The sequence below is a fragment of the Staurois parvus genome, unplaced genomic scaffold (assembly GCF_062004578.1).
Source record: "Staurois parvus isolate SC_StPar_1 unplaced genomic scaffold, SC_StPar_1.0 ptg000746l, whole genome shotgun sequence".
Classification (NCBI taxonomy): Eukaryota; Metazoa; Chordata; class Amphibia; order Anura; family Ranidae; genus Staurois; species Staurois parvus.
This window is the reverse complement of record NW_028318542.1, coordinates 4,337,808-4,409,896: the sequence shown is the minus strand read 5'-3', so window position 1 is coordinate 4,409,896 and position 72,089 is coordinate 4,337,808.

Here is a 72,089-nt window from a genome sequence, read left to right as displayed (position 1 = left end):
AAGCAATATACAGCATGGGAGAGAAAGATTTAGAGACTTTCAAGTGAGAGGAGTCATAAAGTAAATACAATGTAATAAAAGTTTATCGTTTTATCTGAACAGTCATAAAAATGTACGAAATCGAGCCTGATACAGCAAGACTCACACATAGTAAAAAATCTTAGGAACTTCACCATCATTGCTCATGTTTTGCTTTTCTGTTACTCTAAATAATGAGAACATCTTCTAATACTACATTATCTATAGTATAATCACAGCATTATTGGGGAAGGATGAGCAATCCGTTCAACGCATTTTGTTGAATATTTTAAGGTTTTCAGGAGTTAATGGTAGGCAGACAATCTAAAGCATATGATACAAAACAATCAATAATATTTACAGTATAAATAAAACAAAAGCACAAATGTATATACAGTATTTTATCTTGTGTGCTTACAAGCATAATAAAAACCATCATATACAGTCATGTGGATATCGGGGCTGGAAAAGAGAGAGGGGGCACTGCCAGGGACTGCAGGAGACCCCGACCTAAAAGGTCTAGAGCAGGGGTGTCAAACTCCATTTCATTGTGGGTCATATCAGCATTATGGTTCCCTCAAAGGGCTGGTTGTATCTGTAAGACTAGATGTCCAGAGCACCTCACCCCCCCATTACATCATATGTCAAGAATCCCACACCCTCCCTAACATCACTGTGCATCCCTTTGGGGCAGAGCTGGAAAGCAGAAAGTGCAGGGTCTGGAGGAGGACCAGAGGAGTGGAATCAGTTACCAGAGTCTGCTGAATGCTGAGACTAGGGGAGGAAGAGATGAGGGGGTGCTGCAGCTGCACTGAGAGGTGCAGGATTTGGCAGAGGAGACAAGGTGGGGGCGGAGACAAGGGGTTGCCTGCGGGAGAGGTGCAAGGGCCACATGAAATGGCCTGGAGAGCTGGATTTGGCCCATGGGCTATGTGTTTGATACCTGTGGGCTAAAAGAATATATTTAAAGTGGTCCTAAAGGCTCAAGGTTTTTTACCTTCATGCATTCTTCTCTGTGCAGTATCCTCCCAGCCCCCTCTTGATCCAGCGATGTCCACTGGTGTCTCTTTATCCATTTGAACAATCCTTCATTGCAATCTTTGATCAATTTTTCCCTTTCATCAACGTCCAGGGAGATTAGCTACAGTGCCATGGGCTGTAAACTTCTTGACATTGTTGCGCACAGTGGACACAAGAACATTAAGATCTGTTAAATGATACAGGTGAGTTTAATTACAAATTACAGGAGCATCACAAACTTGGAATGCAATTATTTCTTAAAATTTTGAGAAGGTGCCAATAATTTTGTCCAGTCCATTTTTGGGGTTTTGAGTGGAATGTGTCAGGTTTGTGTTTCTCCACTTTTTTGTGTCATACCAACACAAACAAAAGAAATAAACACGAGAATGCCTAAACATTTGTAATTGCAGCAATTTTCTGGACGAAGTAGTGCATAATCTGACAAAAATGCAGGGGTGCCAATATTTTCGGCCATGACTGCATATTATAAATATTCAGATAGAGTACACTCACACATAACGATCCACTATTTAGGCAATCAAGTACAACTCGTCCAACTGGTCCAATGGAAAAAAAACACCCACTGAACTTTAGATATATAGCAACCTTTCAGAGACTTCCAGCAACGTTAGGCAAAACTGCAACCTAAAATATATATGACCAGTCAAATATCCTTCCGAACCCACTAAGGGGGTTTCCTATTTAACCCCCCTGGCGGTATTCCCGAGTGTAGCTCGGGGAAAAATTTCAATACCAAGAGCGGTAACGCCGAGCTACACTTGGGCTTACCATGCGGCGTTGCTCTGGGATTCCCTGCAGCACTTACCTTGTCCTTCGCTCCCGCGATGTGTCCCCTGCAGCGTCCCCGGCCATCTCCTCCGGCAGATGCCGGCATCCAGCCTCTGTGTTCCGGTCCCTGTGACGTCGGGACGTATGGGCGCCGGAACCGGCGGGAAATTTGAAATTTTTAAAAAATGTCATTTTTGCTGTCATTGCTGTTTCAATGCATTTCACATATATTTTGTCCCGAGTGCTTTGTCCTGTGCCCTGCCTGCATTTTGTCTGTTCTTTCTGCCTGGAAACTTAGAAAAGTCCATGGCGTCCAAAAAGCGCCCCTTTAGGTCAAAACCGGTTTTAGACCAACTAGAGAACAGCGATAGTAAATCAGAACCACTTGCAGAATTGAGTGATAATTATTGGTGGGGAAAGTCCTCATCAGACACTGAAAATGATTTTGCGACTTTGCTCAGCGAATTTGCCTCTGTATTTCAAATTTCAGTGTTTTTGGTTTGATTATATTATTGAATTAAATTTATTATTATTATATTATTATTTTTTATGATTATTTATTAAATTATAATTTATGATTTTGTGTTTCAAGTTTTATCATACCCGGGATGTCTACTAGACTCTTGTTTGGACAGATTTCAGTGAGTTATTCCTAAAAATTACAGCCTACAATAAAAAACTACATATTTCCATGCAAAAAAATGGTACCGCTTTCAGCACGAAAAATCGGAAAGAATCATACCGCCAGGGAGGTTAAACATAAAAGAAAAAAATATTACATTGTGTGTACTTTATGACTCTTCTCAAGTACCTAGAAAGTCCCTTCATCTTTCTCTCTTATATATTGTTGCAAAAATTATTAGGTCTGAATGCTTATTCCAACGCTTTGAGAAGAATATTATTACTCAATGGGCTTGCAACATCAGACCCTGAACACTGTAGGCCTTGTTGGTTCTGGTGCCACATAGTGAATAATCCAAACAAAGCACATGTGGGTACTGAGCCATTTGCCGCCAGCCTACAGATTTCAGGACCTGTGTGGACAGGCCCTTAAACATATAACATTCACATCTCTGAGTCACATCCAGCTTGGTATACCTATTTATGACTTTAATGTGTATGCAAAGCCAAAACTTTTTATTTTTATTTTGGATACAGTTGGGAGTGTTTTTTTTGCTGTCCATGTGCCATAAGGGAGATTTTCTTATTATATTCTCAAATAATTCTAATAAAATTAGATAACTCAAAAATTGGGGTTTTCCCATTACTTTTTATACTTGACTACTGCAATTCTCGTCTCACCGGCCTACCCAAGTGCAGGCTCTCCCCGCTCCAGACCATCCTGAACTCAGCGGCTAGACTCATCCACCTCACCACCCGCTCCACCTCTGCCACCCCCCTCTGCCTCTCCCTCCACTGGCTCCCGATTGCCCAACGCATCAAATTTAAACTTCTAACCCTGACCTACAAAGCCGTTCACAACACTGCCCCTGTTTACCTCACCAACCTGATCCCCAAATACCGCCCTACCCGTACCCTTCGCTCCTCACAGGACCTCCTTCTATCCTGCTCCCTGGTCTCCTCCTCCCATGCACGACTGCAAGACTTCTCCAGGTCCTCCCTCATCCTCTGGAACTCACTGCCCCAATCCATCAGACTGTCGTCTTCCCTCCTCACATTCAGGCGCTCCCTCAAAACCCATCTCTTCAGGGAAGCCTACCCCACCTTCACCTAACGGCCATTCTCCCTCTTTCCTCCCACCCCTCATTCCTCTCAGCCACTTCCTACTGTACCATTACCCCCTCCCTCCTAGATTGTAAGCTCGAAAGAGTAGGGCCCTCTTACCCCTCGTACGTTGTTTGTTATTGTTGTACTGTGCCATGTATTGTCCCCCCCCCCCCTATTGTACAGCACTGAGCAAACCCTTTGGCGCTATATAAACTCGATGTAATAATAATAATAATAATACCTATACCACTGTGGTCACCAGGACTAATAAAGTGAATCTCACAGACCACATTAAAAACTTGGTAAAGGTTCTAACCCTTCCACACACTATCCATTTCTGCATATGGCTTTACATTCTCATCATACCCTCCTACTTATGGAGAAGATGGCTTATCTTTGCTGTCTTGGAACTGGTGTAAAAATATTCAGATCCTCCAGATCTCCTGGGAAGAAGATATCTGCTTCTGATAAAGGAGCATGGTTGTATGGTTGTGTTGAGGGCTTCCTTATTGTATGATGTATGGCCAGATCTGGAACTACAGATGCCATGCCAACAAAACGCATTCATATATTGTGGCTACCAAGTCAATCTTTTGGAGTACAGACTACTGATTAAAGCAGTCTTTTAATGGCCAAACACATTCAGATTTAGTCTTCAGATCCATTGAATCTGTAGGGATAAAGAAATATGTTTCTTTTTTTTTATTATTATTATTATTATATCTTTTATGGATTTTTTTTCCACTACAAAAATCAACATTATATCAAACATTTAAAAAAATACACAAATTTCCACGTGAATTATTCTCTACCCCTCCCACCCAGTGGTGTATTTAGGTTTTGTGCTGCCACACAGAGAGAGCCTGACATTGACCAACAACACCCCGGCCCACCCCCCACCTGAGAGAGCCTTCCACTAAAACCCCCCCCCCCTGGCGAGAGAGAGAAAGACACTCACCTTCACAGCCCCAGACATCCCCAGGACCGAGATTCAGGCTCTCCATATCTCCATACACTATCAAGCAGCCTGCAACCTCTCTCCGTCCCACCTGGTCCCCATGCCGCATGAGTCCCTTCTTCCATCCCCTTTTCCGGGGGCGGTGCTGCCCCCCTTAAAAACGCCACCCTAGGCAAATGCCTTGTTTGCCTTGTGGTAAATACGCCCCTGCTCCCACCATCATTCCACCCCCCCCCCATTAAATTTCCCCTGTCCATATTCCGTATTCTTTACATCTAATTCCTTCGATTTTTTTTCCTATCTATATTTATATCCCTTTTTCTCCTCCCTCTCTCTAATCCTCATGCAAAACCCTTCAACTATTTGATTAAACTCTCCCATACTCCTACGCCTCCAAATATATTTTGGATGTTTTGAAGCCATGCCATCTACTCCACACTTTTATAAATGTTTCCATTTTATCTTCCTCCATGTGATATAACGCCTCCATCTTATTTATATACCGTATTTTTCGCTCCATAAGACGCACTTTTTCCCCCCCAAAAAAGGGGGGAAAATGTCAGTGCGTCTTATGGAGCGAATATGGAGCGGCCGGTCCGAAATTTCCACCGCCGCCGTATCAGAATTCCGGGCCGGCCGCTCAGCTCTGCAGTGGGACCTTACCTGTTCCTCTATCCAGCGGCGCGCTGTCTTCCCGGCTTCTGTAGTGTGCATGACAGCCGGGTGCCAAGTGCGCATGCGCAAGAAGTGGTGCTCTTTGTGAATGGTAAGGCGGCACCTGGGACACATGACAGATCCAAGAAGCCGCCGAACCAATCACAAAGAGCAGCGCTTCTCGCTCATGCGCACTGGGCATCCGGCTGTCCGCCGAGCGCCCACACTACAGAAGCCAGGAAGACAGCGCGCGGCTGGATGGAGGAACAGGTAAGATCAAAGGACAACTCCGCGGAAGTAAGAGCAGGCCTGTCAAAATTCAGGTACCCGCTCCCCCCCCCTCCCCAAAGGTCAGCAGTCATCTCCTGTACTATGTCCGCAGTCTCTGGTCATCTCCTGTACTGTGTCCGCAGTCTCTGGTCATCTCCTGTACTGTGTCCGCAGTCTCTGGTCATCTCCTGTACTGTGTCCGCAGTCTCTGGTCATCTCCTGTACTGTGTCCGCAGTCTCTGGTCATCTCCGGTACTGTGTCCGCAGTCTCTGGTCATCTCCTGTACTGTGTCCGCAGTCTCTGGTCATCTCCTGTACTGTGTCCGCAGTCTCTGGTCATCTCCTGTACTATGTCTGCAGTCTCTGGTCATCCCTGTACTGTCCGCAGTCTCTGGTCATCCCCTGTACTGTGTCCGCAGTCTCTGGTCATCTCCTGTACTGTCCGCAGTCTCTGGTCATCTCCTGTACTGTGTCCGCAGTCTCTGGTCATCTCCTGTACTGTGTCCGCAGTCTCTGGTCATCTCCTGTACTGTGTCCGCAGTCTCTGGTCATCTCCTGTACTGTGTCCGCAGTCTCTGGTCATCTCCTGTACTGTCCGCAGTCTCTGGTCATCTCCTGTACTGTGTCCGCAGTCTCTGGTCATCCCCTGTACTGTGTCCGCAGTCTCTGGTCATCTCCTGTACTGTGTCTGCAGTCTCTGGTCATCTCCTGCACTGTGTCCGCAGTCTCTGGTCATCCCCTGTACTGTGTCCGCAGTCTCTGGTCATCCCCTGTACTGTGTCCGCAGTCTCTGGTCATCTCCTGTACTGTGTCCGCAGTCTCTGGTCATCTCTTGTACTGTGTCCGCAGTCTCTGGTCATTTCCTGTACTATGTCCGCAGTCTCTGGTCATCTCCTGTACAATGTCCGCAGTCTCTGGTCATCTCCTGTACTATGTCCGCAGTCTCTGGTCATCTCCTGTACTATGTCCGCAGTCTCTGGTCATCTCCTGTACTGTCTGCAGTCTCTGGTCACCTCCTGTACTGTGTCCGCAGTCTCTGGTCATCTCCTGTACTGTGTCTGCAGTCTCTGGTCATCTCATGTACTGTGTCTGTAGTGTCTGGTCATCTCCTGTACTGTGTCTGTAGTGTCTGGTCATCTCCTGTACTGTCCGCAGTCTCTGGTCATCTCCTGTACTATGTCTGCAGTCCATTAGTTCAGAATTTTTTTTTCCTGTTTTCTGCCTCTAAAACCTAGGTGCGTCTTATGGAGCAAAAAATACGGTACTCAACCCTATTTATCCAATCCTTTATTATTGGGGGCTCGTGGGCCTGCCAGAATTTGGGAATAAGTCCTTTGGCCACACTAATTAGATGATATAATAAAGTATTTTTATATTTTTCACTGAAGTCTCGGATTTATAAAATACACAAAGCCACGGATCCTTCTGTATGATAGTCCCCAGTATCTCCTGTATATATTGGATTATTTCCTGCCAGAACTCCTGTATTTTAGGACAATCCCATAAAGATATCTATTTCTGATACAGGAGCATTGTTGCATGATTGTGTTGAGGGCTTCCCCATTGTATGGTGTATGGCCAGATCTTGAACTACAGATGACAAAAAACACATTCATGTTTTGGATACCAGGTAAATTTTTTGGATTACAGGGTACTGAGTAGCTTCCCTGGCGGTATTCCCGAGTGTAGCTCGGGGTAAAGTTTCAGTACCAAAAGCGGAAACCTCGAGCTACACTCGGGCTTACCATGCGGCGTTGCTCCATGATCTGTTCTTCTCTTACCTTGTCCTGCGCTCCCACGATGTCCCCCCTGCAGTGTCCCCTGTAATGTCCTCCGGCGGATGCCGGCATCTGTCTTCCGTGTTCCATCCCCTGCGACGTCGGGACGTACGGGGGACGGAACCGCTGGGAAATTTGAAAATGACAAAAAGTGACATTCACTAAAATCACATATTATAACATTACTGTATCAAACCATTTCACATACATTTTGTCCCGAGTGCTTTGTCCGGCGCCCTGCCTGCATTTTTACTGTTCTTTCTGCCTGGAAACTGAGAAACGTCCATGGCGTCCAAAAAGCGTCCCTTTAGGTCAAAAGCGGTTTTAGACCGGCTAGAGAACAGCGATAGTAAATCAGAACCTCTTGCAGAATTGAGTGATTATGATTCGTGGGGAAATTCGTCATCAGACACTGAAAATGATTTTGCGACTTTGCTCAGTGATGTGCGAACTTGGCGCTCTATTTCAAATTTCAGTGTTTTTGATTTGATTATATTATTGAAATAAATGTATTATTATTATATTATTATTTTTTATGATTATTTATTAAATTATAATTTATGATTTCGTGTTTCAAATTTTAACATACCCGGGATGTTTATTAGACTCTTGTTCGGACAGATTTCAGTGAGTTATTTCTAAAAATTACAGGCCTACAATAAAAAAAATACATATTTCCATGCAAAAAAATGTACCGCTTTAAGCAAAGAAATATGGACATAATCAGACCGCTAGGGAGGTTAAAGCAGTCTTTTAATCGCAAAACACCTTCATATTTAGTCTTCAGAAGACAATATACAGTTGCAACAAAACAATGGCTGAAACAGCACAGAATACGCCTTCTGGAGTGGCCCAGTCAGAGTCCTGACCTCAACCCGATTGAAATGCTGTGGCATGACCTTAAGAGAGCGATTCACACCAGACATCCCAAGAATATTACTACACTGAAACAGTTTTGTGAAGAGGAGTGGTCCAAAATGACTCCAGATCGTTGTGCAGGTCTGATCTGCAACTACAGGAAACGTTTGGTTGAGGTTATTGCTGCCAAAGGAGGGTCAACCAGTTATTAAGTTCAAAGGTTCACATACTTTTTCCTCCCTGCACTGTGAATGTTTACATGTTATGTGCAATTAAACCATGGCAACATCTAATGTTTGTGTAGTATTATGTTCAGCAGACTGTGTTCTTCTATTGTTGTGACTTAGATGACGTTCAGAGCACATTTTTGCCCAATTCATGCAAAACTCCACGTAATCCCAAGGGGTTCACATACTTTTTCTTGCAACTGTATGTCACATTGTTCAACTGCTGGCAGCTTTCATATCTTTATCCCAAGAGGATAAGTCAGTTGATAACCAGTTGTGTATTGAATGAGCATCTTTGAAGGTTTGGTTGTACAATGACTTTATAGTCAAAACCCTATACTAATACAACACAACACGGTGGGTGCTAGTCAAACCTTTCCCATTTGGCCATAAGTGAGTATAGCTCAAAAAATCCTTTAATTCTACAAATGTTTAAATGTACATTTTGGTTGTAGAGGTGTGTTTGGTTCCTCATTTCTGACCCCCTCAACTGTTCTATGCTGTGTCTCTAGTGCTTTTGGTGTTGGATCGTAAACATTTGTCTTTGGTATAGTTGCATTGTTAAGTGTCTCACTCTGGCCTTTTCTGATATTGGTAGTTGCTCAGCTTTTTGACCTTGAACAAAATGGTTAAACTGTCTACATGCTGCTCGATTGTCCTGTAAGAGGATCATTAACTACATTTTGTGAGATTTTTCCTAAAGGAGGCCATTTGTTGGACAAATACATTTTGTTTTATTTAGGACACTTCAAGAACCAGAGAATCAAAGTATGGAGCCCCATGTGGGAAGACTGTGGTGGGGATAAGCTGTTGGACATTACAAATTGTGTTTTTTTTAATTAAAAATTCTGCTATCCTGAATAAATCAAATAAAACAGACTTCAAATATGCCCTACACGGGGTTTGTGGTATCTACCATGTAGGCTGACCTACCATGTTTTGCATCTCCTTGCTGTTTGCAGACAATAACATTTAGGTTGGAGGATTGCCCAGTGCAGGGCATGGTATATACGCCAGTTGAGGAAGTCAAGGACCTTAGTCCTAACTCCATGGGGTTTGGACTCCACCAACTATTCCTATATGCTCAGTGATGTGGCCGTACACACATCAATTTCTCTGCAAGCTGAGCCCATGGATGGCCGAATCTCCTCTGCCGGCTTTTGCATTCTGACAGACCACTCCAGCAGCTGTCGGAATACCTGAAAACTACCTTCATTTCATTAGATTAATGCAGGCCATAGATAGGTCGAAAATCAGCCGATTTTTCGGCCGAAAATCAAATCGGCCGATTTTCGGATCGTTAGTGGGCTAATTGTTCGGTCGTTTTTCGGTATTTTGGCAGATTTTTTTTATCGCTAAAGTTGGAAAAAAATCGGCCAATTTTGCCGATCGGCCGATTTTTGCGGCAATGATGGGCAAATCGGCCGATCTTTTTACTGATAAAAAAATCTGCGCATGAGCAGTGACCTGCAAGAGGAAGACAAAAAGAAGCAGAAAAAAGAAGAAGAGGATGAAGAAGAGGATAAAGAAGAGGAAGAAGAAGAGGAAGAGGAAGAAGAAGAGGATGAAGAAGAGGATGAAGAAGAAGAAGAGGATGAAGAAGAAGAAGAAGAAGAGGATGAAGAAGAAGAGGAATTCCAGTCCGACAAAAAGTGTCCCGGCAGAGAGCTCCGCTATTTCTTTGACAGTTCCTTGACATTTATAGCGGTTGCAACAATGTATCTACTTGTTTCCGAATAAAACCATCTGTATCCTAAATGGATACAAATACATTGTTGCAACCGCTATAAATGTCAAGGAACTGTCAAAGAAATAGCGGAGCTCTCTGCAGGGACACTTTTTGCCAGCTGTAGACGGGATGAAAATTGGCCGATTTATTTTACCGTTGCTGGTAACGTCGGCCACTTGAACAACCAATTTTTCATTTTTTTAAAGAAAAATCAGCCGGTTTTCTCCCCATCTATGGCCTGCATAAGTCAGTGTTCAGCTGACACTTTCCACCCGGCACCTTTGACAAAAGTTGATTGATTAGTCAACTTGTCGAGCCGAGTGGTGCTGACAGTGGCATCCACAGCTCAAATATTGACCATTTCAGCAGGATATCATTGCAGAATTACTGAATTAAAGTGGTTGTACAGGCTGAAGCTTTTTTACCTTCCTGCATTCTATGCATAAAGGCGAAAAACCTTCAGTGTGCAGCTCCCCCCACCCAACCCACCCTAATACTTACCTGAGCCCGATTCCGATACAGCGATGTGCATGAGAGCAGCAGCTCTCCCGGGTCTTTCACTCTTCATTGGCTGAGACACAGCAGCGGAGCCATTGCAGTTAGTCACAGCCAGTGAGGATGGGTTGAACCGTGCTCTGTGTGTCCTATGAACGTACACAGGCGGCTCGGGGACAAACACGCACAAGTGCCCTCAGAACAAGCAGAATACTCTGGGGGCACTCAGCAGGGGAGAAGATTCAGGAGCACCAGCCGGTGACCTGAGAAGAGGAGGATCGGGGTTGCTCTGTCCAATTCCATCACAGAGTTACTTTTTTTAAAAGAGTTTACACTGTTACTAAACCCCGGACCCTGCATTCACTACATCTGGTCTCCCCGGACCCTGCATTCACTATATCTGGTCTCCCCAGACCCTGCATTCACTATATCTGGTCTCCCCGGACCCTGTATTCACTATATCTGGCCTCCGCAGACCCTGCATTCACTATATCTGGTCTCCCACGACCCTGCATTCACTATATCTGGTCTCCCCAGACCCTGCATTCACTATATCTGCTCTCCCTGGACCCTACATTCACTATATCTGGTCTCCCCAGACCCTGCATTCACTATATCTGGTCTCCCCGGACCCCGCAATCACTATATCTGGTCTCCCCGGACCCCGCATTCACTATATCTGGTCTCCCTGGACCCCGCATTCACTATATCTGGTCTCCCCGGATCCCGCATTCACTATATCTGGTCTCCCCGGATCCCGCATTCACTATATCTGGTCTCCCCGGACCCTGCATTCACTATATCTGGTCTCCCCGGACCCTGCATACACTATATCTGGTCTCCCCGGACCCTGCATTCACTATATCTGGTCTCCCCAGATCCTGTATTCACTATATCTGGTCTCCCCAGATCCTGTATTCACTATATCTGGTCTCCCCAGATCCTGTATTCACTATATCTGGTCTCCCCAGATCCTGCATTCACTATATCTGGTCTCCCAGGACCCGGCATTCACTATATCTGGTCTCCCCGGACTCTACATTCACTATATCTGGTCTCTGCGGACCCTGCATTCACTATATCTGGTCCCCCGGACCCTGCATTCACTATATCCGCTCTCCCCGGACCCTGCATTCACTATATCTGGTCTCCCAGGACCCTGCATTCACTATATCTTTTCTCCCACAGTACACAGAACATGGAAATGCAATTATTGTTGTAAATATAAACTGCTAAATAGCATTTCTCATCAGCAGTTAGAGCAGTCTTGTGACTTCTATCAATGAACAGCAGAGCACTGGTTAAAGCTTGTAGGAGGAGTTTTTTTTCTGCTCTAGGAGGATGCAAAACCCCTGACCTCTGTCTGGACAGTGCTGATTGGCCCTGTGCTGATTACATGCATTCTCCCAAGAAGAAAAAACAACCTCTCTAGCAATACACACTAAACTGAGCATGTACAGAAGGGCTACGGGTTTAGTCTGTCTTATCAGCGTTGATATTTGAAGAAGAGGAGGGTCAGAGAAGACAAGATCAAACAGCCTTTTTACACAATGCAGAGGATTAGCCCCCTAGGTTCCACAGTGAGTATAACAAGCATGCTTTACTGCATATACAGACTGATCTTACTGTTGTGGGTTTAGGAATACTTTTTTTTTTTTTTTAAGAGGAATCCATTACTCCCCCAGTCTTTTTTTCATATAGTTATTTAAAAGGGAGCTTGTCAGAATAGAGAAATGAGAGCTGCCATCACTTTGTTGCTGGAGCTTCAAGTTATGAGGACATCATCCTGATCTTTTTTTCACTGCACACGGCAGCGAGGAATTTATTAAACCGGAGATGACATCATCTGGAGCAGCTCTGCATAGTAATCAGCTTCTACCTTCAGCTTGTTCAGTTAGGGTTCGTTCACACTTGGCTGTTTTATCAACGCTTGCCAAACTCCCCTATAGTGTTTGGCAAACATTGGTCCGGCGTTTGCGGAGCATTTTTTAATGCTCGGCAAACGCTCCTCAAACGCTGCATGCACGGTTTAGCGGCGGTTGCTAGGCGTTTGCCGAGCGTTAAAAACGCTCCGCAAACGCCTATAATGAAGTTTAAATGGTGTTACCGCTCCGCAACCACGTCGCAACTGCACCACAAACGCCCATAGAGCGGCAGCATAGACTAGAATAGGAAGCTTCAACGCCTCCTGACTCGACCAGAGGCGTCCGTTTTGCCGCAACGCTAACGCTCCCGTTAGAACAGCACCATGTGCTGCAATGTGCAGAATTGTCACAGGCGTTTGGGAAGCGGTAAAAATGCTTCCCAAATGCCTCTCTACCACCTGCACACAACGCCTAAGGGCTCATACAGATGTGTGGCTGCCCCTCTGAAAAGCGATGCATGGTGGATCATTCTTCACAGGGTGGTTGACAGGCTGTTGGTGGCGATATTCTGCCTCCTCACCCTGTTTTAAAGGCCAGACCACTGCACCCCAACCACATGAATTGCACACGGTTGCAGTGCATCCCCATTCACTTGAATAGGTCACATTCAGCAGGCAGTGCCACAGCTGAACTCCACAGGGGGTTTAATTTGTGCCATGGCATGGCCCTAGGTGGCTGCATGTCCTTGTCTAAGTGAGCTGTTGGGGAGATGGTAAAACCATGGTTCAACCACCTGCTTTTACTGCTTCCTGTGTGAATGAGCCCTGAATCTTTGAAAATTAAGGCTGTCCATACACTAATAGAATTTCATTGGAAAATGTTTATTTGAATACGTTTGTTTGATTTTCTAGTCATTAGTGGGTCAAATCAACTTTTCTTTTTGACTGCAAGAACATTCGAAGGACCAGGATGGAAAATGATTATTGAATAAATACCTCTCAAGCAGTGAATGTGGTTTTTGTTTGGAAACGTCCATTCACTCCCAAATCAAATGGTAAAAGCAAACATTTGTCAAAGTACATTCATCATGTCATGGAAGGTACTGAATTTTTGTACATTTGTTTGTACAATCGTTTCTACGAACACTTGTTCAAAAATCTACTAGTGTATGGCCAGATTTAACTGCTTTCCGCCCTTCATATAGTAATAAGATGGTCGGGCGGGAGCCCTGTTATCCTGGGTGGACATCATATGATCCAACCCAGGATCCTCTGGACACAGCGAATGACAGATCAGTGTCTTAGACTGTTGCCAGCAGGGGCGGACTGACCATTTGGAAACTCGGGCACTGCCCGAGGGCCCGGGGTCAGTAGGGGGCCCCATGAGATGCCCCTGGTACCTTTTTCATAGGCTTTTTTGAGTTTGGGCGTGGACACAGGGGCCCCATGATCCCCTATTGCCCGGGGGCCCCATGAGTTGTCAGTCCATCCCTGGTTGCCAGTACCATGTGATCGCTGTGACAAATCATATTTCCATTCATAACCATTCATTGTGTACCAGGGGCGGACTGACCATTTGGAAACTGCCGAGGGCCTGGGGTCAGTGGGGGGCCCCATTAGATGCCCCTGGTACCTTTTTCATAGGCTTTTTTGAGTTTGGGCAAGGACACAGGGGCCCCATGATTACCTATTGCCTGGGGGCCCCATGAGTTGTCAGTCCGCCCCTGCCCCAGTGGCAATTAAAACCACCAAAAGAAAGCTCTATGTGTATGAAAAAAATTATAAAAATGTCATATGGTTACAATGTTGCATGACCGTTCAATTGTTATTCAAAGTGCGACAGCGCTGAAAGCTGAAAATTGGCCTGTGCAGGAAGGGGGTGAAAGTGCCCAGTGTTGAAGAGGTTAAACTGGAAACTGACTGGTCACCAAGCTCAGCTGCTCCAGATTCTGTCTTAAGCAGGCCATACATGGGTCAAATTCCGAAGATTTTTCGATCGAAAATCGAAAGCATCGTTCGTTCTGTAATCCGATGGTTCCACCAATGATTTCTAAAATCGGTCATTTTTTACAAATTTTCCATCATAAACAAAATGGGGAGGAACCACGAAAATCGGCCAGTGCCATTGCCCCACTAACAGAGCGAAAATTGGCCGATTATTCTTAGGTCTGATTTTGGAGCGAAAAATCTTTTGGAAATCGACCCATGTATGGCCGGCCTTAGTAAATTCCCCTCTGAGTCACTGGAAGAGTATGGATCTGAGCTATCAATAGACTTTCACTAAAATCAATCCAGTCTGTAGGTGGCCTATTGCTGAACTTTATAGCAGAGGTCGTTGAGCAAGGATGCTGATTGCGCTGTGATCTACAGGATGTGAGCCTACAAATTTGTGTATGAAATCCCACAATGAAAACATGGCACAGCATGGAACAATTACATAACAAATTACTGACGGCTACATTTTGCTGCAGAAACTCAAACAGAAAATCTGTGATCGTTTCCTTCTAATAATAACCAAACAAACATCCATATTACCGAATGACATTTCTATTGATTGGTGCAGAATTTCCCAATGGTGTATATATATAAACAGCAGGGAGCGGTCAGGGCCGGATCTACAGCTCAGGAGCCTATAGGCAGAGAATCCTGAAGCGTCCCCCTCCCCCCAAATAAAGGCAGTAAGACCAACTTTTTTTTTCTTGATAAAATACTTTTATATGTGTAGAGGGGAATGCTGTGGACTTTGATGTAAAGGGAATCAATGCGGACTCTGATGTAAAGGGGGTCTCTGGTTACAGAGTTCCCGTTACATCAGAGTCCTCAGTGTTCTGCTTTACATCAGAATTTGCATGGTTCCCCCTTACAGTGCAAGGGGGACCTCTGCAGACCTTGATGTAAAGGGGAACTCTCATGTAAGGGGGACACTGTGGACCCTGATGTAAAGGGGAACTATGATGTAAGGGGGACACTGTGGACCCTGATGTAAAGGGGAACTCTGATGTAAGGGGGACACTGCGGACCATGATGTAAAGGGGAACTCTGATGCAAAGGGAACACTGTGGACCCTGATGTAAAGGAGAACTTTGGTGTAAGGGGGACATTGTGGACTCTGATGTAAAGGGGAACTCTGATGTAAGGGGGACACTATGGACCATGATGTAAAGGGGAACTCTCATGTAAGGGGGACACTGTGGCCCTGATGAAAAGGAGAATTCTGATGTAAGGGGGACACTGCGGACCATGATGTAAAGGGGAACTCTGATGTAAGGGGGACACTGTGGACCATGATGTAAAGGGGAACTCTGATGTAAGGAGGACACTGCATACCCTGATGTAAAGGGGAACTCTGATGTAAGGGGGACACTGTGGACCATGATGTAAAGGGGAACTCTGATGTAAGGGGGACACTGTGGGCCTGATGTAAAGGAGAATTCTGATGTAAGGGGGACACTGCGGACCATGATGTAAAGGGGAACTCTGATGTAAGGGGGACACTGTGGACCATGATGTAAAGGAGAACTCTGAAGTAAGGAGGACACTGCAGACCCTGATGTAAAGGGGAACTCTGATGTAAGGGGGACACTGTGGACCATGATGTAAAGGGGAACTCTCATGTAAGGGGGACCCTGATGTAAAGGGGAGCTCTGATGTAAGGGGGACACTGCGGACCATGATGTAAAGGGGAACTCTGATGTAAGGGGGACACTGTGGACCATGATGTAAAGGGGAACTCTGATGTAAGGAGGACACTGCGGACCATGATGTAAATGGGAACTCTGATGTAAGGGGGACACTGTGGACCATGATATAAAGGGGAACTCTGATGTAAGGAGGACACTGCGGACCATGATGTAAAGGGTAACTCTCATGTAAGGGAGACACTGTGGCCCTGATGTAAAGGAGAACTCTGATGGAAGGGGGACACTGCAGACCCTGATATAAAGGGGAACTCTGATATAAGGGGGACACTGTGGGCCTGATGTAAAGGAGAACTCTGATGTAAGGGGGACACTGCAGACCCTGATGTAAAGGGGAACTCTGATGTAAGGGGGACACTGTGGACCATGATGTAAAGGGGGACTCTGATGTAAGGGGGACACTGTGGACCATGATGTAAAGGGGGACTCTGATGTAAGGGGGACACTGTGGGCCTGATGTAAAGGAGAACTCTGATGTAAGGGGGACACTGTGGACCATGATGTAAAGGGGAACTTTGTTGTAAGGTAGTCTCGCTGCAGCTGTTTGCGTCTTTCTCTCTCTCATATAGATGGGTGCCTCTCTTGGAAGGGCGCCTGTAGGCACATGCCTACAATTCCTATTGGAAAAACCGTCCATGGCAGCTGTTTAGTGACTTGCAACACCCCAGACTCGAGCATTGCAGGTGTAGAGCAGGCCTTACATTACCCATTTGCCGGCCACCCCATCACAGATATACTGCTACAGGGCGGCCATGCTGTGCAGAATCAAATGTAAATATAAAAGTGATTCTGCACTTCCTCATCGCAGCTGGGCATGCGCACCACCGGCACGCCACTTCTGCTGTGATTGGTCACAGCAGAAGCTGATTAGCGGGTGATGGCCAATGGATTATCGCCAGTACCCACCGATCATCCAGGAGACTGACAGAACACAGTTCTGTGTATGTAAACAAGGCAGAGCTGTGTCCTGTCAGCGGCAATGTGCTAGTTTCTCCTTTCCTTCAAGCAGGGAATAGAATCCAGCACATTGCCTAGCGAAAACAGCACACGTAGGAAACATTACACATTGCTAGGCACACAGTTAACCCTTTGATCACCCTAGATGTTACCCCCTTCCCAGCCAGTGTCATGAGAACAGTGTCAGTGCATATTTTCAGCACTGATCACTGTATTAGTGTCACTGGTTCCCACAAAGTGCCACTCAGTGTCAGTTAGTGTCTGATTGCCCGCCTCAATATTGCAGTCCCGCAGATCACTGCCATTATCAGTATAAAAATAAATACAAATCTCAGTATATATATCATAGTTTGTAGATGGTATTACATTTGCGCAAACCAATCAATATATGGTTCTTTGGAATTTTGTTTACCAAAAATATGTACCAGAATACATATTGGTCTAAATTTACGAAGCAATTTGATTTTTTACATTTTTGTTATTGGATATGTTTTATAGCACAAAGTAAAACATGTTGAGTGTTTTCTTTTCAAAATTGTCATTCTTTTTTTGTTTATAGCACAAAAAATGAAAAACCCAGAGGTGACCAAATACCACCAAAAGAAAGCTCTATTTGTGGGAAAAAAATGATATAAATTCAATTTATGTACAAGGGTGCATGACCGCGCAATTGTCAGTTAAAATAACGCAGCAATGTATTGCAAAAATACTTGAGAAGATGGCTTGATTCCCCCATCAACACATTGGGGTTTATTTACTAAAGGTAGAGCGAGCAAAATCAGGTCCACTTCTGCACAGAAAGGTTTCCAGGTTTTAGGCCCCTTTCACACGGACACCCATGTATATCTATGGACTAACGGATGTAAATGGTGTAAACTAGCGGATCATCTGGTTACATCTGTTAATGTCCACATCTGTTAACATCCATGTTTTTGAACGGAAGAAAACCCTATTTTTCTTCCAGTAAAAAAAAAGAAAACAAAGAAACAAAAAACAGATGTAAATCGATGTAAACGGATTAAAGACGGATGTAATTGGATGTAAATGGATGCAAAAATAAAAGATGCAAACGAATGAAAAACAGATGTAAACTGATGAACAACGACTGAAAAAAGGTTGTAAATTGATCAAAAACTGACGTAAACTGATGAAAAACTGATGTAAACTGATTAAAACAGATGTAAATGGATGAAAAATGGATGAAAAACTTGTAATCTGATGAAAAACTGATGTAAACTATTGTAAAATAAATGAAAAATGGATGTAAATTGATGTAAAACGTATGTAAAAGGATAAAAAATTTATGTAAATAGATGAAAAACTGATGTAAACTGATGAAAAACTAAAGAAAACGGATGTAAACTAAAGAAAAATTTACGTAAACTGTTGAAAAACTGACGTAAACTGAAGAACAACAGATGTTAATTGACAAAAAATGGATGTAAACGGATGAAAAACAGATGTAAATGGATGAAAAACAGATGTAAACTGATGAACAACGGATGAAAAACGGATGTAGACTAATGAAAAACTGACGTAAACTGATAAAAAAACTGAGGTAAACTGATGAAAAATGGATGTAAACTGATGAAAACGGATGTAAACTGATGAACAACAGATGAAAAACAGATGGAAACTGCTGTAAAATGGATGAAAAAGGATAAAAAACGGATGTAAATTGATGAAAAATGACGTAAACTGATGCAAAACTGATGAAAACTGATTAAAACAGATGTAAATGGATGAAAAACAGATGTCAACTGATGAAAAATGGATGAAAAACGTGTAAACTGATGAAAAACTGATGTAAACTGCTGTAAAATAAATGAAAAACGGATGTAAATTGATGAAAAACGGATGTAAAAAGATGAAAAATGGATGAAAACGGATGTAAACTGATGAAAAACTGACGTAAACTGATAAAAACCTGAGGTAAACTGATAAAAAATGGATAAACAATGTATGTAAACTGATGAAAAACAGATGTTAATTGTTGAAAAATGGATGTAAACGGATGAAAAACAGATGTAAATGGATGAAAAACAGATGTAAACTGATGAACAACGGATGAAAAACGGATGTAGACTAATGAAAAACTGACATAAACTGATAAAAAAAACTGAGGTAAACTGATGAAAAATGGATGTAAACTGATGAAAACGGATGTAAATTGATGAAAAATGGATGTAAACTGATGAACAACAGATGAAAAACAGATATAAACTGCTGTATAACGGATGAAAAACGGATGTAAATTGATGAAAAACGGATTTAAATGGATGAAAAACTGATGAAATACGGATAAAAAACAGATGTAAATTGATGAAAAATGGATGTAAACGGATGAAAAACAGATGTAAACGGATGAAAAACGGATGTAAACTGATGAACAACAGATGATAAACAAATGTAAACTGATGTAAACTGCTGCAAAATGGATGTAAATGGATGAAAAGGGGATTTAAATGGATGAAAAACGGTTGAAAAACAGATGTAAATTGATAAAAAATGGATGTAAACAGATGAAAAACAGATGTAAACGTATGAAAAACGTATGAAAACGGATGAACAACAGATAAAAAACAAATGTACAATGATAAAAAAACTGAGGTAAATTGATGAAAAACTAATGAAAAATGAATGTAAACTGATGGAAAACAGATGTAAACTGATGAAAAATGGATGTAAATGATGAAAGACAGATGTACACTGATGAAAAATGGATGTAAATGGATGAAAAACAGATGTAAACTGGTGAAAATGGATGTAAATGGATGAAGAACTCATCCGTTTTTTCTTGTAAAAAATGCGACTGAACTGATGAAAAAACGGAACGCCCGTGTGAAAGGGGCCTTATTGCCAAAGCTTACTTGAACAAGCAGATTGGCTACCATGTACAGCTGAACCAGGTTTAGTAAATCTCCCCCATTGAGTGTTAATGGGGGAATCCCATTTTGTATTCTGACAGCCAGAGGTTTCCCAGCCAACAGAATACAATGATCACTGCTGGTGGTTATAGCCGCAGGCAGTGATCGAATACAAAAACTCAGCAGGTTAGTTGTACTAAAGTCAATGGATGGACTTCAATACAACCATCCTGCCCATACAGGGACCAAGCTGTGCCTGGTCCCTGCTGAACTGTCTGACTGTTGATCCATCTATGGCTCGCAGGGTGGGTATGGCTTCCCCGGCTCTAACCACAGCAGCTTTGGTTTTGTGTCCCGTTGACATGCTCTTCAGTACTGTGCAGCTAAGGCGTGACCGAGGGCTGCATGTACATAGCAGACTTGATGGACTTGGTTCAATATTAGGACGTGTTACAATTTGCAGGGAAGAGATCGGGGCCGCGCTCACTGCCGATCACAAGCAGATAAGTTCCACATAGATGGCATTCCTGCTTACAAGATGATGTATGGACGCAGGATTCGGGGAAAGGACGACAACCTGCGTTTTGTGTCGGGGCGTTGTGCGTAGGACGCACTGAACGGGTTAATGGCTCAGGCTTGGAGCGCGGTGAGATCACAAGCAGCCTCTCTCTGGGTTTATGGTCGATCGGTGATATCATAGAGGGTAAAGTCACAGAGTCAGGCAGCACCAGCAAGTACAGGCTTGTTCCCAGCAGAGAGGATCGCAGCAGGACGGCAGGGTGGCCCCACCCAGTATCGCAGGGCGGAGAGGGTCCTTTGACCCTTCTGCTGCACGGTGTTGGTGATCCACAGTCCACGCTACTCTACAGCTGAAGGCACAGAGCCAGAACAGGGAAAGTCGCTGCTTCTGGTCTGGGCCGCTCTCAGCTGCATTTTTTTTTTCTCTGTATTTCAAATAAATCCTAAAGTCTGTTTTCCCCTACATACCGACACCAACGTTCGAAAACAATTTCCAGAGAGAGCGCGGTGTCAGGGAGATGGATGTATGCAGGCCATGTGCAGAACATGAGAAAACTCAGCAACTCCCAACACAGCCCAGCAGCCATGATCCTGACAAGCCTGCGACACTCTCTGCACACTGCGATATTACCGGAGGGATCGCTCCAGCCGGGAAGTACAGCTTACCATAGGATCACACCTATGTGGATTTTCACGCATTTTTTATGTGTTTTGCTTTTTTGGCTAGTAAAAAAAAATTGCATCCAAGTCGCACCCATCCAAAGTCGCATCAAAGTCAATACTTCCCTGGCAGCAAAAAAAAAAAAGCAAAACATCAGTGTAAACCAGGACTAAGGTTCACACTTCTGCAATCGATGCGTTCTGTCCAGGGGCGGACTGACAACTCATGGGGCCCCCGGGCAATAGGGGATTATGGGGCCCCTGTGTCCTCGCCCACACCCAAAAAAGCCAATGAAAAGGTACCAGGGGCATCTCATGGGGCCCCCTACTGACCCTGGGCCCTCGGGTAGTGCCCGAGTGGCTAAATGGTCAGTCCGCCCCTGGTTCTGTCGCATTTTGCATTTTTGAACACGTGTTATTGTGTTTTTGATGCATTTTGCTTTTTATTACCAATAGGAGAGTATTGAACATTACACTTTCTGGCACTCAAGTAGCAAGAAAGTAGGATCAAAGTTGCATCAAAGTCGCCCTACATGAACAGAATTGTCATACCTTCCTATTAGCAAAAAAAAATAAATCACATCCAAGTCGCACCCATCCAAAATCACATCAAAGTCAATACTTCCCTGTCAGCAAAAAAAAAAAGCAAAACATCAGTGTGAACCAGGACTAAGGTTCACATCTCTGCGAGGTTGCAATCGATGCGTTTTCTGTTGCGTTTTGCATTTTTGAACACGTGTTTTTGATGCGTTTTGCTTTTTTTTGCCAATAGGAAAATATTGACTTTGATGTAACTTTACATTTTCTGGCACTCAAGTAGCATGAAAGTTGCATCAAAGTCACTCTACATTGACAGAACTGTCATACCACCCTATTAGCAAGGAAAAAAAAATCACATCCAAGTCGCACCCATCCAAAGTCACATCAAAGTCAATACTTCCCCGTCAGCAAGAAAAAAAAAAAAGCAAAACATCAGTGTGAACCAGGACTAAGGTTCACACCTCTGCGAGGTTGCAATCGATGCGTTTCTGTCATGTTTTGCATTTTTGAACACGTGTTTTTGTTGTGTTTTTCTTTTTTTGCTGCCAATAGGAAAGTATTGACTTTGATGTATCTTTACACTTTCTGGCACTCAAGCAGCATCAAAGTTGCATCAAAGTCACTCTACATTGACAGAACTGTCATACCTTCCTATTAGCAAAAAAAAAAATCGCATCCAAGTCACACCCATCCAAAGTCACATCAAAGTCAATACTTTCCCATCGGAAAAAAAAAATGACTTTGATGCCCTTTGCTGTGTGCAAAAAAAAAAAAAGCAAAACATCAGTGTGAACCGGGACTGAGGCTAGGCTTACACCTCTGCGTGTTGTGATTGATGCTTTCTAGCACCTTTCTGCATTTTTTACTGCTTTCTCATCATCGGCAAAAAAAAAAAGCCCAGCCCAGTAGCCATGATCCTAACACAAGCCTGCGACACTCTCTGCACACTGCGATATTACCGGAGGGTTTGCTCCAGCCGGGAAGTACACTTTACCCTAGGATCACACCTATGTGGATTTCCACGCATAGTGTTGCTTTTTTTTATGTGTTTTGCTTTTTTTTTTGCCAGTAAAAAAAAAATTGCATCCAAGTCGCACCCATCCAAAGTTGCATCAAAGTCAATACTTCCCAGTCAGTAAATAAAAAATAAAAAAGCAAAACATTAGTGTGAACCAGGACTAATGTTCACATTTCTATGCGTTGCAATTGATGCGTTTTTGTCACATTTTGCATTTTTGAACACGTGTTTTTGTTGCGTTTTGCTTTTTTTGCCAATAGGAAAGTATTGACATTGATGCAACGTTACACTTTCTGGCACTCAAGCAGCATGAAAGTAGCATCAAAGTTGCATCAAAGTCGCTCTACATTGACAGAACTGTCATACCTTTCTATTAGCAAAAAAAAAAAAATCGCATCCAAGTCACACCCATCCAAAGTCACATCAAAGTCAATACTTTCCTATCAGCAAAAAAAAACAAAACGCAAAATGTCAGTGTGAACCGGGACTAAGGCTAGGGTCACATCTCTGTGTTTTGCAATTGATGCCTTTTTTGGCTCGTTTTGAGTTTTTGAATGTTTTTGATGCATTTTGCCAATAGGAAAGTATTGATTTTGATGCAACTTTACACTTTCTGCCACTCAAGTAGAATCAAAGTAGCATCCACGTCGCACTACATGAACAGAAATGTCATACCTTCCTATTAGCAAAGGTTTTTATTTTATAATGAGGTGCCTTGAAATTGTCCATAATTTTAAAGGTTACATTGACTGAAAAAAAGGTTGAGAAACGCTGCTCTACAGGATGCTGGAGCCATAGTGGGAGGAAGTATAGAGTGGTCAGCCTGAATATTTATGAGACAATCCCTGGGAAGATGTGCCCAGTAGGTGATGAGGGATCCCATAAATAGTCTGAGGCCTGAGCAGCAGGGGCAGTGTTCCTGGGTCCAGTCCTGCAGGGGGGGGGCAGGATTTTAGAAGAAGCCTTTAGGAGGACACCGAGCTGCCAGCTAGACTTAGCTGGGGAAGGGGGGGGGGGCTATTCGCAAGCTTGAGTCCAGGAATCAAGTTGGGTCTGAAGAAGCTCACTGGAGAGAGCCAGAAGCTAGTTGGTGGGATAGAGTCCAGTTGTCCTATGGTGGTGTGAGCCTGCATCTCCCTCACTAGGAAGAGCCTGGTGGATGTCGGCAGGAGGCAAGGTCTGCAGTAAGATCGGGACACAGGATTGGAGAATTCTTCCCACCCAAATCTCTTCAAAGTCTCCAAGCTCCAGACCCTGATCTGGGATTACCAAACCCAGAGAAAACTGAAACCCCATCTTCTCTGTATAAGCATGATACTCCGGAGCACCTCACTTTGTATTCCTGAGAACTCACCTTTAATCCCACTAATCCCATGGCAGGGCCTCACAATGTCACAAGACATACACCTATACCTTCTATATGACCTCCTCCCATGCTCATCTCCAGGACTTCTCCAGAGCCTCTCCCTTCCTCTGGAACCCTCAAACTCAATCTATCCGGATGTTTCCTACTCTCCCACCTTTAGACAAACACTGAAACCTCATCCCCTTCAGGGAAGCCTATCTGTCTCCAGCTAACAACAGGAAGTCACGAGGGCGTGACGTAACGCGTAGCTGCGGCGTGGTGACGCACTTCTGGTGAGCGCCATCTTAGGACTCCAAAGTGTCTGCAGTACACCCATGGATAGTGGTGTTAAGTTGACAAAAAAATAAGTTGTGAAAAGAGATTCACAGGAAAGAGGCTACATATAGGACAGAATGCGATACTCAGAAAAATTTCCAAAAATTATGCTTTATTGAACGTCAACGCGTTTCGCCGATGGGCGTATCTCACTCAGCTTCGTCAGGACCAATGAAGACCTATTAGGCCTCATTTCACATTTATATCTAGTCCAGTCTTGATGTGGTTTTTATGTGGTTTTAGGTCTGTGAGTATTATCTCATACTGAGGTGATGGTGAACTGGGGTAATTACCCTATTGTCTACTAATAATGTTCAATAAAGCATAATTTTTGGAAATTTTTCTGAGTATCGCATTCTGTCCTATATGTAGCCGCTTTCCTGTGAATCTCTTTTCACAACTTCTTTTTTTGCCTGCATATTTTTGGCTACTGGATGGAAGCCGTTTATTGGGTGATACAGTATTTTATATATGAACCTCTAATCCCTATTATTCATTAATAGTGGTGTTAAGTGCCTGACATTTTCTACTTAAATGTGAGTTGATTACCTGGCGATTTTTATTCTATTCTACCAATAAATACAATATTGCACTATGGAGGATCTTTGTTGTGTCCTGATATGATTCCTACATGGCCTTTACGTATTGGTAAGCCTATGGTCACCTGTACATGGAAGAGGAGCTGGAAGGGAAGGAGAGACCAATAAAGGGCTGTGATATCTAACCCACCTGGAGATTGTGGGCAGGATCCAGGGAGATCCGAAAGGTGTTTTGACCCTTGTAGGGTCGCAGCAGGAAGGTGAGCGTGCATGCTGGCCGTTTAGGATTTACACTCACCGCTTGCACTAACACTGGAGCACCCGTAGAAGGAGAAAATGATTGTGTTACTCTTGCCATTAGCATGGATGATGGTATTATATGGACATTTATGTTTTACACTTGATTTATAAAAAATGCGAATGGCACACTGAGCACTTGTTGTTTGCAATATATATCCCTGTATAGGGACTCACCTCCTTTTTTTGTACATATCACACTTGAATATTGGGGATTGGTCCCAGGGACAGGTTCAAGTCACGCGTTTCGGTCCTATTGGGCCGCATGTTTTTCTTCTGCACCTTTTATCACCTAAAAGATCCTGGCAGATCTTACGCACCTGTAAGTTTTATAACTGTATATGCGTTTATGTTTATTGATCTGTATCCACTGATTTTATAATTATTTGTATGTGTAAAAATAGCGCTGCACCATTTTATTAAACTGAACTTTTAACTCTTCCATCAGCCCCTTCCTCATCGTTATTACTTTTTGTACCACTTGCCCCTCCCTATTAGATTGCCAGCTCTTATGAGCAGGGCCTTCTTAATCCTTTCATATTTTATTGTATTGTAACTGTATTGTTGCCCTTGATATTGTGAACTACTGCACAAACTGTTGGTGTTATCCATAAGTGATTCCATCCAGTGCCTCAAAAGACGAAGTGGTCTGATTGGACACAGAATTGGTGGCCAACTTGGATGAGAGAACCTTCTAAAAAAGGGAACCCACATTATTTTGGCATAGTTATGGTGAGTGGTCAGTGACAGGAACTTGTGAGGGACAGTCTATACCTGGGGTCTCCAAACTTTCCAAGCAAAAGGCAAGTTTACTGTCCTTCATATTTTGGAGAGGGGGGGGCGGACTGTGGCCAATGTAAGTAGAAAATGGCCTGGGAATAAACAATGCCCCATCACTGGTATCAGGGGGAGGAATATTACCCCATTGTTGGTATCAGGGTAAGGAATTATGCCCCATCTTTGGCATTGGTGGGACGAATAGTGCCTCATTGCTGGTGTCAGTGGGAGGACCATTTTTTATGTATCTCTCTTTGACTATTTCTGCCCTTATGGGTCGGTTTGTACAAAACTGGAGAAAAACAATGGATGCCCCTTTTAAGTTTATGGGTGGTGGCATCTCCAAGGCATTTGCAGCCATTTTCGGCACAGAAGGAGCCGTTGGAGACATGGGCGGACTGACAACTGATGGGGCCCCCGGGCAATAGGGGATCATGGAGCCCCTGTGTCCTTGACCAAACTCAAAAAAGCCTATGAAAAAGGTACCAGGGGCATCTCATGGGGCCCCCTACTGACCCTGGGCCAGAGTTTCCAAATGGTCAGTCCGCCCCTGGTTGGAGACCAGACCAGAGCAGATTCAGAATAGGTAAACATAGGGATCTTTTCTTTACAGGGTAGGTAGAATAGACTTAGAATGGGGTGGGAGAATATTTAGTGAGGTTTTGATTGGAATTCTACTTTAAATCCTATAATATTTTTTTTCTTCCTGTCTCTGCACCCACAGCACACTCATAAGTTCTATAATTCTCTCCCAGGACCATTTTTTATGCTTCTCTTTTGACTATTTCTGCCCTTATGGGTCGGTTTGTACAAAACTGGAGAAAAACATTGGGAACAAAAGTAGACATGTAGTCTATAGTAGTCAATCAGATTTTTATTTTTTGGAAGAAAAAGGATGAACCTGGATTAGTCTCAATAAGCAGCAACTCCACTTTTGTTCTTGTGTTGTTTTGAATTCTGCATTTTTAGTAAAAAGCCCCCATATGTTTTGTCTCCTTTCCTGTTCTGCTTTCATTCCCTTTTTTTCTGTTTTTGTCTACCTTTGTGTCTTTCCTGTTTGCTTTCCTTCCTATTTTTTTAGTGTGTAGTCTCTGTGTATCCAAAAAAAATCAACCACTTCCTAAATGAATGATATGTTTCCAACTAGTTTAATATTTACCTGTTTTTCCAGTGACCAGTTTCTAATCTTTGTCCACACATATATCATCAAACACATGCTAGAAATGGCTGGAATCCTCCATATTTAATGACTTTTTGGTCCATTAGTGAACAAAAGTGTGTATAGGTGAGATTTTTCACATACTGTGATCCCCAAAAGTACCTACATGTAGCACCCTCCTAGGTAGGCTTCTAGAAAGGTTAGCAAATTGTGATTACTTTAGGCTGTTCTAGGTTTCACTGGTAGCAGGTTTGACTACTTCCCTTCCTTATGGAGGATTATGGAATGTAGTGGGCTGGAAGAGTCAAATTCACAGCTTGATTTTTTATGTGGTCTCAGACAATCCCTGAGGGAGGGTGCCCAGTAGGTACCTTGAAAGTGTATAACTAGTATTAGGCTAGTGTCAAGGAGTTGAATTTTCCAGCCTGAAGGGCTATTGCCCTTCTTGGCAGTCCAGCTGTACTTCTACGTGTTATCATGGAGGTCTCAGCTAAGTTAGAGCTAGGAGGCCTGTTCTAATGAATCTTGCTGGAACTGATTAAGGGATTGCATTGAGGATCTGGTATGGAGAATTTACGTGAGAAATGTCTGGCTGATATTGTAAAGAAGCATTCAAGTATCCAGGGACATTGTGAGTACAGGAGCCTAGTGACTGTGTGCCACTACTATTTATTTCAGGTACTTATATAGCGCCGTCCATTTACGCAGTGCTTTACACATATATATTTAAGTGTACTCCTTCAGCCCTGCTACCACTGAGGAACTCACCAGGGTCTTCTCAGAAGCCCGCCTCACTTCGTGCCCCCTGGACCCTATCCCCTCTCATCTCCTCCGGTCACCCCCCTCCTCCCTCATCCGCTCCCTCACCCACATCTTCAATCTCTCCCTCTCTACTGGTGCATTCCCCTCCCCCCTAAAGCATGCGCACATCACCCCCATACTCATAAAGCCCTCCCTGGACCCCACAGACCCAAACAACCTCAGACCCATCTCCCTGCTGCCACTCACTTCCAAGCTCCTTGAGCGCTTAGTCTAAGATCGCGTGAGCGCCCACCTAACTGACAACAACCTCCTTGACCCACAACAGTCCGGCTTCCGTCCCCAACACTCCACCGAAACCGCCCTCCTCAAAATCACTAACGACCTACTAACCACCAAAGCCAAAGGTGACTACTCTGTCCTCCTTCTCCTGGACCTCTCCGCGGCCTTCGACACAGTTGACCACCCCCTCCTCCTTAATAAACTACTCTCCCTTGGCATCAGAGACACCGCTCTCTCCTGGTTCTACTCCTATCTATCCCAACGCTCCTTCAGCATTTCCTACAACAGTGCCACCTCCCCTCCCCCTCTCTGTTGGGGTCCCCCAAGGCTCTGTCCTCAGGCCCCTTCTCTTCTCCATCTACACCTCCTCCCTTGGCAAACTCATACACTCCCACGGCTTCAACTATCACCTCTACACTGATGACACTCAAATTTACCTCTCCACCCCCCACCTCACCCCTACAGTCTCCGCCCGCATCACTCACCTCCTAAACGACATCTCACACTGGATGTCGCTCCATTTCCTCAAGCTTAACCTCTCCAAAACCGAGCTCCTCGTCTTTCCCCCTGCCCAAGCCCCCCCCCGACCCTATCCATCACTACCAACAACACCACCATCAATCCTGCCCAGCAAGCCAAAGTCCTTTGTGTCACTTTGGACTCAAACCTTTCCTTCCAACCTCATGTCAAATCACTTACAATCACATGCAGGCTCCACCTCCGCAACATCGCCAAGATACGCTCCTTCCTTGCCCCAGACACCACTAAGCTACTCGTGCACTCCCTGATTGTCTCGCGCCTTGACTACTGCAACTCCCTTCTCACCAACCTGATTCCCAAGTACCACCCTATCCGTACCCTTCGCTTCCTGGTCTCCTCCTCCCACGCACGACTGCAAGACTTCTCCAGGTCCTCCCCAATCCATCAGGTCACTACCCCAATCCATCAGATTGTCACCTTCCCTCCTCACCTTCAGGCGCTCCCTGAAAACCCACCTCTTCAGAAAAGCCTACCCCACCCTTACCTAACAGTCGTCCTCCTTCATTCCTCCTACCACTCCACCCCCCACAGCCACTTCCTCCTGTACCACTATCCCCTCCCTCCTAGATTGTAACCTCGAAAGAGTAGGGCCCTCTAACCCCTCGTGTGCTGTTTGTTGTTGTTGTACTGTTTCATGTATTGCCCCCCCTCTATTGTACAGCGCTGAGCAAACCCTTTACATAAACTCGATGTAATAATAATAATGTATATATATTGTACATTCACATCAGTCCCTAACCCCCAAGGGGCGTACAATCTAAGGTCCCTAACTCACATTCATACACACACATCCCTACTATCCCTACTATCCCTTGTGCATCAGTACCACTGTTTGCTCAAATTGGGGACATTTTCCATGCTGTCTCAGTGTTGCTCAGCTCTATAGTTGGTGCTTGAGGGACTGTACTAAGACGCTTTGAGACAGTGAGACATGTTCTCATGTTTCTGTGTTGTGCTACTGGTCCCAGTTTACCTGTACCCTGTTCAAGTTCAACTTATAATAAAGCATTGAAAAAGGATACCTGTATATTGATAATTGAGCCAGATGAGTGACTGATTCTGTGTGCCTGGTTGCCACTACACTATCTTGGGGAGAGAACCTGGGGCAAATCATCAGGCCCTTTAAAGGGTGAGCGCTACACATATACATCAGAAAATGTTTGCCCTATGCAAAGATTTACAGTCAGATTGGGGAAAGTTTGTTGAGGTCAGGATGGCCCGCTCTGTCCCCTTTTATGTTCCAACTGTACCCCTTAAAATAAGACAGACAATAACTTTGTGGCAAAATTTGGGGGATTTATTGAACAATCTTCACATTTAAAATACTATGGAACTTTACTGCGGCAAATTGTTGTCCAATGATCACTGAGGCCACAGTCAGTAAACCCTCTCAGACTTCTCCGAGACCCATCTGCACCTAGCTTCAGAGTCCCAAAAAGGAATTCTTGGCACACCCTGCAGCTGAGCATATTTGCCCTCAGCTGCTCATGGAGAGGTTGAGATGTACCCCTTTTCAGAGCACCCACCTTTTTGGGTATGTTCCGTCTCTACGTCGCCTTCTACTGCTGCTACTAGAACTCCAATGTTCAGAGACTCATAACCACTTGCCGTCCCAAGAGGGTACTGAATCCAGCTTGCAAGGTGCTTTGATCAATGGACAGGTTTTCACTTCACAAAAACCAAACATGCAATAAAACAGACACTGTTTTGGAAGGGTGGGAAAGTTTGTATATTTTGAGGCCTTCCTTGACCATGGCAAGGAAGGCCTCAAGCTTTCTGCCCAAGCTTTCTCAAGTTTGAGTTCAAGGGCTATTGCCTGGGCTAATTTTTTTTCCCACCTGAGTGCTACTCTTTACTCCTCAGGGAAGAGTTCCTCATGAATGTCTTCTAAGAACTCACCCTCCCCTCTCCATAGGCACAATATGCATGTTTGCCTGATGGCGTCCATACCATTTCATTAGGATGATAGCTGAGCAGCCAAATCTTGCATGTCCTAAATGAATGACCTGAGAGATAAATTCTAATGTCTGTGGGTATCTCTTTTTCTGTTTATCCTGGCCACTGGCAAGCCCCTCTTCCCACGGTGATAAGAACACTGTTGAGGTTAGCTCCAGCTCAGTGAATGAGAAAACAAAAGACATTGTTATGAGGGGGCTAGGGAGTGATAAGCAGAGAGGGAGAATCTGTACTGATATGTTTGTAGTGGCCAGTCACACTGATAACTGGGGTAGACGTTATTGCTCTTTAATAGGCTCTTATTGAGAACTAATTGAGCAGAGACATATTGTAACATGGTCTACTGCCCTTTGTATTCAGTGAGTAGGACAAACGCCTTGGAATCAGGACAAACATTGGCCATGGAGACAGACAGATTCCATAGAGAAGGAATATTTGTATACAGGATCTGATGCTCCCTCTCATTATTAATTAAGGTTATTGTGTAAAAGAGAACCCATTAAAATTATAATTAAAATCCCTATCTCCCTTTGGGATATGTGCTTGCCAATGCATCCCCAAACATGAAGAGTAGCATCCAAGGGCGTCCCTAGGGTTGGTGTCACCCAGTGCGGTAAACTTGGTGACACCCCCTCCGACCATCGCCACAGAATGGATCGGATCTGCGGATTGAGCATAATGGATCGGACTCCGATCCATTATGCTCCCCAATCCACAGATACGATTCATCCTGCGGGGATCGTCGGCTTTCTTTACAACTTACCTTTTCGTGGAGTGGGTCCGGCGTCACCCAATATAGGTTGTATGCTGATGATCCCTGCAGAATGGATCGGATCTGCAGATTGAGCATAATAGATCGGAGTCTGATCCATTATGCTCCCCAATCCGCAGATCCCATCAATCCTGAGGGGATCCTTGGCATGCAACCTATACGGGGTGACACCGGACCCGCTCCACGAAAAGGTAAGTTGTAAAGAAAGCCGACGATCCCCGTAGGATCGACTTGCTTTACAACTTACCTTTTTTTGGAGCGGGTCCGGTGTCACCCCGTGCTGTCGTTGTCACACAGTGTGAGCCGCACCCCCAGCACCTGCCTCGGGACGCCCCTGGTAGCATGAGCTTTCATGTTTAATGTAGCAAGGGCATGTAAGCACATCCAGTATCAGACTATAGGTGAGAAAACAATGCAATGTTCCTGTCAATGGACCTGAGCCAGCATTGCCTATGAATTCCCTCAATTTTTTTAGATTGTCCCCAAAACTGGCCAGATCAGTAGACTGTTATTTAATATCTTTGGGCACTTTATAGGTGGCACAAAATTGAACGTTCTCATATACATTTAATGACCTTTGTCCTATAACTGCGATTGTGACAGATTTAGGTAATGATTGGCAAATATATGGATTACCTTTACTGCTTAAAGGAGAAGTAGGTCCTTTTCCAGAATCAAGTGCACTTCTGTGACCCATTTTCAGCCAACAGCAGACTAAAGCCTACTGTTGGCTGATGTCACAAAGCTGGTCCAGACTCTGGAGAGTTCCCAACTTTATTGTTGGGATCCACCCAGATACCTGGACTGGCACCTGGCTCAGCCTCTCAGCGAGCAGCAGACAGCCTGAGCCAGCCACTCCCGCAGCCTGGCACTGAGGGAGGACAGAGCAGAGAGCCTGTGACTGACAGTCATCAGCTCTGTGCTCAGTGAAGACTGAGAACTGAGCAATCAGCAGTGTTTGATCACTCAGTTCTCAGTGTTAGAAGTTGTGGGGCACAGATGCAGCATCAGAACAATGCTGCATTCGCCTAGGTGAGTGTAGATGTTTGTTTTTTTCCATTCCCGAACTTCTGTTTTAAAAAATATCTAAACTCAAGAACAATATATATATATATATATATATATATATATATATAGTATAAACAGTATACAGTGCCTTGAAAAAGTATTCCTATCCCTTGAAATTTTCCACATTTTGTCATGGTACAACCAACAACGGAAATGGATTTTATTGGGATTTTATGTGATAGACCAACACATAGTGGCTCATAACTGTGAAGTGGAAGGAAAATGATAAATGGTTTTCAACCTTTTTGTACATATGAATATCTGAAAAGTGTGGCATGCATTTGTATTCAACCCCCTGCAGTCAATACTTTGTAGAGCCACCTTTCACTGCAATTACAGCTGCAAGTCTTTTTGGGGATTTCTCTACCAGCTTTGCATATCTGGAGAGGGACATTTCTGCCCATTCTTCTTTGTAAAATAGCTCAAGCTTTGTCACATTGGATGGAGAGCGTCTGTGAACAGCAATTTTCAAGTCTTGCCACAAATTTTCGATTGGATTTAGGTCTGGACTTTGACTGGGCCATTTGAACATATGAATATGCTTTGATATAAACCATTCCATAGTCGCTCTGCCTGTATGTTTAGGGTCGTTGTCCTGCTGGAAGGTGAAGCTCCACCGCAGGCTCAAGTCTTTTGCAGACTCTAACAGGTTTTCTTCTAAGATTGCCCTGTATTTGGCTCCATCCATCTTCCCATTAAATCTGACCAGCTTTCTGGTCCCTGCTGAAGAAAATTATCCCCACAACATGATGCTGCCACCACCATGTTTCACGGTGGAGATGGTATGTTCAGAGTGATATGCAGTGTTAGTTTTCCGCAACACATAGCCTTCCATTTTGGTCTCATCTGACCAGAGCACCTTCTTCCACATGTTTGCTGTGTCCCCCACATGGCTTCTCACAAACTGCAAACGGGACTTCTTATGGCTTTCTTTCAACAATGGCTTTCTTCTTGCCACTCTTCCATAAAGGCCAGATTTGTGGAGTGCACAACTAATAGTTGTCCTGTGAAAAGATTCTCCTACCTGAGCTGTGGATCTCTGCAGGTTTGCAGTTGTGCCATACTCTTTCCATTTTCGGATGATGGATTGAACAGTGCTCCATGAGATGTTCAAAGCTTGGCATATTTTTTTTTATAACCTAACCCTGCTTTAACCTTTTCCACATCTTTATCCCTGACCTGTCTGGTGTGTTCCTTGGCCTTCATGATGCTGTTTGTTCACTAATGTTCTCTTACAAACCTCTGAGGGCTTCACAGAACAGTTGTATTTATACGGAGATTAAATTACACACAGGTGGACTCTATTTACTAATTAGATGACTTCTGAAGGCAATTTGTTCCACTAGATTTTAGTTAGGGGTATCAGAGTAAAGGGGGCTGAATACAAATGCACACCATACTTTTCAGATATTTATTTGTAAAAATTTCTGGAAACCATTTATCATTTTTCTTCCAGTTCACAATTATGTGCCACTTTGTGTTGGTCTATCACATAAAATCCCATATACTGTATATATATAGGGCCTAAATAAGAGAAATCTAAGTTTGTATGGCTAGCATTACTGTTTTTCAGCCTAAAGGATGTGCACTACCCCCCCAGGAGTTGCTGAGATTTTGGGTCCTCCTATAATCCTGCACAGCCAGGCAACTCACATTTTCTTCTGACCTTGCACACTGGAGACAGTAAACAGTCCTTGAGCTTGTTTTTTTTTTAGTTTTATTAAGGGATATTGAACTTGTATAGGGTTGAAAGGTGTATGGAATGCCCAAGGGGACTGCAACTGGGGACAACTCCTTAACAACTATGCACAAGTCCATAACAGCAAAATCTCTCCTTGAAGAGCTCTCCAGCCCTCCTGGCATACAACCCCAGACCCCAGATGAATCCTCTTCTCATCCACCTGTACAGAGGGAAATCCCTGGGTCCCAGAATCTGTTGCTTCAAATTCACAGCCCCAGATGGGGGCTATTCAGATTTACCACCAGAATGCCCTCTCCCCTTGTCTGGCCCAGGGGGTGTACGATTACTCACTATTCCTCTCCTGCAGACTTGTCGGGTAGGTGGCTGTCTTCGGGCCTTCTGCTGGGCTGGCTCCTTCTCTGGATCTACAGGTGGTCTTCTCTTTGGGGACCAATGAGGCTAAGCAATCCTCCTTTCCAGATCCAGCCTGTCGGTAGGCTCCCTCTCTCCGGGTCCCTTCCCAGGCTCCTGCATCCCAGCCCCTCACTCCATCTTCCATCTGAACTTTCCTGCTGCTGAGCAGGCTCAGTTACTCCTAAGGACTGCCCTGGCCCCATGCCAATCCTCCTGCATGGGGCTCTAGAGACTTCTCCAAGTCTCTAGATCAGACGGAGGCATCAGGGAACTGACCTGCAGAGCCCTCAGCCCTGATCAAAGATGACCTGGCTGACTCACACCCAGGCTGCTGCTCAGCCTTTCTTTCTAAAAAACAACTAGCTAGCTCCTCCCAGGTTACTAAAGGGGCACTACAAGGAGAATTGTAATCTTGCTACAGATTTTTGTTTCTCTCTCTATATATGAGTTTTATTAGCTTGCTTCTGCAGAGACAAGTGTGAGGCAGCTGATGTTACGTGTTATGGCAGTGTGATTTTTGAGGCATGAAGTGTACCTGAAATCTGAGGACTAGAGAACACATGCAGGCTGTGCTTTTTCCTAGACTTACACAAACTGATTTTTTAATCAATTCCATGTTAGATGTTGTATCAGTAAATCTGCACTAGCTAACCAGTCATGCAGAAAAGAACACATATTTGGCCTCAGGCCCTTTTCACATGCGCAACACAGCTGACTCGTGATTCACAGTGGATCGCTTTGTCATCAGGGGGTGGCCCACCATTAGCAGCTGATCAGGAGACGATGATATCTCCTGTACACCTGTTTGAAGAGGGATTTCACACTGAAATATATCTTTATTGTGCTGCAACTGCATCCATTTCCAGGTTTTGACAGGCAGTGTGCCCTATTAGTATCCATTACATAGGTATAGTCCACCATTATCACCAAGGCTGGGAAAAGGGGTGGGCAGGAGGGACAGCTGCCCTGGGTGCAGAGAAGCAAGAGGGCAAAGAATAGATGCAGGGTAGTACGTCCATTCTACGGCATCCATTAACAGTAGGTGAAGGGGGAGAAATTCTGGATCCTTGCCCTGGGCACTGGACTACCCTGTCCAATCACTCTGTGGAGGCCAAGTCAAAGCAATGGCTTCATTCATACTTGGGGCTGTTTGCAATTAGATGCAGGAGACCCAGTGGCGCTCCCTGCAATTAGCTGCGGGCAGGTAGCCGCATTATAAGCAATGGTTGGCTGAAAGCTCCCGCAGCTATTCGCGGCCAATCACATGGAATCACTCATATTGTCTGCATCCAGGGCTGATCATACGCAGGTTTTGGCTGCATGAGTGATTATATGTGATCGGCCATGAATTGCTGTGGGAGCTGTCAGGTTCCTGTTGCTTTCAATGGGGCTTCCGCCACCAAGCTCCTTCTAGGTCTCCCACAGCTAATCGCAAATAGCCCCATTCAAAAGTGTGAATGGGGCCTGAAAGGAGCTGAAGAAGGATTGATGGAGGTTCCTTGCAAGTTTGGGGCTGCATTTCTGCAAATGGAGCTGGAGATTTGATCAAGATGAATGGTGTTGTCAACACTGCGAATTACAGACAGATACTATCTATCATGCCATACTATCAGGAAAGCAGGTGATGGGCCTCCAATTTATTCTATATCCATAGTCAATAAGAACTATCTTCAGTGTAAAGGAGAACAAGGAGTTTGGGAAGTGATGGTTTGGCCCCCACAGAGCCCTGATCTCAACATCAAGTCTATCTGGGATTACATGAAGAGACAGAAGGATTTGAGGCAGCCTACATCCACAGAAGGTCTGTGGTAAGTTCTCTAAGATGTTTGGAACAACCTACCTGCTGAGTTCCTTCAAAATCTGCTCATGTATTTGAAATAACTGATGGTGTTTTGAAGGCAAAAGATGGTCACACCAAATATTGATTTGATTTGGATTTCTCTTCTGTTCATTTACTTTCCATTTTGTTATTCAATAAAAATAAACTATTATCACTTCTATGTCTAAAAACATTCTTCATTTACAGCATTTTTTCACACCTGACTAAAACTTTTGCACAGTACTGTATATGTCAGCCATTGGGGCTTCATTGGAGAGTCCTCCAACATACTAACCAGCAGGGACTGTGAGAAATCATTGGAGAAACATCACATTGAACTAAATGGAATTTTACACACACACTACTGCATTCAACTTCCACCCAATCCAGATGCAGAAATCTACTTTAAGTTTCTATGATGAGATGATTGTATTGTGACAGGCAATATTTAGTTTATATATAGTTTATTGTGTATAGCCTTTTGCTAACTTTGCCCCAAGAAAATAGAAACTGTTTAATGACTAACCTGTACTTTCGTCCATTATTACCACCCAACATTATCCCCCCATGACACCACTCCCTCCCATTGCACTAATGACAGACCTGGCTGCTGGGAACAGTTTCACTCTGAGTCTATTAAAATGCTGATGGTTAATGGGCGGCCCCTGTGGGCATCTCACGTTGACCACTTTATTGTTTGGTGTGGGAACTTGTAAAGAGCGTGTATTAATGTCACTCAAAGCCTGCACACACCCCAGACCCCTCACTGTGGTCTATATTACATTGTAATGCCAAACTAAACCCTTCATCCTGTTCATTCCAAGATGTGTATTCCAGCTTAACGTACATTCACTTTTCATCTGCAGGGCGTAAGCTTTTTAGTCTGTTGTGCTTGAGACTTCAGTGAATTTGCAAAGACTGCATTTTCTTGGGCTTTGAAAAAGAGTCCTTTTCACACCCCAGAGGCATTTTATTAGCAATTTGTTAACGCTCATTTATGTAGTCTAAAATTGTATCACCTCTTCAAAGGCACATTTACATCAATACCCATGTGGACACCTATGCACATTATGGATGGGTACACACAAAAAAGTGTATACATCAAAGCATGTCATCCCATGAAGATGACCATTACAAAATGCACTGCAATGTACATATCTAAAGCTGGCTATAAACAGTTTGAATCTTGGCCGGCTCAGCAGGAGCTGTCTGAGTTTCGAATCATGTGTGGGCAGGCTGAATGTACTCAAGTTGATCGATCAATCAGCTTTGGTACAACCAGCCTGCCGGATTGTACTTGCGATTATTGGTAGTGGCTGTTAGAGACGCTAGCAATAATCACTGAATTCATACAGTGGGGGGGAAGCAAATATGGCTGCATGGAAGGGATTCCTCCATCAACACTGACTGTTGATGGAAGAAATTAGCAAATTTCTTTCCTGGAACCCATGGTTGTAGGAATGAAATTTGCTCTGTTTATGGCCTGCATAACTGTGTATACGCCCTTGAGGTACTTACTATACTTTGGCTATCATATGGCACCAATTTTTTTTGCCTGGATTGGAAGATGTTCAGGATGTCTATAGATGCATCCAAACCAGAGCTAAAGATACCCATAGATATGAGATGAAAGTCCTTTTCAATTCAATTTCAATAAGTGATTCTTATGTTCCCCCCACACACACACATTATTGGTGATGAGAAACAGAAAATCACATTGGAAAATCTGACCCTGTTAATCAATTGATTTATTTGACTTTATCTCCTTTTGTAAGCTGGTTCTGGGCTTATGGTACCCTCTGCCCCAACCTTTCCCCACTGGACGTATTTTAAGACTGTCTGAGCACACTTATAAAATAAGAATGACCTATAGTACCCTAAGAGCTTACTAGGTGGGTAGTCGGAGTTTGCTTGTAAGATTAACTGCCCTTTAAAATCTATGAAGAGATTAGTTTTGGCTTTAACACCCCATAGATACTATAGTGTGGTTGGACATGTGGGTACGCTCTGATAGCCCTCAGAAACCTAAGTCTGAACAACAAAAATTGTTGGCTTGGACAAGCATTGATATTTAGCCTATGCAGTTAAGGCCAGAGTTGGTTACTGCCAACCTATCACAGGTAAATAATAGCAATTCAAACCCCCAAGAATATTCAACTGGCAGATATTTTAGGTATTTCATAGACAGTGCCACCTGATCCAACCACTTTTACCACCCTGAATACAACTGAATGTATCTCATATTAAATAAAAGTGACCATGGATATTTACAGGGATATTAATTGGCTGCCATTACCAGCTGTGTTTTTCTCTACAGGGTTAGGTCAAGAGCATTATGAACTAAAAGCCTGTGCTCAGATAAAAGACATTGCCTTATATGCAGTTACTCTGTAATGCCTTTCTTGTTTGTGGTTGTGTGGCTCATTAGTAGCTGTTTGCTGCACTTTCTGTGATGTTATAGTAAAAAAAAAAAGATCAGAGAAGAGTACACAGATGATGTCACTAATGAAAAAGAACAGGCTGGTGTGACACCAGGCAAGAGAACCTGTCAAGACAGCTGTCATTTACATTATCCAAGGCTTCCATCCATTGCTGGGGGCTGCCTGCCTCTCAGAACTATTGCTAGTTCCAAAGATGACATGTCGGTGTGTTTAATACTGAAGATGGGTACTCTGCCTTGGAACTAGCACTGTTTCTGGAAGTTGGACAGTGGTAGCCTTCAGCATTGATTGGGACACTTGGATTTACCAGTTTACAGCTAACTGGATAATTTTCCTTTACTATATTGATGCATTGGGCTAGGTTTTAGAAATGAGTCAAAAGCTTAATGCATGACTTAGAACAGGGTTTTTTTAAACCTTCTAAGCAAAGGGCCAGCTTACTGTCCGTTGGACTTTAGGAGGGCCAGACTTCGGCTAGTTGGAGTGGAAAATGCCCCAGTGTCAGTGGGAGTAGACAATATCTCAGGCTTGGTGGTCAGTGAGAGTAAAACAAATTATATCATGCCTGTGGTAAGTAGGAAGAAGAATAGTGTTCCATTATTGGTGTCAGAGGGAGAAATGGTGCCCCATCATTGGTGTCAGTGAGAGAGTGAGTGCCCCATTGCTGGTGTCAGTGAAAGGAATAGTGCCCCATTATTGATGTCAGTGGAAGAAATAGGGCTCCATCATTGGTGTCTTTGTGAGAAATAGTGCCTCATATCAGTGTGAGGAACAGTGCCCAAGGGCCGCATACAGGCTTCCCTGCTGGGAGAATACAGTGATTACTGCTGACAGCTGTAGCCGCTGGCAATAATCACTTGTAAAAATCTGACATGTTGGTTGTACCCAAGACGAATGATGGATTGACTTGGGTACAATCAGCCTGCCCTCAGAAGGATCAAATCTTGGCCAGTCCCTGCTTAACCCAGTCGAGATTCGAACCACCTATGGCCAGCTTTAGTTCTAGTGTGCATCAAATCTTGAGATACTAATATAAGACAGATTTCAAGTTCTTATACTAGCAGTAGCTGAAAATACCTTTAGCAATATTTATATTTATTTATTTATTTCAGGTACTTATATAGCGCCGTCAATTTACGCAGCGCTTTACATATATATTGTACATGACTATTGCACCAGAGATAGGCTTGTCCACTCCCCATTACCACCATGACCGTTCTGTACAAACCCCCCTTTCCCCTTAACCAATTATACTTACAAAAAACATGACACCAATTTTGGAGTAAATGGCCAACATGGCCTTTTATTAACAACACAAATTTAAATACACCAATCATTCCTTATAACAGAAACCCAAAGAATTGTTGTTGGTCTTCGAAGGCACCCCCAAACAATCCGAAATGCACCTGCGGACAACCATATACACTAGGCCTCCAGCCGCAACCAACCAGCTCGGAGACAACCATACCGTCCGCAGTGCAGCACCACCACCTTCCAGTTAAACCTTGGTTAACTGGGAATGTCCCCAGGCACACCATACCACCGATGGGTCCCACACCATTGTTTTTACCTTCCAAGATAAGAACCGCCTCCAAAGACCAACAACTGCCCAGGAACCAACATAACCCCCCTTTACCTGGAGGGACCCAATACTCACCAAAAGCAGGGAGGGAGGGAGGGAAGCTCTCACTCCTGACTTCCAGCTCAACTGACGCCCCCTCACTGAAACCGCCCACCCTAAAGTGCAGGAAACCCCACCTACTCTCAACCTTCCACCAACCAAATACCCCCACTATCAAAACAAACCCCTTGGATCTGCCTTAACCCTTTCTGTTCCTCCTTCCCCACTCTGGGCCTATGCCCTGCGCCATTTCTTCTTTCTTTTTTGCTACGGGCATTTCTTTCACATCAGTCCCTAACCCTCAAGGGGTGTACAATCTAAGGTCCCTAACTCACATTCACACATACACATATGAGTACATAGCTGGAGTTAAGGGCGTTTCTTTATGTTCCTGGAGTTCAGCTTCAATTAACGAATGAGCAATGAGAACAGCTGAAAAAGGATGCGAATTGGACAAGGAAGCATTTGAGCAAGAAAAGATGTGTCGGCAGAGCAAGAAATAAAGACGAAGGTGTCCGCGAGCAAAGAAGAGAGATTTGGGATATTAATGAGGATGGACATGACTGGAGGGATGCGAGCGAATGCGGAGTGGTTAGGGAATTGGTGATCGAAGAAGGACTGGGAGTAGGGAAGGACAATCAGAAATGCGTAAGCGTGAATAAGTAATGGCGTCAGTGCACGCACAGTGTTGCTCGTACGGTGTGACATCAAGGACTGGGGACGCGAAAAGGAACATTGTGGGAGGAACACAAAAGCAGCTTGAAGATACACTGGATGACGTAGGAACAAAAGAAATGCGAGGGAGGACTAGATCTGAGACATGGGCCTGAAAAAAGGAAAACGTATATTTAGAATCTGAAGTTTTCTCTGCATCAGTGATTGTTCTGAAATAGATCAGGAGGATATGAGAAAGATAACAGGCCGAATCCTTCTTCCCTCCCTGACAGCGGTGGCCCCCAGAACAATACTCAGTCTCTCCCCTCTCTCTAGCTCTGTTTTGTCTCTCCTGACCATCATCTGACGTGTGATTAATGAGGCGTCCTGCCGCACACAAAGCACATAGAGCCCTTCAGCTACTTCCATCCGTTTTTTTTTTCTTTTTTCTGCCTCGCAAAAACATTATTGCAGGCAAACAATAGATGCCCTGGTGTGATCTGCAGCTCTCATGCAATCTCTTTCCATCCAGTGACCGGCTGGGGTTCTCGCACTGGGGCGTATCACTGTGTATTCTGATCACCGGCCAAGAAATATCATTCATCTATGTAAAAACGATGTTTATATTTGTAGTGATTGTAGCTTTGTATCGCACGCTGTGTTTTATCTTTATTTGTTTACTCGTATCTACTCATGTCGATTTAGCTCTTGCTTACATTACATCTGCTTATATTACACTATAGGTCGCCCACCCGTGAGACTTCAGTGTGCCAAAGTTGATCAGTTAACGTGGACAAATATTGTTTTGTACTCGAGTTATGAGTTATCATTGAAAATGAATAAAGAGAATTAAAATGGATGTATACTGGAATGTTAACATAAAGTTATGTAATTAAAAAGACCAACGGTGGGGCTGAAATGTACCTATTTGCAAGGAGAAATGTTGCTGAAGGCTCCCTTCAATGTTGGTCACATGTAGTAAGGTCTAGGCCAGAAGCAATGGTAGACTGAACTCCCACCTGATGAAGCCTGATGAAGCCAGGACAAATGTCATTTGACAGAGCCAGTGGTATTGGACTAGTGCATCCTTTACTTTCAGGTAAGGAACTACTGACACCAATGATATTTTTAGCTGTTTGTAAGGAACATTCTTCCCACTGACAATCAATGTAGCAGAGCATTCTTTTGACTGATGGTTACAAGAATTGAGCATTCTTTCTACTGACCACAAAAGTAATGGCACATTCATCTCACTGACTACATATTTAAGGGGCATTCTTCCCACTGACCACCAGAATAATGGAGCATTCTTTGCACCTACCACCACTTTAAGGAGCATTCTTTCCACTGACCACCAATGTAAGGGGTGTTTGTCCCACTGACCACCAAAATTATGGATCTTTCTTCCCACTGACCACCAAAGTAAGAAGCATTCTTCCCATTGACTACCAATGTAAGACCCACTTCATCCCACTGACCACTAAAATAATGGAACGTTCCTCCCACTGACTATCAAAGTAAGGAGCATTCTTCCCACTGACCACCAGAATAATGGAGCATTCTTTGCACCTACCACCACTTTAAGGAGCATTCTTTCCACTGACTACCAATGTAAGGGGCATTCTTCCCACTGATCACCAGAATAATGGAGCATTCTTTGCACCTACCACCACTTTAAGGAGCATTCTTTCCACTGACCACCAATGTAAGGGGTGTTTGTCCCACTGACCACCAAAATTATGGATCTTTCTTCTCACTGACCACCAAAGTAAGAAGCATTCTTCCCATTGACTACCAATGTAAGACCCACTTCATCCCACTGACCATTAAAATAATGGAACGTTCCTCCCACTGACTATCAAAGTAAGGAGCATTCTTCCCACTGACCACCAGAATAAAGGAGCATTCTTTGCACCTACCACCACTTTAAGGAGCATTCTTTCCACTGACTACCAATGTAAGGGGCATTCTTCCCACTGACCACCAGAATAATGGAGCATTCTTTGCACCTACCACCACTTTAAGGAGTATTCTTTCCACTGACCACCAATGTAAGGGGTGTTTGTCCCACTGACCACCAAAATTATGGATCTTTCTTCTCACTGACCACCAAAGTAAGAAGCATTCTTCCCACTGACTACCAATGTAAGACCCACTTCATCCCACTGACCAATAAAATAATGGAACGTTCCTCCCACTGACTATCAAAGTAAGGAGCATTCTTTCCACTGACCATCTTGTTAATAAAGTTATATAAATATAGTAATTGATAGCAGGGGTTTCCTTGGAAAGTTATTTTAGAGGTTTATCCATGTTAAAAAGGTTGAGAAAGGTTATTTACTCACCTTGTTGGCGTTGGCAGTTATCCCATTGACCATCAAAGTAACAAAACATTCTTTCCCCTGACTACAATGTAAGAGGGCGCCACATGATGACCAATATAAGATGGCACCAGGGGCGGACTGACCATTTGGAAACTCGGGCACTGCCCGAGGGCCCGGGGTCAGTAGGGGGCCCCATGAGATGCCCCTTGCACCTTTTTCATAGGCTTTTTTGAGTTTGGGCAAGGACACAGGGGCCTCATGATCCCCTATTACCCAGGGGCCCCATGAGTTGTCAGTCCGCCCCTGGGTGGCACTACACTGGCCGTCAATATAAGAGGCACTTCACTAGCTGCCAATATACTGTAAGGCAGCACTACATTGACCATCAATGTAAAAGGGCAGTGCACATGCCATCAATGTAAGAGAACGCTACAATCGACCACTTCAATATAATCAGTTCATGAAAAACATTTTTTGTATAGAGTAGGGGGTATAAAAAGTGATCCCCTCTTAAAGCGGAGTTCCGCCAAAAAGTCGAAGCTCCACTTGTTTGCCTCCTTCCCCCCTCCACTGCCATTTTTGGCACCTTTTGGGGGGAAGGGGGAGCAGATACTTGATTTTGACAGGCACTTGCTCCCACTTCCGACTCTGTTCACCAAAGCAAAATGAGCCAGAAGTTTGTCCCCCTCCTTCCTCCCGTAGTCTCCTGGGAACCTTCACAGGTCCCAGAAGACTGGCGGACCAATTAGGATGTGCAGTGGGCACCCGGCTGTTTAGCCGCAAGCTGTCACAGCCTGGTGCCCACAGTTGAGATGCCGGCACCATGGAGAGGAGAGGGGGAGAAGGGACGGTGCGGGTGAGCACATCGACAGGTAAGTGTGTGTTTATTAAAAGTCAGCAGCTACAGTTTTTGTAGCTGCTAACTTTTAACAAAAACAAAAACGTCTGGAACTCCACTTTGATGTCAAATATGTTAAATATGTCATGTTCCTTTTTATATTATTATATCTATAACTCACTGATGATATAAGCTGAAAAAATATTTTTTACCAGGGGTTCTCTGAGACCTAAAAACTATTTTAAAGTGTTACTAAACCCACAACAGTAAAATCAGTCTGTATATGCAGTAAAGCATGCTTGTTATACTCACTGTGGAACCTAAGCGGTTAATCCTCTGCATTGTGTAAAAAGGCGGTTTGATCCTGTCTTCTCTGACCCTCCCCTTCTTCTACTGTCCCCAATCCATCTCCTGATAGAACAGAGCTCTAGGAGTCACTCTGCATATGCTTAGTTTAGTGTGTATTGCTATAGAGGTTTTTCTTTTTCTTTGGGAGGGTACATGTGATCAGCACAGGGCCAATCAGCACTATCCAGACAGAGGGTCAGAGGTCCTGCAGCCTCATAGGACAGTCAGAAGAGAATGAAAACTCTTCCTACAAGCTTTAACCAGTGCTCTGCTGGACACTGATAGAAGTCACAAGACTGCTCTAACTGCTGATGAGAAAAGGTATTTAGTAGTTTATATTTACTACAATAATTGCATTTCCATGTTCTGTGTATTGTGGGAGACCAGATATAGTGAATGCAGGGTCCGGGGTTTAGTAATATTTTAAAGGTTGCTTTATTGTGAAATTCGGAGGAAACCTGATCTAGCCTTTGGTTATATGTGGTGGTCAGTAAAACAACTTGAAAACCATGTGAATTGTAAACTTTTAGATATTCCTAAATATATGCATCAAGGTTTGTTCAAGCTGAAGAGAATTATTGAGTTCAATAATCCTGACTGCCTGGTTTCCCAAGTTTGAATCTTCCACAAATCAGATAAGTCGATGGGAATTTTGAGACAATATTTTGGTAAATGAAAAATAGAAGTACTGTATATCTAAATCCCAAACGTTTTTCTTTTGTTTTGCATATAGTAAGATTTCCTTTCACTTTCTGTTCCATAGACTAAAAAAGAAATATCTTTCCAATGTGTGAGAAATCTCTTCTTAGACAGTTGCCATATGTCCCCAACGGAAGATGTCCCCCCATTCCTGTTCTGGTGGCAACTCAACATGTTCACACCTCATGGGAATACTGATCAGGACAGTTAGAGAGAATGAATCTCACTAAAGGGGAACAAAGAGACAAAAAAAATCTGGAAATCAAAATGACTAGCAGGCCAAGAGGTAAAGATTTAATGTCTGCTACCGAGGTTTTATTGACAAATACAGTATATGTAGGACATAGAAGACAAAAACCTACACAATTTCAGAGACCATATAGCCTCCTTTCTCATTATAAACCCTAAATATGCCATTTTTGTAATTTAGAGCTCAATAAAGATTTGAGGTCTGTAGTTCTTGGTGTGCTAGCCATTTGTGTTTCTTGGATTAAATGGTATCATCCTTGGCTGTTCATCCCCCTGAAGACGTTTAAAGGTATGGTACGTTATGGATTTTTCACACTTTTTGAATTGGTGATTCTCCAGATTTGATCATCACTAGGCTTCCTGCCTAGTCACATGTGGCCACCAGTGAAGGGAACCTGGAACAGTGGTCATTTCAGCCAGTCTATTACTCATTAACAATGTAAAGTTGGTAAAGCTAGGAATACATGGCTCAGTTTTTTTTTTCACCCACACAATTGAGGTGGATGGGGGAAACTTCACCTATGCGTTATGGTATTCTAATAGTGGGGGGACTCCGCTGTAGGAATACACAGATTAGCGCTGCAACCATTGTTCGAGTGACTTTTTTCAAACAGGTCCACCCAACAGAAGTCTATTCACATTTCGACTTCTGCTGAGCAGTAGTGGCCCAACATGGATTGTTATTCAGCTAGTCCCTGCTGAACCAGACACATTTTGATCCATCTATGGCCACCTTAACATAGCTTTATGTTTACATTTGAGTATAACTCCATATAGAACTTCATATGGAAAAAATAGAACTTCATATATAAATACTGTCCACCGTTGTAAATACACAGATATTTTGAGTATCACTCATAGCCACAAGATAGTTTCCAAAACCAGCCTAAAAAGGAGATAGACAACAGCATGTCTCCTCATTTCTATGGCTACCTTTAGAATTTGCTGTCCTTTACTTACAATTGGGTATCAAACATGTTTCCTCTGTTTCAGAAAAAATACTCCTCAGTCAAGGATAGACTTGGGTCCTGAGCTCCAAGGGCCCGGTTTTCCACCTCTATTGTTGTTTCACTACACCACTGAAAGCCATTGTACTTTAGGAAGATCAGGAGCCTCCACGCGTATTTGAGCATGACACAGATTTTAATGATCTTTACTTTAAATTGAAAGGAAAGTAAATGTGCCAAACAGAAGCTGGCAACCTTGACCTTATCAAGCCTCACAGACTTGGGAACAAGCTGCTCTCCTGTATTTAATAGAGTAGCAGCAGTGAATGTTCTGTTCATGGCAGGATTGGTACTCGTTTACTGATCAGAATATTTAGATATGAAGTAAGCTATTGAAATAAAAAGGCCAGAATTGCTACATTTAGGGCTTGTTTACACTTGCTTCAAAATGTGGCATTGGACACGCTTTTTTAAAGTGCTCTAAATGCCAATCAAAGCGCCCGTCAATAAATAAAATGGTAAGATTGCAGTTCTGTTTACATATTGTGCTGGCTTTGCTTTGCTTCAAAAATGATACTCCATGTCACTTTTTTGGTGCTTCAAAGTGTCTCCAAAGTCTCCATAGATGTCTATGACAAAGTTCACTAGCTGCACCTGCAGCTTTTGGGACGCTTTTATGCAGTGTTAACTTTGCTTTGTTTGGAGGTATTGCAGATATGAGATTTCCCAGGATGTACTGGGAAACCAACAAGCAAACCAAAAAGGCAGCATCAACAGTCCCTTCCGGGTCATGTGTATATACTCTGGAAGTGTCTGGGCAGACGTCACATCTGGTGTGCAGTGTGAAGCAACAGAAAGATAAGCGGGGTCCGGATCGGAGCAACTAGCACATGGCACACGTGTGCAACATAGGAACGCTATAATGAAACATAAGTGGGGACCGGAGAGAGATGGCTGAGTGGCAGAGGATCAGCAGAGGTGAGGGACCAGAGCAGGAGAAACTAGCAATGTCACACGTGGTACGCAGCCTGGGAGCAATATAGCAGGAGGTGAGTGGGGACAAGAGAGAGCAGAGGATCAGTAAACCAAAGGATCAGCAGATCTGGGGGTTACTACTGAGTGGGTGATCAGCAGAGCTGGGGGTTACTACTGAGTGGAAGATCAGCAGAGATGGAGGTTACTACTGGGTGGGGGATCAGCAGAGCTGGGGGTTACTACTGAGTGGGAGATCAGCAGAGGTGGAGGTTACTACTGGGTGGGGATCAGCAGAGCTGGGGGTTACTACTGCGTGGGAGATCAGCAGAGGTGGAGGTTACTACTGGGTGGGGGATCAGCAGAGCTGGGGGTTACTACTGAGTGGGAGATCAGCAGAGGTGGAGGTTACTACTGGGTGGGGGATCAGCAGAGCTGGGGGTTACTACTGAGTGGGAGATCACCAGAGCTGGGGGTTACTACTGCATGGGAGATCAGCAGAGATGGAGGTTACTACTGGGTGGGGGATCAGCAGAGCTGGGGGTTACTACTGAGTGGGAGAACAGCAGAGATGGAGATTACTATTGGATGGGAGATCAGCAGAGATGGAGGTTACTACTGGGTGGGGGATCAGCAGAGCTGGGGGTTACTACTGAGTGGGAGATCAGCAGAGCTAGGGGTTACTACTGCATGGGAGATCAGCAGAGATGGAGGTTACTACTAGGTGGGGGATCAGCAGAGCTGGGGGTTACTACTGAGCGGGTGATCAGCAGAACCGGGGGTTACTACTAGATTGTAAGCTCGAAAGAGTAGGGCCCTCAAATCCCTCGTGTACTGTTGTTGTTGCTGTTCTGTTTCTTGTATTGTCCCCCCCCCCCTCTATTGTACAGCACTGAGTAAACCCTTTGGCGCTATATAAACTCAATGTAATAATAATAATACTACTGAGTGGGAGATCAGCAGGGTTGGGGGTTACTACTGAACGGGGAATCAGCAAAGCTGGGGATACTACTTAGTGGGGCATCAGCAGAACTGGGTGTACTAATGAGCAGGGGATCTGGGGAACAAGGATACTAATAAACTGGGGATCTGCTGAACAAGAGTACGAATGAGCTGTGGATCTACTGAGTGGGAGTACTACTGAGCTGGGGTTCTACTGGGCCCCTTTAAAACAAGTATACAATCAATGCACACACAGGCCATTTGACAAACTTCATTAACGCCAAAAACCATCATCGAAGCATCACTGAGACATCACAGAAGCATCAGAAACACATAAAAAAGCATTTTGAAGCGGTAGGCGTCTGTGTTGAAGTCAAAGCAAGTGTAAATGCGGCTTTAGGGCAATCAGTAAAGTGATAATAAAGCCTACATTTTATCCGGTCTGATATTTCTTCTATTTTTAAAGCACTCCTTTTTGCTTGATTGTGACAGCCCAAACACTGCTCCCCCACATTTCCTCTCTTTTGGTGGCTCTGTTCCAAAACTGTGTCCCATAGAGCCAGCCTTTCATGTGAACTTCAGACATGCATAGGCAGTCAGAGTGGACTGTATGGGGTGTGCCTACGTGCTTAGCATCATGGGACATGTAGTCCTGAGGATGGGAATGTGTATAATGTTTTGATTGGACATTCCCTGACTGGAAGTTCAGGAAAGCAGCGCACAGCAACCCATGTGATTTGTGCATGTAATCACACCAACATGTAATTGTTTTAGCACTTTCTTCAGTTAAATATTTATTGTCTGTGGCCCAATAGAAATATATAGCTCTAAATATGTAAAAAAAATTGAGGCTTTACCACTACATTACTGAAAAGCGACACAAAGAAATCTCTCTTGGTGCAAGGACAGGAGCTGAAGTCAGCTGTATGATGCGATGTCTGTCTCTTCCACCACAGCTTGAAAGCTTTCTTCTTACACCATACCCAGACACAAGGATTGAACCTTTGAAGACTTCACACTGAAAAGACTTGTTGTATAAACAGGGGATTGGCCAAAGAGGCCCCCACTGGGGATTTTCTTCATAATAGAGAGAGGGAAACTTAAATGACTTAATTAATTCCACAGAAGATTGACAGATTTGCTTTGCAGAATTAATTCCTCACCCTTCATTATAAAATTGCCCATACACATATATTGTTTATTGGGCAGGCAAGGTCATTTTAAGCTAATCTTCAAATATCTGGGCTGAAAGACACCCGCTCAGATATTAAGTAACTGGGATGAAAGGTAGGTTGTAAGAGGACTACGCTAATGAATGCATCATACAACCAAACCTGTTTCGTTACGATCCAGGCATTTTTTTTTTTCAATTTAAATTTTTCTTTATTTTCCATATATAATACATATTTCATCATTATTCTCATACAAAAACCATTTCCATATAATTAATTACATTTCTTACTATCTTTATTCCCATGTACCTCCCCCCCTCTATCTAATTTCCCCTCCTCTCTAAATAAAACCTCCCTCCCCCCATGTAAAACCACACATTCTGCATTGTTCTATTACCTCTTTTCCCAACTAGAATATAGGATATATAAATACTTCCATCTTTCTCACATTGCTACTTCATATATTTCACCATAAATTCTTCCCATTTTCTCCACCTCTTAGAGAAAAACCCCATCCTGTCTTCCTGCATATAACACAATCTCTCCATCCTACATATTTGATTCGTTCTTTCCACCCAATCCTCTATCTTCGGCACCTCTGGTCTATGCTAAAACTTAGGTATCAGACCCTTTGCCGCATTCAGATAGCACCATATACCCAAGTCCTTGTATTTATTTACTGATAACTCTGTACTATGTAGTAGACATACTTCTGGGTCCAGTCCTATCTTTATCCCAGAGATATTCTCAATTAGTTGGACGATTATCTCCCAGAAACCTTGGTACGATCCAGGCATTTGGAACAGATTTTCATGTGCCTGGTTGGAGGAGCCTGAGTTGATGAGGATGGCCTCTTGCACAGTTTCACTCTGAGCACCCCTGGAAGATGGAACATGGTCTGTAGAGGCGATTGAAGGGCACAAGTGCCAGTGGGCTGAAACCAGGGGCGGACTGACCATTTGGAAACTTGGGCACTGCCCGAGGGCCCGGGGTCAGTAGGGGGCCCCATGAGATGCCCGTTACCTTTTTCATAGGCTTTTTTGAGTTTGGGCAAGGACACAAGTGCCCCATGATCCCCTATTGCCCGGGGGCCCCATGAGTTGTCAGTCCGCCCCTGGCTGAAACTAAAGATTGGAACTTTGGAGAGCTGGTATCAGACAAGTAGAAGTACAGAGGGTAGGGCAACCAGGATATACCAAGTTCAGTCACGAGCAAAGTCAGGTCGCAAACTGGGTTCAGTAACAGTCCAGCAGGAAGGCAGCAAACCATAGGCAGAAACAAGGTCAAGAACAAGCAGAGGTTCGCAATCCACAGGCAGTAAGGTATAGAGTCAATAGGCAAAATCTTGGTCTGACGTTCAGGCTAAGGTCAGTAACAGAGATGAGCAGCAAATTTAGAAATGGATAGTCCAGAAGCCATGTCAATAACAAGGTCAAGCATAGGGTTCAGGATCAGGAATTTCAGGAACTCGGACCATTCAGCAATGATCCTAAGCAGAACTCAGGACCTGCTAAGCACTAATATCTGTGTTGGACTTGCTGTACATTCATGCACAAGCTGTGTTGCGCACATTCCAAGGCAGATGAGCCTTAAGGACGGTACAGTCTTCCTGATACGTAGCTGGTATGATGACCCTAAAACAGATGCCATACATCCAGCTAAATACTGTTCTATCATTTTGGCAAAAAATTTAAGAAGAAATGGGATATTCTTTCCTTTTTGCATTGGATATGTTTTATAGCAGAAAGTAAAAAATATTGCTTTATTTCAAACTTTTCGGTCATTTTTTGTTTATATCACAAAAAATAAAAAAACAGTGGTGATCAAATACCACCAAAAGAAAACTCTATTTGTATAGAAAAAATTATATAAATTTCGTTTTGGTTGCATGTTTGCGAAATTATCAGTTGAAGTAGCGCAGTGTGGTACAGCACAAAATGGCCGTGTCATGAAGGGGGTAAAATCTTCTGGAGCTGCAGTGGCTAAAGATCCCCAAAATCCAATACAATCCATAAAGATATTTTATGCTCTCACCAGAAAAGTAGACCCTTTTGTATTACATTTGAGTCAAATAAAGTCTGTTGTGAACCATCATCCAAGTGTGTTTGTTTTTCTTCCTCTTCATCCGCCATTGGCTCCCGCTGCTGTCAGTCACAGCCAATGAGGAGAGGGGACGGATCCGAGCCACAGTTGTATGTGTGAATGGACAAAACCATTGCACATAGCAGGTAGGTATGACATGTTTGTTTTTTTTTAAAACATAAAATCCTAGACTGTATCAGCTCTCATACAATCCAAGACAATCCTCTGTTTCCACTGTACCAAAGTTCCCAAATATGGCATGGCAGCATGTAGGAAGGATTCAATATGCCCATAGTGCAGTATTTTTTAGAAATCAAATGTATTAAACCACAAAATGCTTACTATTATTGATGAAGCAACCAGCATATAGAAAGCTCCCCAAAAAAATTGCTGACAAGGTAGTTTCTGTTTCCGGCAGTGCGTCTGACATCACCCACTGACGCGTTTTGTCCCATAGGACTTCTTCAAAGGATCTTTAGGATGGCCCCTTAATATACCATTGTCAAGTCTCTGATGGCATCTACCAGTACATGCAATCTATCAGTATATGGCCAGTTCACAGTAGGCGTATATGAAAAACAAGTAGATGAGGGTGCCACCATCTGAACATAAAACTGTTTATTACATTAGAAAGAAAAATAAATGATTGCACTCAATGCATAAAATCTGGAGAAGGCAGGTCACAATGTCATTGTGTAGTCATCTGAGACTACACAATGTCTTGTGTAGTCGTGTGCAGAGAATGGTAGGCAGGTGGCTGGTTCTGTATGCAGAGCTCCACAGGCAAGCAGCTGGTTAGGTATACAGAGCTCCGCAGGCAAGCGGCTGGTTCTGTATGCAGAGCTTCGCAGGCAAGCGGCTGGTTCGGTATGCAGAGTTCAGCAGGCAAGTGGCTGGTTCTGTATACAGAGGTCGGCAGGCAAGCACCTGGTTCTGTATGCAAAGCTTGGCAGGCAAGTGGCTTGTTCGGTATGTAGAGTTCAGTAGGCAAGTGGCTGGTTTGGTATGCAGAGCTCAGTAGACAAGCGGCTGGTTTGGTATGCAGAGCTCAGTAGGCAAGTGGCTGGTTCTGTATGCAGAGTTCAGCAGGTAAGCTTCTGGTTCGATATGTAGAGTTCAGTAGGCAAGCGGCTGGTTCGGTATGCAGAGCTCAGTAGGCAAGCGGCTGGTTCGGTATGCACAGCTCGGCAGGTAAGTGGCTGGTTAGGTATGCAGAGCTCAGTAGGCAAGCGGCTGGTTCGGTATGCAAAGTTCAGCAGGCAAGCGGCTGGTTCGGCATGCAAAGCTCGACAGGCAAGCGGCTTGTTTGGTATGCAGAGTTCAGCAGGTAAGCGGCTGGTTTGGTATGCAGAGTTCAGCAGGTAAGTGGCTGGTTCTGTATACAGAGCTCGACAGGCAAGCGGCTGGTTCAGTATGCAGAGTTCAGCAGGTAAGCGGCTGGTTTGCTATGCACAGCTCGGCAGGCAAGCGGCTGGTTTGGTATGCACAAGTCGGCAGGTAAGTGACTGGTTTGGTATGCACAGCTCGGCAGGTAAGGGACTGGTTTGGTATGCACAGCTCAGCAGGTAAGGGACTGGTTTGGTATGCACAGCTCGGCAGGTAAGGGACTGGTTTGGTATGCACAGCTCAGCAGGTAAGGGACTGGATAGATGGCAGAGATCATCAAGGAAGCTACTGGTAGATAGGTACCACTATGGAGGCTGCAGTGGAAAGCAAGCTCAAATTCAGCTCCCGTGGCTTCCAGATAGTGCATGCAGGCCTGGATCAGACCAGTTCAGCTCCAGGGATGCCTGAAGATGACATCACAAGGTCATGGGATGTGGTTACGCGTTTCAGGGCACAAGACACTCCCCTTTATCAAACCAGGAACAAGTTCCTCTTCTTTTTGCTTTTCGTATGTGCACTAGATTAACTCAGGAACCGCTCCAAGGGGAGCAGCAGCCATCTTCAGCATTGTTTTTCACCCTTCATTGGCCCTATCTTACCTTACTTATCTCTGCAGTGGACAGGCAGCACCACAAGCTGGCCATACAGCTTACAATTTTCTTGTTTAACCGTTTCAATACCGTATGATTTTACACCTTCCTGCCCAGGCCATTTTTCAGGTTTCAGCGCTCTCACACTTTCAATGACAATTGCGCGGTCATACAACACTGTACCCAAACTAAAATTTGATAATTTTCTTCACAGAACTAGAGCTTTCTTTTGGTGGTATTTAATCACCGCTGGGGTTTTTATTTTTTGCTAAAATAAATTTTGAAAAAAAAACACATTTTTCTTTGTTTTTGTTATAAAAGTTTACAAATAAATAATTGTTCTTCATAAATGTAGGCCGAGATGTATTCTGCTACATGTCTTTGGTGAAAATAACCCAAATTAGGATGTATTTTTTAGTTTGTAGGAAAGTTATAGAGTTCACAAACTATGGTATAGATCTGAATATTGATCAATCCTGAAGTACTGACAGCCAATCTAATTTCTTGAGGTCCAAGAATGTCAGAATAGTACAGATATCCCCCAAATGACCCCTTTTTGCAGAGTAGACAGTCCGACGTACTTCATAAGAGGCATGGCGAGTTTTTTGAAGTTGTATTTTTTTGTCATAATTTTTCGGAAAATGAAAAAATTAAAAAAATTATTTTCACTATTTTTTTTTTTTACATACTGTCACCAGTGCAGTACAGCGTCTTCATATAACTGGCATGGCGGTGAACATGGACACTGACTGGTGACAGTATGAAAAAAAATATATATATATATTATTTTTTATTTTTTTTTTTTTTTTTATTATTATATTTAATTTTTTATTACATTTTTTTAAAGATTCTTTTTTCATATTTTACTATGACCAAAGTAGTACAATGTTACCATAGTAACATTGTACTACTATGGGGAAGTGATCAGTATTTTTTTTTTTTTTTTTTTACACAATTTGCTTATAGCAAAGAATTACTTTGCTATAAGCAAGCATTTAGCTGAATGAAATCGATTCATTCAGCTTTTTTTTTTTTTTTTTTTTTTTTTTTTTTTTGTGCTTAGCTGTGATTTGGTCACAGCTAATCACATGACATGTGCATGTGACCTGCTGTGACCATTCACAGCTAGGCACTAGTATACAATGGATGGCATCATGAATGAAGCCATCCATTGTATACAACTATCATGTGACCTGCTGTGATTGGTCACAGCAGGTCACATGGTACCAGCTACGGGAGCCGGTACTCGGATCTGTCATCGGCCATGTCCGAGGAGCACGGCCCGTGACAGATCCCGCCGCTCTGCTGTGCCGCAAACTGCGCATGTGCGGGAGCACGCCAGATGGCATGCACCCGGAATTTAGGAGCGCATTTCAAGCCGCCAAACGGCCATTGGCCGGGCGGCTAATGGTTAAGTTACCTTCAACTGTGCAGTGCAAAGGCCTGCCTGACGTAATATTAATTGAAAGTGTTTGACCTCATATTATATGGTTTTGGTAAATCTAAAGGAAAATTGTATAATGTATGGGGAGCCGTAGTTTTTTATATTAATCACAGTAGGCTTATAGCCGCCTTAGGGCCATGCTGGGTGGAAATACCAGCCATCGGCTATAGAAATGAGATGTATAAATCAGAGTCTGGTTCACTGTTTTGTATCAGAAAACCATCAGCCAAACATAACCAATAATACATTCTGGTGTCATGAAAGGCATGCGGTCATTTTTCAAACGCCAGACCTTTTAACACGCAGCTGAAGTATACAAAGTTTGCGTTTTGCCTGCTGCTTGTAAAATTCATGAGACCTCACTGCAAAGCGTAAAGGTGTAATTGTGACCTAGCAGATTATGGGTTGTCATACGGCTGTGATGTATATTACCTACTTCTCACATTCCCATACATATGAAAATGAATCTGTAGAACGTGAAATGTTGCAGAGAATCTCAGAAGTGACCATAGATGAGGAAAGTATGTTGACCCCGCTAGGCTGTGCCATGTGACTGACATTCTGTGGCATCGGCTGACCCCGCCAAGCACTTTACCTAATCACCGGCCCCAGGCTTTGTACTTGAAAGACATCCTACCTGTCTTCCAGATGTGGAAAATTCTGACCTCACCTCATGGGAATTCCTCTCTTTTCTACATTTTCCACATTATTTTTTCCACAACAACCTATAATTCCTCCCCCCTGTCAAGAAGATAGCAGAGCTTTTTATCTAGCTATTATTTCATTAACACTTAATTAAAGGTCTTTGAGGATGTATCTGTATACCAGAGATACACTTGTCTGCCATGCGTGGAATTCATTTATGATGCCTGCTTGATATGTAATATATTCCTCCTCCGTGTTTTACACATAGACAAGAATGCAATCATACCTGGGAAATCAGGGCTTACACCCCAAACTTCAGTGCCATCAGATCAGGGGTGGACTGACAACTCATGGGGCCCCCGGGCAATAGGGGATCATGGGGCCCCTGTGTCCTTGCCCACACTCAAACCACACCCAAAAAAACCTATGAAAAGGTACCAGGGGCATCTCATGGGGCCCCCTACTGACCCCGGGCCCTCGGGCAGTGCCTGAGTTCCCAAATGGTCAGTCCGCCCCTGCATCAGATTAAAGTGTAAAGCCGGCCATAGAGGGTTCAAATCCCGGCTGGTTCAGTAGGGACTGGTCAAGGTTTGAAACATGTATGGGCAGGCTGAATGTACCCGAGTTGATTGATCAACTTGGCTACAGTCATCCTGTTGGACGTTACTTGCAAATATTGCTGCTAGCAGTAATCACTGTGTTGTCCCGGCAGGGACCACTCCCCCCACCGGGAGAACACCATGGCTCTGCGGGAGGGATTCCCAGTCAATGTTGATGGGACACAGTCGAGCGATTTCTTTCCTGCAACCACGCTCCATCTATGGCCGACTTTAGTGAGTAGCCTATCAGATTTTACATGCGATCATTGCTAGCAGCTATTATAGTCGCTAGCAGTAGTTACTGTGTTCTCCCAATGAGGACAGCCCCCCCAGCTGGGAGAACACCATTGTTCTGTGGGAGGGATTCCCGGTCAATGTTGATGGGACACAGTTGAGCGATTTCTTTCCTGCAACCACGCTCCATCTATGGCCGACTTTAGTGAGTAGCCTGTCAGATTTTACATGCGATCATTGCTAGCAGCTATTATAGTCGCTAGCAGTAGTTACTGTGTTCTCCCAGTGAGGACAGCCCCACCGGCTGGGAGAACACAATGGCTCTGGCGGGAGGGATTCCCAGTCAATGTTGATGGGACACAGTCGAGCGATTTCTTTCCTGCAACCACGCTCCATCTATGGCCGACTTTAGTGAGTAGCCTGTCAGATTTTACATGCGATCATTGCTAGCAGCTATTATAGTCGCTAGCGGTAGTTACTGTGTTCTCCCAATGAGGACAGCCCCCCTAGCTGGGAGAACACCATTGTTCTGTGGGAGGGATTCCCAGTCAATGTTGATGGGATACAGTCGAGCGATTTCTTTCCTGCAACCACACTCCATCTATGGCCGACTTTAGTGAGTAGCCTGTCAGATTTTACGTGCGATCATTGCTAGCAGCTATTATACCGGTAGTTGCTAGCAGTAATTACTGTGTTCTTCCAGTGAGGACAGCCCCCCCAGCCGGGAGAACACCATGGCTCTGGCGGGAGGGATTCCAAGTCAATGTTGATGGGACACAGTCGAGCGATTTTCTTTCCTGCAACCACGCTCCATCTATGGCCGACTTTAGTGAGTAGCCTGTCAGATTTTACATGCGATCATTGCTAGCAGCTATTATAGTCGCTAGCAGTAATTACTGTGTTCTCCCAGTGAGGACAGCCCCCCCAGCCGGGAGAACACCATGGCTCTGTGGGAGGGATTCCCAGTCAATGTTGATGGGATACAGTCGAGCGATTTCTTTCCTGCAACCACGCTCCATCTATGGCCGACTTTAGTGAGTAGCCTGTCAGATTTTACGTGCGATCATTGCTAGCAGCTATTATAGTCGCTAGCAGTAACTACTGTGTTCTCCCAGTGAGGACAGCCCCCCCAGCCAGGAGAAAAACATGGCTCTGGCGGGAGGGATTCCCAGTCAATGTTGATGAGACACAGTCGAGCGATTTTCTTTCCTGCAACCACGCTCCATCTATGGCCGACTTTAGTGAGTAGCCTGTCAGATTTTACATGCGATCATTGCTAGCAGCTATTATAGTCGCTAGCAGTAATTACTGTGTTCTCCCAGTGAGGACAGCCCCACCGGCTGGGAGAACACAATGGCTCTGTGGGAAGGATTCCCCCATCAACAATGACTGTGTTGATGGGGGAATCAAGCGATTTTCTTTCCTGCAACTCGAGCTTGAAGGAAAAAAAATCACTCCATCTACGACCGTCTTAAAGTCTTTGTAAACCCTCACATGTCTCCAGTGAGGTAACTGGCCTCAGGTGGTATACAGGAATGAATAATAAATAAATCCTCCTACATAAGTTGTACCTGTTTATCTACAGTCGTATTTCCCCTACATCTATTCAAAGTGTGCAGAATTTACACAGAATATCTCAGCTCTGAAAAGCAGTTACATCAGTAAGGAGAGCTCTGAGAGCTGATTGGAGGGAAGGAACCCCCCCCCCCTTTACACAGCTCACAGGAACAGAGCTAAGTGATTGGTACTGATCACTCACTGTGTTCATTCATAAACTGAAGCATAAACTGTTTTTTGGTTTTTGCGGAGGGCCCTGTCAGGTTGACTGTATGGGGCCCCGAAGTTTCTAATAGCTGCTCTCATGAGGGCTGCTTGAGTCATTTGGTTTTGGGTCGCGGGCCACAAGGAAATTAAATGGTTCAGAATTTTGAATTTTTTTATTGAATGCCAGTGGGAGTGAGAAAAGGAGAAGCCAGATTTTAGCGACTTCAAGAGGAAAATGGAGAGGATCGGTTCCTGTATTTGCTGCCCTCACCGTCCCTCCTCTACAAGCTTCTGCTGGCTTCAGGCTGCTAGAAATGTCCCAGGCACTTGATATCACTCCACCTGAGACAGGAGCCAGTGCTACATCGGCTTATGTGGCTCCTGCTCCCTCCATGGCTGCCTGCGTCTCCATGCACTCTCATGCTCTGGGATGGCGGGTTGGCAAGCCCAGATCATGATCGGTGGGTTGCCGACTCCGGGCATGTACTTCCCTGGTTTGAGGTCGAAGGCCACATCAAAGGGGTCCGAGGGGCACATGTGGCCTGGGGTTGAGCACTCCTGATGGTAGGGTATTGATTCACCTTCATTTTATGTGAAAAGGTGAACTTACACTTGAACATCCATCTCTAACCTCTATATTTATGTTTTAAATTAGTTACATTGGGGTTGGGTGGCAATCCACACCAGAACGTGGTGTGGGAAAGTCACGTTCCATGCATGTTTCCTGCACCATGCTGAAACGCACTGCCTCTGCGATCTGCTGCAGATGCCAATGTAAAGTCAATGGCACCTCAAACACAGAATGCAAACACAGTGCATTTGAGGGCACCAAATCAAAATTTGGTGCTATGCGTTTCTAAAGGTAGTGCATGCATTATTTTTTCTGCATTCCTGTGCGATTTGCAGCCCATTTAAATGAATTGGATGCAAAATTACACGAGAAAGCGCAGGATTCGAACAGGAACGTGCCACGCATTCCTGTGCTATTCAGGTGGGAACTGGCCCTGACAGAAGACACATCTATCGAATTCAACTACAACAAAACAAAGCACGCTTACGCCTTGAGAACTCGCAACTCGCTGTTGATCCAAAAGAAGGCTAAAAATCCCTAAATTAGAACTTGGCATACACATAGCAAATTTCGAACAGTTCGACTCCATGCACACGGGGCGTTTTAATAACGCTGGTAACATTAGCTGTGTAAAGTCACATTAAAAACTTGAGTTTTTCAGCTTTTTTTAGCATTTTTGCATCAGCGCTTTGCCACGTTTGTGGTTTTTAACGTTTGGTCAAAAAAAGTGCGCATTTTACTGTGTTTTACCACATTTTGCTGCGTTTTTCAGCATTAAAGCGTTTTTACAGCTAAAGAAAACTCCTCTAGAAACCCACTAGTCCTGGGTTTTTTTCCAGCCAAAAAAGATGAGGTGGAGCTACCTGTAACAATGTGGATTTCTCATACAGGATCCCAAGTATTAGGCTCCATGCACACGGGGTATTTTGATAACGCTGGTAATGTTAGCTGTGTAAAGTCACGTTAAAAACGTGACTTTTTCAGCTTTTTTTAGTATTTTTGCATTAGCGTTTTCCAGCACTTGCGGTTTTTATGTTTTTTTGGTCAAAAAAAGTTCAAAAACGCTGGTTTGCGGCATTTTACCACGTTTTACTCTGTTTTGCTGCATTTTTCAGTGTTAAAGCGTTTTACAGCTAAAAAACTCTTCTAGAAACCCACCAGTCCTGTTTTTTTTTCCAGCCAAAAGAGTCCCAGCCAAAAAACATTGATTACAGTCTATGTGTGCATGAACACATAGGATAACACTGGTGGTCTAAAAGAGTTTCTGGGGGATATTAGAGAGCAGACAGATTAGTAGACTGGTCTGCTCTCTACTCATTGTATGAGCCTGGGTAATCATTCATGGTGATTCCTGAAACTGGATTCCAAGACACCTCCAAAGGTGAGTTTTTCGGCATTTTTGCATTAGCGTTGAGCTGCATTTTGCCGCGTTTTTTCACGTTTGTGTTTTTCAGCATTTTTTTTACCAAAAAAATAATTTTGTTTAGTCAAAAAAGTCCAAAAATGCTGGTTTACCACGTTTAAACCACATTTTGGCTCGTTTTTCAACATTAGAGCATTTTTACAGCTAAAAAACTTCTCTAGAAACTCAGTCATTTTTTTTTTTCCAGCCAAAAAATGTCCCTGCCAAAAAATGTTGATTCCAGTCTATGTGTGCATGGACACATAGGATAACATGCTGGGGGGGTTACTGGCTGTAGAAAAAAACATCAAAAGCCAAAAACAGCCGCTGTAAAAACATCCCGTGTGCATGAGGGCTCAAAACAGTCTGAAAGGAAAGTGTCTCTAGTGCCCATAGAAACCAGTTACAGCAATCTTGTTCTTAGTTCAAGTTAAAAAGGAGAGCAAAGAATCTGATTGGCTATTCTAGACAGCACTTTTAGTTTCAGGCACTTTTCACACCAGAGGGACAGTGAGTCATTTGTCTTCCAAATGATGACATCAACACTATGGGTTACAATAGACATGAGATGATCTCAGCTGGGTTGATCAGACACTGGTGGTCTAAAGGAGTTTCTGGGGGAAATTAGAGAGCAGACAGATTAGTAGACTGGTCTGCTCTCTCCTCATTGTATGAGCCTGGGTAATCATTCATGGTGATTCCTGAAACTGGATTCCAAGATACCTTCAGACGGATGTGTCATGCCTACTTGTCTGACCATCATCTTTCTCCCATAACTGTAAATATGTTTTGTAATTTGTAACTGGTGCTGGCCTCGTACCTTGTGCTTCTATTTGTGCCTTGTGATTGAAGTGTATATAAACCAGAATTATAGTTGTGCCCAACTATTGCTTTTGGGAGTGCACCTGAGCGTTATGTGATCTGCTAACTATACTTAAGGGTCATGGATGGCTGATGAGTGTGGTGTTCAGAGGGGGAACACATGAAAATGGCACTTTACCAAACAGCACTTTGAATGAAATAAGATAACAAGTACAAGAGACACTTTACAGCACTTTATAAGGCACTTTGCTGGACATTGGTTACATACAGTGGGGATCGAAAGTTTGGGCACCCCAGCTAAAAATTTGTATTAATGTGCATAAAGAAGCCAAGGAAAGATGGAAAAATCTCCAAAAGGCATCAAATTACAGATTAGACATTCTTATAATATGTCAACAAAAGTTAGATTTTATTTCCATCATTTACACTTTCAAAATAACAGAAAACAAAAAAATGGCGTCTGCAAAAGTTTGGGCACCCTGCAGAATTTATAGCATGCACTGCCCCCTTTGCCAAGCTGAGACCTGCCAGTGTCATGGATTGTTCTCAATCATCGTCTGGGAAGACCAGGTGATGTCAATCTCAAAGGTTTTAAATGCCCAGACTCATCTGACCTTGCCCCAACAATCAGCATCATGGGTTCTTCTAAGCAGTTGTCTAGAAAACTGAAACTGAAAATAGTTGACGCTCACAAAGCTGGAGAAGGCTATAAGAAGATAGCAAAGCGTTTTCAGATGTCAATATCCTCTGTTCGGAATGTAATTAAGAAATGGCAGTCATCAGGAACAGAGGAAGTTAAAGCAAGATCTGGAAGACCAAGAAAAATATCAGACAGAACAGCTCGCAGGATTGTGAGAAAAACAATTCAAAACCCACGTTTGACTGCATGATCCCTCCAGAAAGATCTGGCAGACACTGGAGTTGTGGTACACTATTCCACTATAAAGAGATACTTGTACAAATATGGTCTTCATGGAAGAGTCATCAGAAGAAAACCTCTTCTATGTCCTCACCACAAAAATCATTGTTTGAACTTTGCAAATGAACATATAGACAAATCTGATGCATTTTGGAAACAAGTTCTGTGGACCGATGAGGTTAAAATTTAACTTTTTGGCCGGAATGAGCAAAGGTACGTTTTTAGAAGAAGGGGCACGGAATTTAATGAAAAGAACCTCTGTCCAACTATTAAGCATGGGGTTGGATCAATCATGCTTTGGGGTTGTGTTGCAGCCAGTGGCACAGGGAACATCTCACGAGTAGAAGGAAAAATGGATTCAATAAAATTTCAGCAAATTTTGGATGGTAACTTGATGCCATCTGTGAAAAAGCTGAAGTTAATGAGAGGATAGCTTCTACAAATGGATAATGATCCTAAACACACCTCAAAATCCACGGGGGATTACATCAAGAGGCGTAAACTGAAGGTTTTGCCATGGCCTTCACAATCTCCTGACCTCAACATAATTGAAAATCTATGGATAGACCTTAAAAGAGCAGTGCGTGACAGACAGCCCAGAAGTCTCAAAGAACTGGAAGACTTTTGTAAGGAAGAATGGGCAAAGATACCTCAAACAAGAATTGAAAGACTCTTGGCTGGCTACAAAAAGCGTTACAAGCTGTGATACTTGCCAAAGGGGGCAGTACAAGATATTAACTCTGCAGGGTGCCCAAACTTTTGCAGACGCCATTTTTTTCTTTTCTGTTATTTTGAAAGTGTAAATGATGGAAATAAAATCTATCTTTTGTTGACATATTATAAGAATGTCTAATCTGTAATTTGATGCCTTTTGGAGATTTTTCCATCTTTCCTTGGCTTCTTTATGCACATTAATACCAATTTTTAGCTGGGGTGCCCAAACTTTCGATCCCCACTGTATGTATAAAGTGCCCTCTAGGTTTAGCTAAAGAGGTTCTTTTTTGTGAGCTAGGAGCTTGTTAGAAGCCTGGGATGAGTCAGCCTGGGAGTGAGGTAGTGAGGTCACCTCAGAACAGGTCAGGGCTTCTGGAGCCTTCCCACCCTTCCAGAAACTGCTAGAACTTTCTGGAAAAAGGATGGAGGAGGCCCAGATTTGCATGTTTAGGGGAACTTGGCCAATCCCCAGGCTAGAAGCTGGGCATGGTGGCCAAAGGAAACCCTTAAATTTGACAAAGCCTGTACAGCAGTGGTGGAAAAAGGACTGAGAAAAGGTGCTGGAGAGTGGAGCCTGGGAGGGGCCCAGGGAGGGGAACCTACCTACAGGCTGGTTGCTGGACAGAAGGATCTCCACTGTACCAAGGTCTCCTATGGGGACAACCTGTCAACCAGGAAGCAGCCAGCCCAGCGTAAGGCCTGAGAGCAGCTACAATCCACCAAGCTAACAGGACAGGACAGTGTGAGTACTTCTACACCCCCTGGGCCAGATAAAGGAAGAGGACAGTCAAGTGCAAGACCCAACTATTTCTCATCTACTTAAACGCATATCTTGGAATCCCTTGCAAAATAAGTCCAAAAACACCACAATTTACTGCATTTTACCACGTTTTGCCACGTTTTTCAGCGTTAGAGCATTTTTACAGCTATAAAACTCCTCTAGAAACCCACTAGTCCTGGGTTTCTCTTCCAAAAAACACCCCTGCCAAAAAACACTGATCACAGTCTATGTGTGCATGAACACAGAGGATAACATGCTGGGGGGTTTACTAGCTGTAGAAAAAAACGTCAACAGCCAGAAACAGCCGCTGTAAAAACGTCCCGTGTGCATGAGGACTTCCTGATGAACTGGCCAAAATTTGACCCTGTTGGCACCCTCCTGCCCGTCAGTCTACTTACTTTGAGGTTTCGCATGAAAGAAAATATGTTAGACTGCTGCAATAATTTCTGCACAGAAATGAGCTGGAACACATCCAAACACCACAAAAAAAAGGCATCTAATCTCAAGGAATACTGCTCTCTTTGCTTCTGCTCTCCCTATTTCTCTCAAAATGTCTGAAATTGTTTTTTTCTACTGTTTTCAGTGCATTCTGGGCATTTTGGAAGGCCTCCTGAGGTTACCTTTAAAAAAATGCTTCTAAACGCAAACGCTCATAAACGCAGTATGCAAACGCGGCTAAACAGACGTTTTTTAACCTACGGTTTCCATCATTCAGAAGTGTTTTCCAAACGTCCCGTGTGCATGGAGCCTAAGGATGAAGAATAAGGTGTAATATTTAACATACTACTCTCTCTGGCACTCTCCTCCACTCCTGCTTGTGGGTGGTCTGACTATTGACATTGTATTGTACTTGATGACGTCATCTCGCGACTGTGGCCCGGAGCGTCTTATAGAATCCACTTAGGGGGGCTGGTTACGCAGATGGAGGGTGCCTACTAGAGTGAGGAGCAAGGTAAATTGTACACCTTCTTCCTCATCCCAGACAGTGCACGGGCATTTAACCCTTGTAGCGCAGGGGGCACCCAATGCGAGGGTCATTTTTTTTTTAATTCCTGGTGTTGAGTTTTAAATTTCAAGGAATTCCCAGAAATCTAAATGTGATTGAAATGTTTTAAACAGCCTCTCTAACAATATTGCCTCTAAGGCAAAGAGTGTTCCTTTGAATTTCAAGTCTCCGACAAGGGGTGCATATATGGCGCTGGCTTTTACTGGTTGATTTTGTAACATGATTGTCCTGAGATTTTCTCGGCACTGGGGTGTGGAGGTCAGCGATCGGCTGAGGATTTATTATGTTTACCTTGGATGGAGGCCAGCATGGAGGAACTGGTTTGGTTTATGTAATATTGTCGAATGGAGTGTGCGGTTGGCTCGGGGGACACCCCAACCATGTGCAGGGCTTGTTGGCCGTACGTTGGCGCAGATGTCAATGCGGCACTTTAATCCTGCTGGGTGCAGTTAGGTGATAGAAGGCAGGGAGCCGTATGTAGAGCAGCCCGGGGGGGGGGGGGGGGGGACACTTCTGGGTGGTCCGACAAAGGTACACTCAGGATACAGGAAGCCTCTAAATGCTTCCAAAAAGAGATTTGATTACTTATGTTATTATGGGAATGTGAAAGGTGACCGGAGAAGAGGAGGGGAGAGGTGGGAGCGGTGTGATTGTGAGCGTGCCACTGTTTGTGTGAACGCCGTGCAATGTGTATACAGATGGGCCATTTAGGTAGCGGCGAGTTTTCAATAGGAGATGATCCAAACACAAGAAACGTAGGTACGTGTAAACAAATCCCATAATGTATGTGGATGTAATGTACACAAGAGGACCATGCATGTGTATTTATTATATACAAGGTCGGGAAGAACACACACACATCAACTATAATGTACGTAAGGCCCTGTTCACACACAGGGATTTGTAATCGCGTAAAGAACCTGAGCAATTCTGCCAGTGATTCCAAATCCTACTAAAATTACACAATGCTTGTCTGAGTGCCATTCATTCCTAATGGCACCCCAAACGCAGTGCGATTTTGGTGCAATTGTCGCACAAAAAAAGGTTGTTATTAAATCTATTATTTTTTTTATTACATTTTTTCTTTTTTTTTACTATTTTATTTTTCAGTACATTGCAAAAGCAATACTATGATACCATCGTAACATTGAACTACTCTGGGCAAGTGACCAAGAATTTTTTTTTTTAACACATTATGATTGCTAATATCAATGTATTTCATTGATATTTGCAATCAATTGTTACTGAATGAAACTGAATCATTCAGTCTTTAGATGTGATTAGCTGTGATCGGACAAAGCTGATCACATGATACAGATGGGCTGTGATTGGCCCTGTCTGTATCATGTGACTACCTTGACCAGTCACAGTTAACAACATAATTGTATACAATGGATGGTATGACAGGAAGCCATCCATTGTATACAATTGACATGTGATCTGCTGTGATTGGTCACAGCAGGTCACATGACACTGGTAACGGGCCGGTGTAGTGATATGTCATCGGCTGTGTCCTATGGACACAGTTGGTGACAGATCGTGGCCCCGCGGCTGCGTGAGCGGCTCATTTTGACAGGACATTATATGACGCTCAGTCCCGCCCAGCCATCAATCTGCTATAGGCCAGGCAGGAAGGTGTTAAAGTGGTTGTAAACCTTAGACATCACACATGAACAAAGCATATCCCTCTATAGTGTAGAGCAGGGTTTCTAAACCAGGGTTTCTCCAAAGGTTGCTTCAGCAATGTGCAATTTCTGCCTCTCCGATAAGTTTCCGGTGACACCACTGACCTTTTTAGCTATCTGTAAGGGGGTAATTCTTCCCAATCACCCCAAGTGTAAGGAGTGTTCTTCCTACTGACCATCACACTAATCTATCATGAGTTGCAGATATAGTGATTTTTAGCAGGGGTTTATTGAGACCAGAAAGTCATTTCAAGGGTTCCTGTGTGTTGAAAAGGTTGAGAAAGGCTAGTGTTGGGTGTGAACAGAGGCTCGGAGGAAAGCTGCACATGCTCAGTTTAGTGTGCATTGCTATAGAGTTTTTTCTTTTTCTTGGGAGGGTGCATTTGATCAGCACAAGGCCAATCAGCACTGTCCAGACAGAGGGTTAGGGATCATGCAGCCTCATAGGACAAACAGAGAATGAGAACTCCTCCTACAAGATTTAACCAGTACTCTGCTGGACACTGATAGAAGTCACAAGACTTTTCTAACTGTTGATGAGAAAAGGTATTTAGCAGTTTATATTTACTAAAATAATTGCATTTCCATGTCCTCTGTACTGTGGGAGACCTGATATTATATGTATAAAATTATAATGCAGGGTCCTGGGTTTAGTAACACTTTAAGAGCACTAAGTGTCATTTTTGTCTGCTGCTCTGTTCCCCTGCTATCAGCCTGAATCACTTCTGACGTGTTGATAATACCAAGAGAAAAATGGTTACAGGGGGAGGGACCTCCAGCAGATTGACATCTTCGGCTCTGTTCCTGTGAGCTGTGTGAAGGAGGGTGTGTTACTTCCCTCCAATCAGCTCTCAGAGCTGTCTTCACTGAGCCCAGTGTTTATTTTCAGCTCTCCGCCCCATTTTGTTTCTGAACTCTCAGACTTCCCTTTAAATCCTGTTGAACTCTTTACACCGGTCAGTTGCATTTCAGCTGCATTTTTAAGAGTCCTGCTTGCTGCATTTGTGGTGCATGTTTGGTGTGCCCCCCCCCCAAAAAAAAACCCCACCCATGTTTACCTGTCATTTGGTGAGTGATTGGACAAGGGACCAGTCCTGTTTGGCAGGCAGCAGGGTCTTTTTTCATGTGGCTCAGCGTTCATCATGACTGATGTTGGATCTACTTCAGAGGACATTTATTTTTTGTGGGTTTTTTTAATAAAGGACTTGTCAAAAACTGTTTTTGTTTTTTTTTTACTTTTGACACTTTTTCTGGTGAACGAGTAGAGATACTATTCACATGGGGGGCTGGGATCTGGGATCCCCCTTGCTAAAGGGGGCTTCCAGATTCCAATAAGACACCCCCTGCACCCCCATAACCACCTCCCCAGGTTTGTGGGAAAGAGGCCCTTGTCCACATCAACATGGAGAATCCTGCTGACAGCAGCAGATAAACCATGGTTGTTAAGGACACGACGGCTGCTTGCTCCTTAACAACCAGCTTCTCAATTAACTTGAATGGCCTGAATGAATCCAAAAAAAATTTGTTAGAACTTTTTTGATCCGTTCAGTTTTGTTACTGTGTCCATGCGGAAATTTGGGTACATCTCCGAAAGTGAAATTTTCATCTGCAAAACAAATCTGAAGTAACCAAATCGTACACTGCTAGTGGCCTATTTTCTGTTCAATATCTTAGAGTGATTGCATATTAATGTTTAAGTTATACAGGTACTGTATGTCAGTGGGGATCGAGCAGCTTGTGGCAGAACAGAGAACCCACCATATTCAGCGGCTCCTGCAGGAGTAAGCGATACACATACACTTTAATTAAAATCTAACTGAGCACTTACCATTTTTTTTTAATGAATTTTTGTGATGAGTTTTATGATATCTTCTGTAAACCTGTGTTATTCCATAATTATATGGCCTGATCAAAATCTGGCCATACATATCATATCGAAATTCTGTAGAATCGTTCACAAGAGCATTCAATCTTCCCACCATTGGAATTTAGATGGAACCCTTAAAATTTCATCCAGACCTGCTATTCAAATTGCATCCCAGACTCATTAAACATATTTGTTTTGTGCCAAGAACATGCACAGTACAATTTTTCCTGAAGACAAAAATCAAGAGAACTTTTCTCTCCTAGATTGTAAGCTCCAAGGAGCAGGGCCCTCCTATCCCTCTAGTATTGAACTGTATTGTTGCTGTATTGTCTCCCAGTTTGAAATAAAGCAATATTTTTTACTTTCTGCTATAAAACATATCCAATGCAAAAAGGAAAGAATATCCCATTTCTTCTTAAATTTAGGCCAACATGATAGAACAGTATTTAGCTGGATGTATGGCATCTCTTTTAGGGTTATCATACCAGCTACAGTGGGGCAAAAAAGTATTTAGTCAGCCACCAATTGTGCAAGTTCTCCCACTTAAAAAGATGAGAGAGGCCTGTAATTGGCATCAGAGGTAGACCTCAACTTTGAGAGACAAAATGAGAAAAAAAATCCAGACAATCACATTAGTTGATTTGGAAAGAATTTATTTGCAAATTATGGTGGAAAATACGTATTTGGTCACCTACAAACAAGCAAGATTTCTGGCTCTCATAGACCTGTACCTTCTTCTTTAAGAGGCTCCTCTGTCCTGCACTCATTACCTGTATCAATGACACCTGTTTGAACTTGTTATCAGTATAAAAGACACCTGTCCACAACCTCAAACAGTCACATTCCAAACTCCACTATGGTGAAGACCAAAGAGCTGTCGAAGGACACCAGAAACAAAATTGTAGACCTACACCAGGCTGGGAAGACTGAATCTGCAATAAGCAAGCAGCTTGGTGTGAACAAATCAACTGTGGGAGCAATAATTAGAAAATGGAAGACATACAAGACCACTGATAATGTCCCTTGATCTGGGGCTCCACGCAAGATCTCACCCTGTGGGGTCAAAATGATCACAAGAACAATGAGCAAAAATCTCAGGACCACATGGGGGGACCTACTGAATGACCTGCAGAGAGCTGGGACCAACGTAACAAAGGCTACCATCAGTAGCACACTACGCCGCCAGGGACTCAGATCCTGCAGTGCCAGACGTGTCCCCCTGCTTAAGCCAGTACATGTCCGGGCCCGTCTGAAGTTTGCTAGAGAGCATTTGGATGATCCAGAAGAGGATTGGGAGAATGTCATATGGTCAGATGAAACCAAAATAGAACTGTTTGGTAGAAACACAACTCGTCATGTTTGGAGGAGAGAGAATGCTGAGTTGCATCCAAAGAACACCATACCTACTGTGAAGCATGGGGGTGGCAACATCATGCTTTGGGGCTGTTTCTCCGCAAAGGGACCAGGACGACTGATCCATATACAGGACAGAATGAATGGGGCCATGTATCGTGAGATTTTGAGTGCAAACCTCCTTCCATCAGCAAGGGCATTGAAGATGAAACGTGGCTGGGCCTTCCAACATGACAATGATCCCAAACATACCGCCCGGGCAACAAAGGAGTGGCTTCGTAAGAAGCATTTCAAGGTCCTGGAGTGGCCTAGCCAGTCTCCAGATCTCAACCCCATAGAAAACCTTTGGAGGGAGTTGAAAGTCCGTGTTGCCCAGCGACAGCCCCAAAACATCACTGCTCTAGAGGAGATCTGCATGGAGGAATGGGCCAACATACCAGCAACAGTGTGTGCCAACCTTGTGAAGACTTACAGGAAACGTCTGACCTCTGTCATTGCCAACAAAGGATAAATAACAAAGTATTGAGATGAACTTTTCATATTGACCAAATACTTATTTTCCACCATAATTTGCAAATAAATTCTTTCCAAATCAGCCAATGTGATTGTCTGGATTTGTTTTCTCATTTTGTCTCTCATAGTTGAGGTCTACCTATGATGCCAATTACAGGCCTCTCTCATCTTTTTAAGTGGGAGAACTTGCACAATTGGTGGCTGACTAAATACTTTTTTGTCCCACTGTAAATCCTGTATAATAATAATAATGCCCTGCTCCTTTGAATTTTCTCATTACCTCGGTAGAAGACAAACATCGATATGACTCTGTTATCCAATAGAAAGTTGAACTTTCTAAAAAAAATCTAATTTTTTAACAAAATTCTACTGGCGTATGGCCACCTCGTGTCCATTTTCTTTAGCCACCCATCAGAGAAGAACTAACATACTATTTATAGACCTGTAGGTCAATGAGGTCATTATATACTGATCGCTTCCTGATGACCCCAAGGCATGCACTGAAGGTTCCAAAAATTCTCTGTGCACTCTGGTCTGGAGGAAGTGAATGGCAGGAGGGCATGACCAAGGAAGTTTTCTAAAAACCAACATCCTCTCAGCGAAGCTCACCTTACAAAGCCTCCTTTTATGATGATGTGATGTGCTCTGAGGACCTGAGCGCCTCCGTCCGGTGCTTTCTCCAGGGTCACATGGACCGTGACCGCGTTGGAAGATGAGGTCACGCAAGAGTTCCAGTAAAAGTAGATAACGCTTTACTTACGTGGAACTTCCAACAATACAAATGGTCATTATACAGTAAACAGACCTGAATGATGTCAGTTGAGATTTTGGCATGCAGCCCTACATTTCACAATATTCTGTCCTCTAATATGAGCCGTGTAATGGTCTGCATAGCAAAAAATGAATATGCAATGGAAACGATTCCACTTGAGGGTTATCAGCAGGAACCAGCGACAAACCTTTCACCCAGAGAGATTATCTATTTACTATATTACTGCATGGAAATGTCCTACAACCCGCTCAGATCCCACGAGGCGTAATTTTAGTAATAAATGAAAGCAAACATCGGAATGTTGGCAACTGTACCTTGTTTTCTTCCACCCTCCTTCTGCCCAGGCAAATTTTTCAGCTTTCAGTCACACTTTGAGTGACAATTGTGCGGTCATGCAACACTGTACCCATATTACATTTTTATCTTTTTTTTTACAGATAGCACTTTCTTTTGGTGTTTTATTTTATTTTTTGCTAAACAAATGAAAATTTGGACAAAAAAAACTTTTTCTTGGATTCTTTTATAACATTTTGCAAATAAGTAATCTTTCTTCACTGATGTGTGCTGATGAGGCTGCACTGATGAGCACTGATGGGCATGGATCAAGAGGCACTGATAAGCTGCACTGATGGGCACTGATAGGCTGCACTGATGGGCATTGATCAGGAGGCACTGATAAGCTGCACTGATGGGCACTGATAGGCTGCACTGATGGGAATTGATCAGGAGGCACTGATAAGCTGCACTGATGGGCACTGAGAGGCTGCACTGATGGGCATTGATCAGGAGGCACTGATAAGCTGCACTGATGGGCACTGACAGGCTGCACTGATGGGCATTGATCAGGAGGCACTGATAAGCTGCACTGATGGGCACTGACAGGCTGCACTGATGGGCATTGATCAGGAGGCACTGATGGGCACTGACAGGCTGCACTGATGGGCATTGATCAGGAGGTACTGATAAGCTGCACTGATGGGCACTGAGAGGCTGCGCTGATGGGCATTGATCAGGAGGCACTGATAAGCTGCGCTGATGGGCACTGACAGGCTGCGCTGATTGGTATTGATCAAGAGGCACTGATAAGCTGCACTGATGGGCACTGACAGGCTGCACTGATGGGCATTGATCAGGAGGCACTGATGGGTACTGACAGGCTGCACTGATGGGCATTGATCAGGAGGTACTGATAAGCTGCACTGATGAGCACTGAGAGGCTGCGCTGATGGGCATTGATCAGGAGGCACTGATAAGCTGCACTGATGGGCACTGACAGGCTGCGCTGATTGGTATTGATCAAGAGGCACTGATAAGCTGCACTGATGGGCACTGACAGGCTGCA